Source organism: Glycine soja, chromosome 10 (assembly GCF_004193775.1).
Source record: "Glycine soja cultivar W05 chromosome 10, ASM419377v2, whole genome shotgun sequence".
Lineage (NCBI taxonomy): Eukaryota > Viridiplantae > Streptophyta > Magnoliopsida > Fabales > Fabaceae > Glycine > Glycine soja.
The window spans coordinates 38,501,649-38,573,737 of NC_041011.1; the positions used below are offsets into that span (position 1 = coordinate 38,501,649).

The 72,089-nt window shown below is 34.6% G+C and overlaps 4 protein-coding genes across 4 annotated transcripts; all 4 read left to right on the top strand.

Annotated features, from left to right (window-relative positions):
• Positions 1–16,323: 16,323 nt before the first annotated feature.
• On the top strand, positions 16,324–16,731 carry LOC114371732 (probable pectinesterase/pectinesterase inhibitor 7). Its single transcript, XM_028329084.1, has one exon. The coding sequence runs from the start codon at positions 16,324–16,326 to the stop codon at positions 16,729–16,731; it is 408 nt and encodes a 135-aa protein (XP_028184885.1).
• A 2,127-nt stretch (positions 16,732–18,858) lies between these two features.
• Positions 18,859–21,928, top strand: LOC114371048 (pectinesterase-like). Its single transcript, XM_028328454.1, has 2 exons — positions 18,859–20,012; positions 20,780–21,928. Exons 1-2 carry the CDS (start codon positions 18,983–18,985, stop codon positions 21,472–21,474), a joined length of 1,725 nt encoding a protein of 574 aa, XP_028184255.1. The 5' UTR covers positions 18,859–18,982; the 3' UTR covers positions 21,475–21,928.
• Positions 21,929–25,401: 3,473 nt separating this feature from the next.
• LOC114370953 (pectinesterase-like) lies at positions 25,402–27,650 on the top strand. The gene is made up of 2 exons (XM_028328357.1): positions 25,402–26,546; positions 26,635–27,650. Exons 1-2 carry the CDS (start codon positions 25,559–25,561, stop codon positions 27,330–27,332), a joined length of 1,686 nt encoding a protein of 561 aa, XP_028184158.1. The 5' UTR covers positions 25,402–25,558; the 3' UTR covers positions 27,333–27,650.
• An 8,278-nt stretch (positions 27,651–35,928) lies between these two features.
• Positions 35,929–36,570, top strand: LOC114371733. The gene has a single exon (XM_028329085.1). It carries the CDS (start codon positions 35,929–35,931, stop codon positions 36,568–36,570), a length of 642 nt encoding a protein of 213 aa, XP_028184886.1.
• Positions 36,571–72,089: the final 35,519 nt, after the last annotated feature.

Consider the following 72,089-nt stretch of genomic DNA (forward strand, 5'->3'; position numbering starts at 1 on the left):
TTTTTTTAATAAGAGTAACTATAGTGTGTGTATCCTGTGAGATGCACGGGGTGATGTTTTTTTTTTAAGAAAAAATCGAAATAAATTTTTTAATTTGTAAGTAATAATATGTAAACAAATTTATTTAAGAAGTTTAATTTTTTTAAATATATGAATCATATTTTAAAAATTGTTTATTATTATTGATAATATTTTATAATTACTAATTTAACTTTATATATTTCCAATTTCAAAAATTATTTATAATAAAAGTGTAAAATTTCAAGAACTCGGTTATCACAAATTTTAAATAATTAAAATTAGTAAATATGAATTTAATTATTTTATAACTAATTTTTTTCTTTGAATATTTTTATGAGTTTAATAGTGTATATATTGAAATTAGATAATTATTGAAAGAGTAAACGAAACAATAATTTACATAAGTAGTAATTAGGAAAGAGAATGATAATTTGTTTCTAAAAAGAAAATTATAGTTTGTATGGATTGGGGGATCTGAAAACTAGTTGAGAAGAGTTATGAAATCAAATAATTTTTATCATATATTAATAAGTTTTTGACATGTATTGTTTTAACATTTTGAAAATATTATCATTTTAAAATTAATAGTTTATTAATAAAGTATAATAAGAGGCATTCTTTATTAAAGAGAAAATTATAATATGAATAAATTTAAGAAATAATAAAAATAATAATGATATAAAATCGAATACATTAAAATACAATATTTTAAATTTTAAATTTGTGAATTATATAACAAATTAAATTTCTTTTCATGAACATTTTTTATGAGTCTATAATATATATTTACCTTGAAAATTTTATTTCCTTGAATATATAATTGATCATCATTTAATGTAATATGATATATTAGAGTTCAAATTCATGAATTATATAAAATAAATAAATTTCTTTTCTTGAATAATTTATATTAATCTATAGTCAATATTTTTGTAGAAATTTTTTTTCTTCAGTCAGATCCTAATTCTGTCTGGGTCCAAAAGTAAAAAAAAAAAAATAATGTATAAAAAATTAATAAGAAAAAAAGAAAAAATGAATGATAAAAAAAATATAAAAAAGAGATAAAAATAAGAAAAGAAATAAGAAAAAACAAAGAAAAAAAGAAAAAAAAAACAAGATAATAAAAAGAGAAAAAAAAAAGAAGACAACGTAAAAAAATGAATGATGAAAAAAACCTATAAAAATGAAAAAGAAAAAAGAAAAAAAAAAGAGAAAAGAAGAAGAAGAAAGAGAAAGAGAAAAATGAAACGTCAAAAAAATGAAAAAAAAAAAAAGAAAACCTGATAATCAAAAAATGGTTTGCCCAATAGTTGTTGAGAGAATATTTAACAATTAAATTCTCTTAAAATATTTCTCTCTTGCTTTTCAAAAATGGTTTGAAAAAATGTGTCTTTTCAAAAAGCTTTTATGAAATTTTCTCTCTAGTAATCGATTACAGGTTTTTGATAATCGATTAAACAATTATATTTTGAAGGGTCATAACTTTTCAATTTGAATTGCAGGAGTTCCGTTAGTGGTAATCGATTACACACTAATGGTAATCGATTACAACTTTTAAATTAAAATTTCAAAACTCTTTTGAAAAGCTGATTTGCAAAATTGTTTTCTGGTAATCGATTAGACTACTTGGTAATCGATTACCAGTGCCTTGATTTGTTGGAAACAATGTGTTTGAGGCAAAAAGCTGATCAACCAGTGAGATTCTTTGAGGCATTATCTTTTCCTTGATCTTGTTTGCTTGACCTTGAATTAATCTTGAAGCAATGCTTAACCTTTGAATGTTTGTTGAAGTAACCTTGTATTAATCTTGAAGCAATGTTTAACCTTCGAATGTTTGTTGAAGCAACCTTGTTTGATTTTTCTTTTGGCATCATCAAAACCTTGTATTCATACATTCACATTCTCCCCCTTTTTTATGATGACAATCATTATCAAGTGAATTCTTTTCGGCATCATCAAAACCTGAAACCTACGTGATTCACACCATGATGACCCTACCATGGTCTACGATGAAGCTTATGCGGCCTGTCTTGTTTATTTTCCTCGTACTCCTTTATTTGGTTTGACTATTCAGTAGCTTATTGTTTTTTTCTCTTTTTATTGCCAACTTCGGTGAGGCTGTGGTGCCTCTGTCTATGCCACCGCCACCCTCTACCACTATCCCATGATAGCTTTGCGCCCGTGGGCCCTTCATCAGTGGCGTTAAGGGCAATATCACTTACGTTTTGGTTTCTTTTTCTCATTTTATTTGTTTGCATCACTGTGACATTTCCACCGCCCTCGCTGTCGTACCACCCTCGGCCTCGCGGTGCTGGACTTTGCACCAGTGGTGCCATGGGCAGTGCACCACCGTCCATGGTGGCATTCGTGCTGGCTGCACCATTTTCTACGTGAGGCAACTAAGGTTTTCCAACCCAGTTGATTAATTGTGAGTTGGGTCGGATCGCCCCGACCCAGTTTCAACCCAACCCTAAAAACACAACAAAAACATGACAAAAAAATATAAACAACTATTTCTGTTTACACCTCCTTTTTTCATACATACATCCCTTTTCCTTTTTTGGCATAGTCCACTTTTGCAAAACCTGAAATAAAATAGAGATATTATTTACACCGCGTTATTCATAGATGCACCTTTTCTTTATGTTTTGGGCCTAGCCCACTTGTGCAAAATCAGAAATAAAATAGAGATGTTATTTACAACCCATATTTCATAGATGCAACTCTTCTTTTCATTTTGGGCCTAGCCCACTTCTGCAAAATCGGAAATAAAATAGAGATGTTATTTACTCTCCATATTTCATAAATGTACCTCTTCTTTTCGTTTTGGGCCTAGCCCACTTTTGCAAAACCTGAAATAAAATATAAACGTTGCTTATACCACCTTCTTTAATGCACCCCTTTTCCTTTTTGGACCTAGCCTATTTTTACGAATAATCTGAAATAAAATGGAAACGTTATTCACACCTCATATTTAATACATGCACCTTTTCACGTTCATGGGCTTAGCCCATTTTTGTGAGGTCTAGAATAAAATTAATTCTACTATTTACACCTCATTTTTTCAACACATGCATATATTTCATTTTTGGTCAGCCCGTTTTTTTAGTCTAAAATAAAATAAAACTAATGGTTGCATCTCCCTTCTTTATATGTGCACCCCTACCACTTAGGATGGTGACTAGGCCCGCCATGTCAGCACTTTGTCAGTGTTGGCTAAGTCCAAGTCAAGCCTTTGACTTAAAAAAACAAAAAAAAAACAAAATGAAAAAAAGAAGCAAAAAAAAGTATACATATTGGTAAATAGCTCTTTATTTTATTGTATTTCTTTATTGTCTCTATCACTTATTCTTTAATGTGATTTTATTTTTGTCTTGTTAGTTAACTTAATTAATATATTTTAAATATCTCGTTATTCCTCTTATTGCTAAATGTACTCAGCGCTTATATTTTATCTATTTATATTCTCTTTCCATTTATCTGATTTCGTAGTACTATGTCATTTTTTTACAAATCCACATTAGCATTCTTCTTTAGTACTCATTTACGTTTCGTGCACTCCATGCTGGGTTTACGACTTGCTTGATAGTGTTTCAATAACGTGTGAGTAAATTTTGTGAATGAAATGTTGGGTCTTCGACTTGCTTGAGTTCACAAAGTTTATCACAAAACTAAAATCTTTTCAAAAAATGGAAAAATTCTCAAATAAATAATCCCTCAATGTTGCAAGCATTCTATGTTGGGTCTCTGACTTGCTTGACAGTGTTTCAATAAAATATGAGTAAATTTTGTGAATGTCATGTTGGGTCTCTGAATTGCTTGACTTCACAAAGTTTACCACAAAATCAAAACCTTTCAAAATAAAATAAAATAAACTCAACTTACAACCTCTTTTTCTAAAAAGAACTATGCTTCATTGCACCTAGGGATACATAGGAGCAAGGGCAAATCCCTTATCGACCAAAAAAAAAACTAAAAATAAAATCTTTTTTTAAATAACAAAAATTTGAGTTTCTTTTCTAAATAAAAAAATATATATAATATAGCAAAATATAATTTATGTTTTCAAAGGAAGATAAATAATTAAAAGTCACTTTATTTTTTAGCGCACTCGATCAAAGACTGTCGTTTTCATGACGGACGCGTGGGGTGCTAACACCTTCCCCACGCGTAAACGACTCTTGAATCCTTTTTGCTCAACCCTTAGACCATTCCTTATCCTTTTTTGTTTTTCCGGCGTTTTCTTTAAATAAACATTGGTGGCGACTCCCCAAGTTTTCCATTTTTTTGGAAAATAATTTATTTATTTATTTATTTTAAATATTTTTATTTTGTAGTCCCGTCGTGGCCCACGTTACGACACTTCGAATTGAAGAATAAATTTTAATGGCATACACTTGACTTAATTAAGGTACATACAAACAGTAATATGAAGTATTTAATATATCAAAATATTTTGAATAATTATTTTGAAATTTTCAACCAATCCATTTGAGAGAGCACGTTAATTGAAAAAAAATATTCAATTTTTTTCTTGAATAATTTTTCTATTAAATCTTTTAAAATAAATTTGACTAATTATTTTAAATTTTTCAGCCAATTGAATCATGATACTGTATCTGAGAAAATATTTTTATTTTTTATTTTTTACCTTGAATAATCTTTTCAATTTAATCCATATTAGTATATATTTAATCTAATTGTTAAAATTTCAAGTCCCCTTCGGTAGCCTCTCTTTGTTTCCCTTCCACTTCCACATCCGCCGGTGGAAGCACATTTAGGCTTGGATAACCACATAGGTAATATTAGGTCTAACCTCTCTTTCCTTTTCAATTTCCAACTATTTCTTGGATTCTAGGGTTTTTCATTAGATGTTGACTTGCATTACTATTTTTCATCTAAAAAGAAAATCTGCTTTTGGTCAGTCAGGTATCAAGGGAAGAAGGAAAAGACAGGCTTAGTGAGTTGCCTGAATGTGTTCTGCTCCATATAATGAATATTATGTACTCAACATATGCAGTTCGGACTTGTATCTTGTCTAAATGATGGAAGGACCTTTGGAAAAGTCTCACTATTCTCACTTTGCTTCACCATGAATTTGAAAAGTCTGCCAATTTTAACCTGAAATACCTGAACAACACAGAGATAATTCAATTTAGAATTATGCTTTCTACTCCAAATCTTAGTTATCTCAAAATCACCAATCATTCAGGTTTCAGTGATCAACCACTCTCCTCCACATGTAATCTTTCATGTCTCAAAGAAACAACTATTCACACCACTACTAAAATAGCTTATTCAGTCTTCATAGGCTGGCTACAACTCTTCACTAATGTAAAAATATTGTCACTTTCGGGGATACTAAAATAAGTTACTATAGATATTTTCTCCTCGTGTTATTTTCATAATGCTCATGTGATGTCTGCATTCTTATGTCATTTTTCCCTCTATACTCAATCTTGCATTTCACAATATTCATTAAAATGTCTTCTATTAACTCTAATTGTGTGGGATCTATCAAATTTTGCTACAATGAGAACTCGACCTCCATGCTTTGTCAAATTGGAGTCGTTGAAAATGATAGCGTATCCATTCTTACAAATATCTTATGAAGAAGTAAACAGGATAGTAGAGTACTTACTTCGTAATTCTCCAATGACCAGAAATCGATGATGTCTGAAATTGCTGAAAAGGTATATCACTATCCCCTGCTTAATTATTTAGGTGAATACTTTTACAAACTATTCAATTTTCACTTTATTTTATGTTTGCCTCTCACTCCGGTGCTCTCTTCTTATGAGAAATTATAGGTTGTTTGATAGCATGATAAACACAAAATTGGCAGAAGATGAAAAAGGGAGCAAAATAGCAGAAAAGAAGGTGCAGACAACAAGATCTAAAAGAAGAATCATGAAACCTTCGTACCTCAGGGACTATATATGAGGAAGAAGGCGCTGAGCTGGCAATAGAGATTTATTGGATATCATTGTCTGCTTCTAAGGGAGCATTCCTAACCAATTCCATTAGTGAAGAATATTCCTAGAAGGATTAGGAATTTTGTTAGCAATATGCACTCTATATATATGAATATGTAATAACCAACAAATCAATAAGAGAAAATACATTTTCCTGCTCCTTATTCTAATCTTCTTCTTCCTTTTCTTGGAGGTACTGGCCCTCGAAGCCAGCTGTATCAACTTGGTGCTCTCATTGTCATCATGCCTAACCTTGAAAAGACCTTGGGTTTCTCTGATCGCTTGGAGGATGCCCTGCTTTGTTTGACCAACCAGAATATGTATCTTGGTGACTCTGTTAATTCCTTGACTCAGCAAATCAAGGAGCTCCTTCACCTTCCAGTTCTCCACCTACTTCGCTCCCTCCTCTGTCTTCTACACCTGCACCACCATACCGTATAAAGTTAGATATGCCTCGATTTGACGGCACCGAACCACAGGGATGGATATTTAAAATCAATCAGTTTTTTGAGTATCATGGTACTCCAGAACTAGATAAACTCATCATGGCTTCATTCTATATGGAAGGTCGCGCACTCGCCTAGTACCAATGGATGAATGCCAATGGCCATTTCACTTTGTGGTTGTCTTTCATCCACGCCTTGCATGCTCACTTTGCTTCCACTTTGTACGATGACCCCCACCGGAGCTTTGTTCAAGCTCACTTAGCATGGCACGGTTGCCCAATATCTGTCTGAATTCGAAGACCTGGCGACCCGCGTGGTTGGTATCTCTCCCCCTTTTTTGCTAAGCTACTTTATTTCTGGACTCTCTCCCGATGTTCGTTGTGAGGTCCAGGCGCAACAACCAGTGACCATGGTTCAGGCTGCAAGGCTGGCACGCCTGCACGAAGAGAAGTTTCTTGACCAGCGGCCTCATTTGCGTCACCGCACACCTCCACCGCACCCTTCTCCTTCGCCTTTTCACCCCACCACTGCCACCCTCAACCCTAACCCTTCGAACCTTCCCCCCTTGCTTCCGCCATAACCCCGTACCAACCCTCCCACCCTGAAACGCCTTTCTCCAGACGAAATTGCCATACGCCACGAGAAGGGTCTCTGTTTCACTTGTGACGAAAAGTTCCACAGAGGCCACAAGTGCCCCGCTAGGGTTTTCTTTCTTATTTCTGATGACAATGATCTGAGCCTTCTTATCTCTTGGACGAGCTCGGTGGTGCACAATGCTTCTCAAAGCTCAATTTATTGCAGGGATACCACCAAATCTGCATGCACTCCGATGACATTCCCAAAACAGCATTTCACACCCACCATGGCCATTATGAGTTCAAGGTCATGTCGTTTGGGCTGTGTAATGGCTCGTCGTCCTTTCAGGCCACCATGAATCTCATATTCCAGCCTTATCTTTGCCATTTTGTTATCGTCTTCTTCGACAATATTCTTATTTACAGCCCCTCCTTTGATGAACATCTCCGGCACCTGAAGTTGACCTTTCAGGTATTACTTGACAACAACTTTGTTCTCAAATTTTCTAAGTGCTTCTTTGCACAGTCACAGGTCAAATACTTGGGTCACTTGGTCTTTTTCCGAGGCGTGGAACCACTTGTTTCCAAAGTCGCCGCCGTAGCCCAATGGCTAGTGCCTCAGTCCACTAGAGCCCTACGGAGTTTTTTGGGGCTGGACAGATTCTACAGGCATTTTATCAAGGGTTACGCCATGATAGTTGATCCCCTGGTCAAGGCAACTACGCTTGACCCATTTCGGTGGTCTTCTCAGGCGCAGACAGCATTTGAGCATCTCAAACAGGCACTGTCCACAACCCTCGTTCTCACCTTGCCCAATTTCCAATAACCCTTCACGGTGGAAACGGACACCTCTAGTACTAGCGTGGGGGTCATTTTACCTCAGCACGGCCATCCGATTGCATACTTCGGTAAACCTTTCAGCACCAAGCTTCTCCAGGCATCGACATATGTCCCCGAATTGTTCGCCATCACTGCGACAGTGAAGAAGTGGTGTCAATACTTATTGGGCCACCCGTTCACCATTGTCATCGATCACCGGAGCCTCAAAGAGCTGTTGACTCAGGTCATCCAAACCCCAGAGCAACACATGTACTTGGCGCAATTCATGGGGTATGATTATATGATTCAATACCGCTCCGGGACACATAACCAAGCTTTTGATGCTTTGTCTCGACTGCCAAAACATCATTCTTCTCTTTCATTACTTATCTTAGTTCCCTACCTCACCTTCTTGGAGACCTTACAATAGCAACTACACCAGAATTCTCAGTAAAGCCAGCAACTTCAAGAAATTATGACTTTGCCGGAAAATTATCTAGAGTTCACCATTGCTAATAATTTGATCTTGAAGAAGGGACGCTTTTGGTTACCGCGGGATCTTCTGATAATTCCTGCCCTCCTTGAGCAGTATCATGCTACGCCTACTGGAGGCCACAAAGGGGTTGCGAAGACAATTGCTCGTCTCTCCGAGAACTTCCAGTGGCCAGGACTCCGGGAAGTTGTCGCCAAATTCATAGAAAATTGCATTGAATGCCAATACACCAAGTATGAGACCAAGAGGCCTGTTGGATTGTTATGTCCTTTGCCCGTGCCTTCGCGACCATGGGAGGATCTCTCCCTGGATTTTATTACCAACCTATTGGTATATCATGGGAAGACAGTAATCCTCATCGTTGTCGATAGATTTTCCAAAGGTATTCACTTGGGTCTCCTCCCTTCAGCTCATACGACACACATGGTGGCAACTCTATTCGTAGACATCGTCGTCAAGCTTCATGGAATCCCTCAGAGTTTAGTCTCCGATAGAGACCCATTATTTTTCAGTCACTTCTGGCAAGACCTCTTTCAGTTGAGTGGCACAAAGTTGAGGATGAGTTCGGCATACCATCCTCAAAGTGATGGTTAGACCGAAGTCATGAACATGATCATCGACCAGTATCTGTGATCATTTATGCATCGTCGGTCGGGGAGGTGGGGAAAGCTGCTACTGTGGGTCGAATGGTCCCACAATACCTCGTGGAACATGGAGACTGGGTCAACACCATACGAAATTACTTTTGGACGCAAACCTTTTAATTTTTCGGAATACCTCTTGGGTTCTTCAAACATTGATGTCGTCGACGATATGTTGACTCACAGAGACGAAGTATTTCACAACATTCGGAAGAAGCTTCTTAAAGCTCAAGCCACTATGAAGCATCAAGCTGACAGCAGACGCAGGGAAGTCATATATCAACCTGGAGACTGGGTTCTTCTGAAGCTCAGGCCATATCGTCAGCAGTCTGCTAAAGAGAAACACAAAGTTTATGGCAAGTTAGTTAAATGCTACTATGGGCCTTTCCAGATACTAGAGCGAGTCGGACCTGTAGCTTGTCGTTTGAAGCTTCCTGAAGGGGCCCTTATCCATTCGGTATTCCATTGCTCTTTGTTGAAGCCTTTCCATGTTCAACCGGATGCAGCAAGTCTGCCTGAATTCCTTGAGCAATTTTTCAAGGACCAACCTGTAATTTTCCCATTAGCCGTTTTGAATTACCGCCAATCGTCCACAACTGAGGATGGACCTCGGGAAGTATTGGTTCAATGGTGTGGATTATCACCAGATGAAACATCTTGGGAGAATTGGGATCAACTGAAGAGGGACCATCACCTTGAGGACAAGGTGATCTTCCAAGGCCCGCGAGAAGATGATAGCATGATAAACACAGAATTGGCAGAACATAAAAAAGGGAGCAAAATAGCAGAAAAGGAGGTGCAGACAGCAAGAGCTAAAAGAAGAATCACGAAACCTTCATACCTCAGGGACTATATCTGAGGAAGAAGGCGCTGAGCTAGCAATAGAGATTTGTTGGATATCATTGTCTGCTGCTAAGGTAACATTCCTAACCAATTCCGTTAGTGAAGAATATTCCTAGAAGAATTAGGAATTCTGTTAGCAATATGCACTCTATATATATATATGAATATGTAATAACCAACAAATCAATAAGAGAAAATACACTTTCCTGCTCCTTATTCTGATCTTCTTCTTCCTTTTCTTGGAGGTACTGGCCCTCGAAACCAGTTGTATTTGTTATGAAAAGCAAATTTCTGGACTTTGAGGGCCAGACCTCCCAAGCTCAAAATAAAAGATAAGTATTGAGATTGAAATTCTTGCTGCCTTCTTTCATTAGATGGGTATTTATAGTGAGTTACAATAACAGAATTTATATTTTAGTGTGGACAGGTCCTAACAGAAAGGGGAATATTCCTAGTAATGGCAGACAAGATCAAGGGCTATTCCCTTGATATCCAGCTCAACAATATCCAACTCAGCAGGTACCAACAGCAAGCATCAACAGGCACTAATGGCTAGTGAAATCCTTGAGGTAGGTTGGTGCTCTACTCTTCCTCCTTAATTGGTCTTGCTCCTGTGTAGCTATCAGTATCACGGTTAGATTGTTATTGCCTTGTTTATAAGGTTTGTTGTAGTTGTTTTCTTGTTTGGCTTTGATAGATGATTTTTTTTAAGGAACCATAGCTGTGGTGAACCTGTCTGAAACACGCAATTTTTTTATTTATTATTTTGATATGGTTTTCAAAATCCATGCTTAAACTCATTAGGTAGAGATGTCTTACAAATTATTCAGTTTTTATCTCATTTTATGATTACCTTCCCGTGACGTTCTCTTACAGCATGTTGATAGATTGCTATGTTTTGACTGCCTTGTTTATATTGCTTGTTATAAATGTGGTTTTTTTATTTGCCTTTGACACATAAAAATTTTATATTTAAGAAACTATCACTGTGAAGAACAGTACGACGAAAATCTGGTATAAATATCATGAAATACAGTGAGAGTACATGGTTTAAATAACATTATTAGCAGAGGGAAATTGGATCACATTTTCTGCTTGCCATTTGCTGAGTATTCGTTGAAACTCTATTGAACTAGAAAAGCCACGAGTACGTACCTAGTTCTCCTCTAACCCATATATTGTACGTACTCCCCACTCATCATATCACAGACTTTGTCTCGTTTCTTTTTTAATTGTTACTTGCCATGTTATATGCTCTCTGCCTTTTTTCTAAATCATCATTTACTATTTCTTTCTTTATTTACCACACTCAACCAGTCAACCAATATTTGTGTTCATATTCAAACTCTTGCTTTTCCACACGATACATTACTTTCATTTCTATTTTACCTACGTAAATGATATCATTTGATCGTCTCCTTATTAGAGATAAGGACATGAATTTGGAATATGGACTTGTGGAATAAGTCCAAAGACCGGTAATAAAATTCCTAGTCATTTGCTTAAAATAAAAAATATTTGTACAACTCTAAACAAAAGTTATGTTGGACAAAATTATTTACAAAATTAGTTGAAAGTTAAAAAAATTAACTAAAAGTTGAAAAATTAGTTGATAAATGAAAAATTAACTTTATTAAATTATAAATGTTTAGTAAAATGAGTTGTAAAAGTAACTAATGAAAAAAATGTAAAATAACAGAAAAATAATAATAACATGATTTATTTAAAAAGATTAATCAGAAAATTTGATAAATATATTAAGATATAAAAAAGGAAAAAAAATATAAAAAGTTAGAAACTTGTGTTTTAAAAAATGTTACTTTAAGTAAAATTTAAAAACGTTAAAAACTACTTAAAAAAAATTATTTTCCGAACTATCATACAAGTTTTTTAGTTAGTAAAAAAATTAAAAATTAGTTGAAATATATTATTGAAAGTATATTATTGAACATATGGAAAGTATAATGTTCTTTATATATAATACAATACTTTTCTCACATTTTCATCTTTAGTTCAATGTTTTTTCTCTTCCTTTTGTTTTATTCTAGTTAATGGCTCAACTCATATTATGCATTTGTAAGTAGTAAATTTATGATATATTTCTGTAAATTTCATTGGTTATGTGGGTTTGAAGGAGAAGAACATTAGAGAGGTTGAATAGAAGGATGCAGATCGAGTGGCAGAGATAGAATTGATCAGGACAAACACAGGATCAGTGATAACTAACCTTGTTGACTAGATGAAAGGAATTTGGAAAATATTTCATTAAGGCTGATATATAGTTTGATGTTTCATGACCTTGGAACGAAATAATTATCATATGTTTCTCTTGCTCTGTTGAATTTAAATTAAAATTTTCTATTTACAGTGTCCGATCCTAATTCTTGTTGGGGCAAAAAAAAACAAAAAAAAGAAAAAGAAAAAAACAGAAAAAGAAAAAAACAGAAAAAAATGAAGAAAAGAAAAAAAAGAGAAGAACAAAATTAACAAAAAAAAAAAGAAAGAAGAAAACGTAAAAGAGAAACAAGGAAAAAACAAAAAAAAAAAGATAAAAGGAAAAAAATGTTAAAAGAAAAAAGAAATAATAATAAGAAAAGAAATAATATATTTTGTGGCCTATTGAACTGTCAAAAGAACCTATTAGATCAGAAAAAAGCACAAGATAAAAGTCAAAAAAAAGGAAAAGGTATGGAAATTAATGCACATAGGAGGCATTGATCCCAAGAGAAGAAAACGGGCTAACTCGACAATGTCATTTGGCAATTCTGTTAGAGAAGAGAGGGGTCTCAAGGTAATCCCTTCATTCTGTCATTCTCTCTCATGTTGTTCTTCTCCTTCCTCCCTTCTTCTACATCCTTCTCTTTTTCTTTTTATTTTTTGTCTCTCACTTTTTTTCTCGTAGCTTCATCGTTCATCTCACCAGTGAGCTCCATGGTCGCCAACGAGATCTATACATGATGATGTTGTCTTTTTTTCTTGGCTTTTTCCGCATTTTGTTTCTTCCCTCTTTAATTTTCCAGTGAAGCTTGCTCCACCACTATGGTGCCTCTTCCGCACCACCACCACCGTCGTCGTTCCCGTGGCGGCCTCACGTCACGACGCCATGCATCAATGGCGCCTGAGAGGAACACCACCCTCCGTGGTGGCTTCTCCTATTGCGACACCATTTGGGGAGCTAGGTCATCTAGGGTTGTTTCAACCCTGATGCCTTAATGCGGGTTGGGTTGGATCACCCTGACCCGATTACAACCCAACCCTAAAAAAAACAAAAACATAAAAAAGAAAACAACAACAACAACAACAGTTGTTGTTTACATCGATTTTTTAAATACATGCACCATTTTTCTCGTTTTGGGCATTTTTGCAAAGTTTAAAATAAAATGAAAACATTATTTATAATGCATTTTTAATACCTGCACCCTTTTTTTCGTTTAGGGCCTAACCCATTTTGTGTAGTATGAAATAAAATGAACACAACTATTAATTTACATCCTTTTTTTAATACATGCACCTTTTTTATTTTGGGCCCAACCCATTTTTTTGTGAAGTCTGAAACAAAATAAAACTGATAGTTGCACCTCGTTTTTTATATGTGCACCCATGCCACTTAGGATGGTGACTAGGTCCACCATGTCAGCACTCCGTTAGTGTTGGTAAGTCCAAGTCAACCCTTTGACTTTGAAAAAAAAACAAAACGGAGAAAAAAAAAGAAAAATAAATAAAAAATAAAAATAATTATACATATTAGTGAATATCTCTTTATTTTATTATATTTCTTTATTGTCTCTATCGTTTATTCTTCAATGTGATTTTCTTTTTTTATCATTACCTAGCTAGTTAGTTTAATTAATAATGCATTGTATATATATCGTTATGCATATTATTTTTCCCACATTTCAATCTCACATCCTTAATTACTAAGTGTACTCCCCACTTTTTCGATCCCTTTCTATTCTCATTCTATCTATCTGATTTCGTAGCACTATGTTAAATATTTATTTATTTTTGCAAATCCGAGTTAGCATTCTTTAGTATTCGTTTACGTTTTGTGCACTCCGTGTTGGATCTTTGACTTGCTTGGTGGTGTTTCAATAACGTGTGAGTAAATTTTGGGAATGACATGTTGGGTCTCAAACTTGCTTGAATTCACAAAGCTTACCATATAACTAAAGTCTTTTCTAAAAAAAATGGTAACATTCTCAAATAAATAATCCCTCAATGCTACACATACTTCATGTTGTGTCCCCAACTTGTTTGGTAATGTTTCAATAAAGTGAGTAAATTTTGTAAATGCCATGTTGGGTCCCTGACTTGCTTGACTTCACAAAGTTTACCATAAAATCAAAATCTTTCAAAATAATAATAATAATAAAATTAACCTAACACACAAACGCTCTTTTATACAAAGAACTACGCAAGTCTGATTTTCTTATTGCACTTGGGGATATGTAGAAGCGAGGGAAAATTCCTTATCGATCCAAAATAAAAACTAAAAAAAATCCTTTTTTTAAATAAAATAAAAATTTGATTTCCTTTTCTAAATAAAAAAATAATGTAACAAAATATAATTCATGTTTTCAAGGGAGATAAATAATTAAAAGTCACTTTATTTTTAGTCGCTCAAGGGACCTTTTTTTTTTATTAATCTTGAATATGAGACTTGGGGTTTTCCCAACTCAAGGGGTGAGGATTGTCCCTCACTTATATATTCTAATTTGGATTTTTTTTTTCAACATAAATGATTCCCAAATCCTTTTTTTCAAACCATAGACCACTTTTTATCCTTTTTTTTTATTTTTTCGGCGTTTTTCTTAAATAAACATTGATGACGACTCACCAAGTTTTCCATTTTTTTGAAAAATCATTTATTTATTTATGATAATTTTATTTCATCGTCCCGTTGTGATCCACGTTGTAACAGATAATAATTCTCTGAACCATGTTTGTGAATATGCTTGATACTAATTTCTGATACATACATTGTGACTATAGACTCCAACATGGTGTGTGTGATGGATGCCATTGAACTGATATTGCGAATAGCATCAAAAGGCAAAAAAAGGGGAATCTCCCTCTGATTTTGTTGAAAAGGACTGCTTGTATTGGTGATAGGTTTTTATTTGATAGAGAAGAATTGCTAGCAAGAGTGTATAGCCCTGAAAACATGGCATATCTGAAATAAATTATGTTTTTTTCTTCTTACTACTTTTTACTCCAAAATCTGTTTTTATGAAGCTTAATATTTTTCCATGTAATTATGTGGTTGATATCATTTTCCATGTACTTATAGGATCAACGGAAGTTATTACTTATTAGTAAGTCAAAATTGCAGTTGATTACGTCTAAAAATAAGCCCTGGGATGTGGGTTGTATCTAGGCAACTCTTGATGCCTATTTTTCTGAAGTTACTAGAGTGCTATGCATAATGTTTATTAGCCATTAAAGGATTAATCAAGTTATAGTAGTCGAATAGCAATGTCTTCTCTTTTGCCGATTGTTGTAAAATGGATGACCACTGATCCTTTGTCCATATTTTGGATGTAACTGAATTACTCAATACATGTGATGACTTTGTTTACTATTATTGATTGTTGAGTTACTAAGTACATGTGATGACTTTGTTTATTACGATTAGGATAACTATGGAATGATTGAAAAATAGGAATAGCAACAATTGACAAAGACTAGAAGGTAAAGAATGCAAAAGAAAATCACTAATGAGAGTTTAATAACTAACTTACAATTAAGTTTCAAATAAAATAATAACTACGGAATGATTGAAAAATTGGAATAGAAACAATTTACAAAAGACAAGAAGGTAAAGAATGCAAAAGAAAATCACTAATGAGAGTTTAATAACTAACTTACTATTAAGTTTCGATAAAAAATAATGACGTCATTGTCAATTTGCCACCTCGTAGTAAGTAGAGTAATTCATTGATCGCCTAACAATTAATAATGAGTGATTATAACTATCTTTTGGTAAATTGGGGCATCCTTTGGTCCACAATCAAAGATTATTTTTTCAATGTATTGATATTCATTTTAGTTGACATTTTTCAATTAGATAATTTTTTCTGATTCAAGAACGTCACAGAAGATTGGTTGTAATAAGGAAATACTTTTCAAGACTTTTGAATCATACATATACATTCTGGCTTAGAAGAAATGGAAGAGGAATCTTTACTTTTATATATATATATATAAGCATATGTAATAATAATCTTTTTTCATTCTAATACAGTCATCTGTCAACAAGAAAACATGCATGACACTAGCAGGCCTTAAGAAACATTGGAGACATGTCAGCGTTCTTGGATTGTGCAATGCACGGTTACCAATACACATTGTAAGCTCATGCGAATCATCAATTATACCGCGACTGCAAAATCTCCGGCACCATAGACTTCATCTTCAGAGCATCCGCAACCCTAATCCAGAACTCCATAATCATCGTGAGGATGCCGGAACACACGGTGACCACAGTGACTGCAGACGAGCCAGACGAACATGGCCACAGGGATTGTGATCCAGAACTGCGACATAGTCCCGGAGGAGGCTCTGTACCGTGCTAGGTTTAAAGTGAAATCGTACTTGGGGAGGCTGTGGAAGCGTTACTCAAGAACAGTCGTTATGGAATCGAACATTGGTGACTTTATTCGGCCAGAAGGGTGGAGTGCTTGGGATGGGAACCAGAATCTTGGCACGTTGTACTATGCTGAGTACGCTAATGTTGGAGCAGGTGCTAACTTTACAGAAAGAGTTAATTGGAAGGGTTACCATTGTAATATTAGTGTGGATGAAGCTGCGAAATTCACTGCTGAGCAATTTCTTAGAGCTGGACCTACTGGAAGAGCTGATTGGTTAAAAGCTACGGGCATTCCTTTATTCCCTAGTTTCATCAGCACCAGACCTTGAATTCAATGTTAGTTGGGAGAAGAATGTAGGGTGATACATTCAGGTAGGGTTATGAGAAATTTTGCCTCGAAATCTCAGTTTAATCATCCTAGTTTCCTTTTTTATTCATCAGGAAGAGGTTGGATTACAGTTTCTTGCTGGAAATTGAGGTAGGGTTATGAATTTTTTGGTCACTTTTATGTATTAGGGACGAAGTGGACACCAGTGAATTTTGACCAATTTACAGTAGTTTCACACACCACACAAACATTATCTGACCCATGAAATCTGCACAGTACTAACATATTACTAAGCATGAATCCAAGTTGATCCACTCAATCATATTGTGAATGGTTAAAGCATTTGATATATAATTCGTGTGCATATGCATGCAAAAACTTCATTCAGTAACTTTTGTTACAAAAAAATATTAAAAAAAAATTAAGAGTGTGGATGCAATGTTTGATATTTAGGTAAATATCATGTCTATCTCTTTAAAATTATACTACTTTGATAATTTTGACAACCAATTAATACTACATTTTAGTAAAAAAGAGAATTTTTGTAGATTATATATATTACAATTTAATATTGATATTTTTATTTATAAGACTTAATTGTATTTTTTTACCTTTATATATATATATATATATATATATATATATATATATATATATATATATATATATATATATATATATAATATGAATTTTGCTAACATGCTTTTATATTAGAGTATGTTAACATCCTACACCTAAATTTTAAGACAGATATATAGACCGTCTTCTTTGTTTAAAACCATTTTTTAGAGGATACTAGAGTCATTTAAGGTATTTATTTTTTAAGAAAATGAAAAACATATTTCTCTCTCCTCTCTCCCTCCTCTCCACTATCCCACATCTGCGATGCGTTGACACTCTTCCCACCTCTTCATGCAAGCGAAAACTAATTCGAGCTTGCGCTTGCCATATCATCCAAGCGAAATCACCTCCTCTAAAATCGAACAGTGGATAATCTTCATTTGTTTTTTCTATTATTATTATTATTATTATTATTATTATTATTATTATTATTATTATTATTATTATTATTATTATTATTATTATTATTATTATTATTCAATTCAATGTTTGATTAAAGATTGGACCGGAAAGTGTCGACCAAAATTAAAACTAGTGAAGGGAGATCTTGAAGAATAAATGGCGCAAGACGTACGCTCAGAAAAGGAGGCTAAACATTGATGTGCGTGTACAGAAATATTGATGAAGGGAAGCACATGTACAAAATTTGATTATGGTGTGCTAGCTTGGGCAAGCATATGCAAAAAGGTTTTGGGGGAAGGGGCTACGTAAATGACGGTGGGAAGGGGAGAGGAGCGAGAAGCGTGAAATCTTTTATATTTAAACTAAATTACAATAATAACCTTAAGATAAATTAAATAAAAGATAATATGATATATATCTGTCTTATCCTATTTGTAACTAGTGGATATTTTATGTGTACGTGAGTTTAGTTTTCTTAGTTTTGAATGTTCATATTTAGTCTTTATATAATTTTTAAATTGTTCAAATTATGATTTGCACATTAACATAATAATATAGTAGAGGTGTGACGTATATATGATTAATTTATGTAAGTTAGTGAAAGAAAAATATATAAGTAATATTAATGATATATCATACCTATATAAATAATATATAACTTTTTCCTTTGTAATACACGCACTACACAAATAATATTAATATATCATACCTATAAAAACTTGATTGAATTGAATAAATAATTAAGAAATATGGGCAATTAAGATCAAGGAAAGAAAAATCACAAATTTTAATTTATAATTAAGATATGTATAATTGGTAATTTTTGTAAACTGGAAATAATTGAATGGTTGAAAGTTGGGTTAGCCAATGTGATGGATAGCAAAGGCAATACATGTCCCAAGAGTTCCGTGTCGTAACAAATGAAAGGCAATGAGAGGTCATCGATTTATAGCATGAGTTTACAGAAGCCATGCATGAATCGCGTTTCAGAGAAATGGTCAATGCCCCTAAAAATAAAATCCTAAACATACCATCTATAGGAAATCAAAGTCCTAGAAATGGTTTCGCAACAATCACCAAATGCTCACAATATCATTCCCCACAAACAGCAGGGAAGAAGAATTTCTCTCTTTCATAGTTCATTCCAAGTACTCGTGGAGGGGAGGAGGAAAAAACAAATAACTTTTAAGAAGCAAAAAAAAAAAACCCAAAAAAAAAAGAACAAGAAAATGGAAAAAAAAGCAACACTCGTCTCTGCTGTTTCTCTTATTCTCGTAGTGGGCGTTGCCCTAGGCGTTGTTGCTTATGTCTCCACCAACAACAGCGGAAGCGACAACAGTGAAAGCAACGACAGCGGTCAAGTTTCGACCCATACTAAAGCCGTGCAAGCCGTGTGCCAAAACTCCGACGACAAGAAGTTTTGCTCCGACACTTTAAGCTCCGTCAACACCTCGGACCCAACGGCTTACGTTAAAACCGTTTTGAAAAAAACGATGGACGGCGTCATCAAAGCCTTCAACCTCAGCGACACACTCACCGTCGAACACAGCAAGACCAACTCCTCCGTCAAGATGGCCCTGGAGGACTGCAAGGACTTGTTAGACTTCGCCATCGACGAATTGCAAGCCTCGCAAGTCCTAGTCAAAGACAACAACGTCAACAACATCAACGACGGCGTCTCCGACCTCAAAAACTGGATTGGCGCCGTTGTCGCGTACCAGCAATCGTGCCTTGACGGGTTCGACACCGACGCCGAGAAGGAGGTGCAGTCCAAGCTCCAAACCGGGGGCTTGGACTCTATGGGGAAGCTAACCGCGTTAGCGCTGGACGTTATTTCCAGCTTCGCAGAATTATTATCCGGTTTCAACTTGAACTTGACGACGTCGGTAAAACCACCGACGTCGTCATCTCGTCGTCTTCTTGACGTGGATCAGGATGGATATCCATCTTGGATATCCATGCCTGATCGCAAGCTCTTGGCGGATGCCAAGAAAGGCGATTCGGTTCCTCCCAATGCCGTTGTTGCCAAGGATGGGAGTGGCCAATATAAGACTGTTTTGGATGCTATTAACTCCTATCCCAAGAATCACAAAGGCAGGTATGTTATTTACGTCAAGGCTGGTGTCTACGACGAGTACATCACCGTTGACAAGAAGAAGCCCAATATTTTAATTTACGGTGATGGCCCCACCAAGACCATTATCACAGGTAGTAAAAACATGAAGGATGGCGTGAAGACAATGAGAACTGCTACCTTCGGTGAGTTGTTCATTCTCAATTGTCTTAACCAATTATTCAACAAACAAAAAAATTGTCTTAAACAATTTTATTTTAAGACTAAACATGATTTTAATTTCAATGTTACATGATTCCACCTATAAAGTAACATAGATTAAAAGAAATTTCTCCTTTAAATAAATTTCATCATTTTAAAGGATTAGTCTTCGATCATATTAACTAGGAAGAAATCTAAGTTCACCCAAAGTTTAAATCTTGACAAAAAAAAAAATTAAGAAGTATATATATATATATATATATATATATATATATATATATATATATATATATATATATATATATATATTAATTTTGGTATATATTAATTTTGGTACTCGTTGATCAATCATAATTTGTTGGATAACTATCTCTAAAGTTATTTTTAACAAATTTTTATTAATCGATAATGTAAAAATATTTTACATTATTAATATATTATATTATTATTTTCTATAATAATTATTTGAAAAATAATATTTAATTTAGATGAATAAATAATATATAAATTGACATTGTTAAAAAAATATACATTACTATTTAATTACAAATTATCATATAATAAATTTGATAAATGTATTGGCAACACCTACTTTAAAAACAATAACAATTATTATGGATTGAGGGGAGTTAAGTGTAAAATTTTAAAAGTAAATAAAAATTAAGTCTATTTAGATTGATTCTTAATTAGTAAAAAGTATATACATTTTTACACTGAACCAAGTGCTAACAAATTAAATATGTACGAGCAGCGACGGTTGCAGAAGATTTCATAGCAAAGTCAATGGCATTTGAGAACACTGCTGGTGCAAGAGGGCACCAAGCAGTGGCGCTTCGCGTGCAAGGTGACCGTTCGGCCTTCTTCGACTGTGCCATACATGGTTACCAGGACACACTATACGCCCACGCTCATCGTCAGTTCTACCGTAACTGCGAAATCTCCGGCACAGTGGACTTCATTTTCGGCTACGGGACAACCTTGATCCAAAGCTCCAAACTCATAGTGAGGAAGCCTGACCCGAATCAACAGAACATAGTGGTGGCCGATGGCACGGACCAGAAGAACATGCCGACAGGAGTGGTGCTTCAGAACTGCGAGATCATACCGGAGGCGGCGCTGGTCCCCGACAAGATGAAGTTCAGATCATACTTGGCGAGGCCATGGAAGGCATATTCAAGGGCCATCTTGATGGAGAACACCATTGGTGATTTTATTCAGCCAGATGGGTTTCTTCCATGGAATGGCAACCTGTATCTTGACACGTGTTTCTTTGCCGAGTATGCCAACACCGGCATGGGTGCCGATACTCAACGTAGGGTTAAGTGGAGTCGTGGAGTCCTTAACAAGGCCGATGCCACCAAATACACTGCTGACCAATGGCTCCAAGCCAACACGTGGTTACCCGCCACCGGCATTCCTTTCGATCTTGGCCTCACTAAAGCTTGAATTCCATAAACATACGTATATGAATGCATGCAAGCACGCATAGATTGCTTGCATGCCCTGATAGATCATTGTGTTTTGACCTTCAAGAAAAACAACCTCTAATTAACTCCTTGTTATATATATATATATATATATATATATATATATATATATAACCAATGTTAATTAGGTTTAGAATTTTGTAGGATCATCACTAGAGATTCAAAGAGTGCATGCGAATATATATAGTACAAACTAATAAGGGTACCATTGTATATATATGGATGAAGGGCATGAGCAGAGATTTACATTGTGTGAAACCGAGGGAGACCCTATGTATAGTTTGTATATTATCCCCTTAACTTGTCAGTTTATTCAGGGTCTAGTCTTTCCTTCCTGTTTTTAGTGTGCTTTGGTTTTTACAATTTTGTTATTTAAATATTAAATGAGATATTTTCAGCCAAAATCAAGTGTATTCCACTATGAAGTAGCCTTATATATATATATGATTTTTTTAAATCTCAAATGGTGTTTGGTATCAAGAATATTTCATTCTCAATTGAATTATCTGGTTCAAGTAGCAAACCTAGAATAATTACATATGATCTATTACTTCTAACCAGAGAATAGGACTTTTCTTTGGTATAGCTTCGTTAATTTGTTGGTGTAGACCCGTGAGTACTTCTAATGACATGCATTGTGTGTCAAGAAGTCTAGTTCAGTTGAACAAAATGTATAAATATAAGATATCTTTCAATTCTTACCAATTAAAAAAAATTGACACAATGCATTTCTTCCTTTACTCTTTGATTAAACTTTAATTAAATACCCGTTAAGAAATTATTGTTTTCTCAATTGGTAATATCTCACTTTATTCATAATTGTAATATTTATTAACGTAATAACATGTGTCATGAACGAATATTAAGTTTACGATCTATGGTGTTTTTAATATTATCATGATTATTAATGTATTTTTAATTTTACAGAAATGTATATTCATATATATGCATATAAATATTTACCAAAATACATAAAAAATTATGAATATTTATATATTACAAATGCCCATATCATTTTAACTTATAGAAGCATTCAATTACATGTCTTTAAAAAAATATTTATATATAACTATGTTCTCATTTGTATATAACTTATAAATATATACATCATTTTAATAAAAGACCTTAAAAATGAAAAATATTTTTAAAATACATTTTTATTTATTGAGCCAACGCTAAATAACAACGAATTGAATAGACTAAAGCCAATAATAATAATAATAATAATAATAATAATAATAATCAAATTTGTTACAAATTTTTCGTATGATCAAGTAAAATCAAGTTTCGAGATAGTATTTAGAATTTATATTCAAATTGTCTCCCAAAGGACTAGTGGATACTCAAACAATTAGCATTAAGAAGTAAGGTTTAGTAAAAGTATTTCTCAAATGATTGTGTTTGAATTGTGCAAAAGAATAACGTAAAAGCAATTAAAAGCAATAAAAAGAGAATAGTTGTAGAAATAATTGCAATGTTGTGAAAATGGATGATTTGAACAAGAGTTAGGTTGGATTTTCCTATTTTTCAATGCAATAATTCAAATTAATTTAGTTCTTCAAGTAATTTATCTTATATTCACAGTTATATTCTAATGTGAATGTTTTGGGTAAAAGAGTATAAGTTATTTAGAATAATTATCAATGTCTTGGCAAACATCTAAATAACCAGCATTAATATTTAAGAATTAAGGGAACCTATTTGGTATTGCATGTGTCTATAATTAATCTCAAATAGGTACTCTTCTAAGTTTGGAAACCAAACAAATGTCTATCAACTAAACTAACAACTCCTAAAATCAAACATTAGAAGAAGAAGTATGAAGAATTGTATTAAAAAGGAATATTACATGAAATTGGGATGCAGTCTTCTAACCCTGATAGATGAGGAAATTGACTACTCATAGCTTGATTACAATTCCCAAAATCAAACATACAAAATGTGTAATCAATTGAAGCTAAGAGCCCTAGGAATTAATCTATTTGTTGTCAAAAAATTTCTCTTCAAATGCACCAAAATATCTCCTCAATTAGACCTTAGGTCTTTTATATTTTGATATGGGTTTGGAACTGTTGCATCCTACTCACTTAAGCGTGAATAATGTCTCACTTGAATGAGGCCTTCTAATCTTAAATTTTTCAGCTTCTAACTCTCCTCGCTTAAGTACACAAAATGTTGCACTTAAGTGAGGTCTTAGTGTTCTTCGATTAACTTGATTGTCTCGCTTAAGCACTTTGAGACTTGGGCTTAAGCGAGGGCCTCTAGTGAATAAAAAACTGCTCACTTAGCTCGCTTAAGTGCATGACATCCCACGCTTAAGTGAGCTTGACTTCATCATTAATCTTCTAAGTTTCTCTTGTTCAACAGATTATGCTTAAGCGAGACTTGTCAGTGACTCCTTCAATTGGTTTTATCTTGGTTTACTTAAGCACACATCAAGTCCTGCTTAAGCGATCAACTAGTCTTTTTGACTCAATTTCCTCTAAAACCTCCCACAAAAACATCAAGAAGTCCTAAAACTAACAAAATAAAGATCCCAAGTAATAATTCTTAATCTATCCTAATTTTTGAGTTAAAACAAGACTTAATGTATTAAAAATGTTCGATAATCACCTCAAATCATGTGTAAAATTAAGGCATATTTGTCAATTATCAAAATCCGATTACATTGATACATAATATATTCAATTTAAGCCATAACAAGGTTAACATTCAAAACTTCAACAATATCACATAATTAAAACTAATATTTTCAAAATAATATAAATATCATTTAAAAATAAAATTTTAATTTTTGCATTATAAACATTTAAAAAACATTAATTATCAACATACAAAATTCAAATACATATAAACATAATATTCATAATAACAAAAATGAAAACTTAAATTTAAATATTTATACATTTATATTTATTATATTTTTTAATTTATACATTTCATATAAGTATTATGTTACTATAATTAACTGGAAAAAGAAAAATTAAAAATAAATTTCTTTAAGCTTAATACCCATATAAAATATATAAATTATAAAAATGAATTTCATTAGGTTTAGTACTTTTTAAGACTACAAATCCTCAATTAAGAATATAATTATTAATATTTCTCAATTTTAATATATATGCTAACAAATATTTTGAAAATAAAATTTATTAATGTACATATTTTTTTAAAAATAAATACTATATAAAAATATATAATTTAATCAAACTCGTTCATCATATAAATTTAAAATCTAGTATTCTCATCGAAATAACTGTACATGCGTATTTCTATTATGAGAATAAATAAAATATTGCGAGATTTCATGATTTTAACATTAAGTTGCCATGTGTGTTTCACGCTTGCAGTAGAGTGTTATCCAAATCTTGTGAGATTTCTAGAATATGATATTAATAAATTGACTAAATTGAATTTTTAAATTATGAAAATTTGTAATTGGAATCATAATCATATTAGTTATAATCATTTAATTTAATATAAGGATATAGGCATGTATTAATTATTATAAAAGTAAATATAACATTGTAAAATCATATTTAATATAATTTAAGAAATAAGGAAGGAAAAGTACTGTAGGAAAATGTGTAAGGAGATTTAAATCCAAAAATGAGAGGTAGAAAATTAAAAAAATCTATTTAAAGTTATTTGTTAACTGTTTTTTCTCCACACCAGTGAATCCCTAAGACTAGCTAAACAAAGTCGAGGTCCATAACTGTGAGGAACGTATTTGGCCAATCGTTTTGTTCCATTTGTGGCAGAACACAGAAAACGCCACAAAACCAAAGCTTCCACGGAACGGGTCAATTGCTGAATGCTCATATTTTTAGAAACTTCCATCACGAATAAATAAAACCCTACTTCTGCATGGTTTCTCATTGCAATCTCCTCAAACACTAGTAAAGGGAAGGAACCGTACCTTCCTCAATAAAACTTTCTCTCCGATTTGGCTTCTCAGTTTCGGTTGTCATCGTCGGGGAGAAACAAAAAAAAAACCCACAAAAAGATTATAACCCAAAAAACCAAAAATAAAATAAAATATGAAAGGTAAAGTACTAGGATCCACTGTTTCTCTTATCCTAGTGGTGGGTGTCGTAATTGGCGTGGTTGCTGTAGTTCAAAGTCCAAAGGGCGTCAACAACAGCAATGGAGGAGAAGTGAAAAGCACCAACAGGGCAGTGACAGCGTTGTGCCAAGGCTCAGACGACAAGAAACTGTGCCACGATGTTCTGTCCTCTTCAAACAGCACAGACCCAAAGGAATACATCGCAACCGTGGTGAGAAGCTCGATGGACAGTGTTATCAAAGCATTGAATATGAGCGACAGGCTGACGGTGGAACACGGCAACAGCAGCGCCGGAATGAAGATGGCTCTGGAGGATTGCAAGGACTTGTTGCAGTCCGCAATGCACGACCTGGAGGCCTCAGGCGTCTTGGTTAAAGAGAGCAGCCTCCAGGACGTGCACCAGCGGACCGCCGAGCTCAAGAACTGGTTGGGAGCTGTTGTTGCCTACCAGCAATCTTGCCTCGACGGCTTCGACACCGACGGCGAGAAGAAGGTTCAGGAGCAGCTACAATCTGGTAGCCTTGACAACGTTGGAAAGCTCACAGGCTTGGCACTCGATGTCGTGTCAGGGATTACACACATTCTCCAGTCCTTGGACTTGGACCTTGCTCTCAAGCCCGCCTCTCGTCGCCTTCTTGACGTTGATGATGATGGCTTCCCCACTTGGGTCTCCTCTGCTGATCGCAAGCTCTTGGCCAACGATCCTGTTTTGCCCCATGCTACTGTTGCTAAGGATGGTAGTGGTCAATTTCATACTGTTTTGGACGCTATTAACTCCTACCCCAAGCATCACCAGGGTAGATATGTTATCTACGTTAAGGCTGGTATCTATGATGAGTACATCACCGTTGACAAGAAGAAGCCCAATCTTCTCATCTACGGTGATGGCCCCTCAAAGACCATCATCACTGGCCGCAAGAACTTTCACGAGGGTACCAAGACAATGAGAACCGCCACCTTCTGTATGTTCATTTCTCTCTCTCTCTCCTTAACCGGATAGGTTGAGGAATAATATTTTTTTACTGAATTCTTTTTAAAAACAACATGCAGCTACTGTTGCTGAAGATTTCATGGCCAAGTCAATTGCATTCGAGAACACCGCTGGTGCAGAAGGACACCAAGCAGTGGCACTCCGCGTGCAAGGTGATCGTTCAGTGTTCTTTGATTGCGCTATGCGTGGTTACCAAGACACATTGTATGCCCACGCCCATCGTCAGTTCTACCGCAACTGCGAAATCTCTGGAACAATTGACTTCATCTTCGGCTACTCCACCACCTTGATCCAGAACTCAAAGATCTTGGTGAGGAAACCCATGCCAAATCAACAGAATATAGTGGTGGCTGATGGCACAGGCCAGAAGAACATGCCCACTGGAGTAGTCCTCCAAAACTGCGAGATCATGCCTGACGCTTCCCTCTTCGCTGACCGCATGATCGTGAAGACTTACTTGGCCAGGCCATGGAAGGCATTCTCAAGGGCAGTGTTCATCGAGAATGTTATGGGCGACTTGATTCAGCCCGAGGGTTATATTCCATGGAACCCAATTGAGCCAAACACACAGGATTGTTACTTCGCCGAGTTTGGCAACACTGGACCAGGTTCCGTTACTCAAGCAAGAGCTAAGTTTGCCAAAGGTCTCATCAGCAAGCAAGAGGCTGCAAAATTCACTGCTGAGCCTTGGCTCACAACTAGCACTTGGTTGCCTTCCGCTGCCGTTCCCTTCGATCCTAGCTTCACCAAAGCTTAAGCTTAAACTTGGGGATCAGAGAGAGAAGGCGTACGTGCACGTTAATTTGCATGTGCATGTTGAGCGTTATAATCTCTTTTTAGCTTACGTTAATATGTACTCAAGAGCGGGGAATAAAACTGCTACCTAATTTCAATGCAGTGACATAGCTAATCGATCCCTGCAACTGGTTTGAGGATGTGATTTGTAATCGTTGAATAGCTTTTCATTTTATGATTGGTCTCTTTTTGTATCAACCACTTGATCAGTGTGCATGTAAAATAGACTGATGATGTGAGAAGAAGCAATAGAAAAATTCTTTTTGTTATTTAATAGAAACTACGTACTTTGCCAACTAAAGTTCAGGATTCCAGTTTTTCTTTTTGGGAAAATTTGAGGAAAAAGAAATGGTATAAAAATATTAAAAAAAAAGTTCAGAGACAAATGAAAACTCAAATCGATATATTAGGTCACAACTTTATTTGTGTTTTTTAATAAATGAATAAAAAAGAAAGGCCTACCTATTTTTTTTAATTAAAATGTATATTTTAGAATTTACTGTAAAAATTCTTAAGGGGTTTCCTAGACTATCAATGATAGGAAACAACAGGATCTTGAAACCTATGGTTCTCACAAACAATCAATAAACAACAATAGATAATGATGTGTACCTTTTTCCATAGGAAGACTTGTACCTTTCTCCATAGAAACTCCTCTCCGGTGCACTTTGATTTCTTTGAAAGAGGAGAAAAATAAGTTTCACTTCCTTTGGCCTTTCTTTTCTGCCTCTCTCCGTTAGTGATGGCTATGAGTGAGAGAGAACACTTTTCTGGTCAGGAAGGGGACCTTATTTCACGTTAGTGGGTATTAATCCCCTTTTATAACCACTACTCCCATCAAGTATCAGTTAGCTCAAGAAACTTCTCCTATTAAGCTCAATTACAATTTAGCTCTTAATCGTTAATTATTTATTTATTAGTCCCTACATGAGTCACATGCCTCTCACATGAGACATTAATTCTTACATTCTCCCACTTGGCTCATGTGACATTAATAAACATTATGGACTAAATAAATAAATAGATTAACTAACATAATGCGCATTAAAATTGATTAAATTGTTCTATACATTGGGTACATCATAATTTCATGATTAAGAATAAGAACCAATTCAAGTCATGGCGGTTGTACATCATCTAATCGACATAGTCCCTTCCATGTACTACAAATTAGTCTTCTCCTTAATATGACCATTAGTTAGGAGTACATAATTGGTCCAACATAATGTCTTCATTCAAGACAAAACCTGTTAACATTACTCTAACACAAATATGCATGCAAACATAGAGAACATGTAATCAGAAACATATCATAATTGAGCTCAGAGTGTCACTAAAAATACATAAGATAAATTACACTTAATGATCATCAATAACAATAATGCCCATACTTTCAACATGTTCTATAATGTCTTGGGCGGTAATCCCTTATTCAAAGGGTCAACTATCATAAGGTTTGTGCTAATATGTTCTATTGACACTCTTTGTTTCTGAACTTCTTCCTTCACGACAAAGTACCTCAATTTCATATGCTTAGCACCCTTAGAGTACTTGTCGTTCTTACAAAAATATTGCTACGGAGTTATCACAATACATTTTCAGCGGCCTAGCAATACTGTCGACAATTCCAAGCCCTGAAATAAAGTTCCATAGCCAATTAGCCTGAATTGTAGCCTCAAAACATACTACAAATTCAGCTCTCAGATGCAACAACAACTGATGCATACAAAATTACTTTCATTTGTTTTCGTTCTATATCATTTCTAGGACATTGTGTGAGACTAACTCTGTCTCATTTCTAAATTAGAATAGGCGATGTTAAACACCTTTCCATCTTGAATCTATCTAGCACTTTATCGATATATATACTTTCTTAGATAAGCCTAACAATCCTTGTGATCTATTATGGAATATTTTTATCCCTATCACATAGCTTACCTCACCCATATCTTTCACTTCAAAGTTTCTAGAGAGAAATTTCTTAGTCTTATGAAGAAGACCAAGATTGTTAGCTGCAAGCAAGATATCATCAATATACAGAATTAGAAAATAACTTTACTCCCACTGATCTTCAGATACATACATCGATAAACAGTATTTTCCTTAAATCTAAAGGAAATAATGATATCATTAAACCTCAAATACCATTGGCGGGAAGCTTGCTTTAAGACTGTATATTGATTTTTTTTAGTATGCACACCATGTGCTCATTTCCTTCAACTGAGAACCTCATTGGTTGGTCCATACAAATATTCTCCTCTAAATCTTCATTCAGAAAGGCGGTTTTCACATCTATTTGATGTAGCTCCAAGTCATAATGGGCTACTAATGCCATGATAATCCTGAAAGAATCCTTTCGTGAGACCAGTAAAATGTCTCTTTATAATCAATGCCATCTTTCTGAGTAAATTCCTTAGCAACAATTCTAGCCTTGTAACATTCAAGGTTGCCATGAGAGTCACGTTTAGTCTTGAAGACCCACTTACAACCAACTCTCTTACAACCCTTTGGTAATTTTACAAGGTCCTAAACACCATTATGTTCCATGGAATCTATCTTTTCTTTCATGGCATTTAACCACTTCTCAGAACTATCACAACTTACAACTTGGGAAAACAAAACTGGATCATTATCATTAATGCTTAAGTTTGTTTCTATTTCATTTAGGTATACCACATAATCATTCGAAATAGCTGGTCTCCTTTTCTCTTTGAGACCTTCTTAATGCTACTTCTTGTGGTTCCTCCATAATAGGTTCATTATGCATCATGGGTTCATTATTGTGTTGCTCCTCTTCATTAATTTTGTAGCAATAACTGAAGGAGCAATCACCTTACTGTTAGAGGCATAAGCTAAAAGGACTTACACTCTAACTTCTTTAATTTCCATTTCTCGTGGAACTGTACTCCCACTGATTTCATCATTTCTAATGAACCTTGCATTTCCAGTTTTGACAATTCTCATACTATGATTAGAACAATAAAACATATACCCTTTTAACTTTTCTGGATAACCAATGAAATATTCACTGATTGTTCTTGCATCCAATTTTCTTTCTTGCGGATTATAAATCCTTATTTCTGCCTGGCAACCCTAAACATGCAGGTGCCTTATACTAGGTATCCTATTTGTCCATAGTTCAAAAGGTCTATTTGGAACTACCTTGCTAGGAACCCTGTTTAACAAATACATGACAGTTTTCAAGGCATACATCCACAAAGATACGGGTAAAGTCTAATTGATTAACATACTCTTAACCATATCCGTTAAAGTTCTATTACACCTTTCTGATACACCATTTTGTTGTGGTGTACCGGGAATTGTGTATTGCACACAAATGCACGTTTCTGAACAAGCTTAGCAAATGGACCTGGGTGTTGCCCAGTTTCATCATATCTTCTGTAATACTTATCACCTCTATCATATCTAATAATTTTCACATTTATGTCTAATTACCATTTTACTTCATTGTAGTAAATTTCTAAGGCATCCATTGCCTAAGAAATCTCGGGCAGTAAGTAGACATAACCATAACGTGAATAATCATCAATAATAGTGATAAAGTATCATTCCTTTCCGAAAGAACTAACATCAAAAGGTCCACAAATATCAGTATGCACAATTTCAAGAAGCTGAGTGCTTCTTGTAGCTCCTTTCTTTGTATGTTTTGTTTGTTTTCCTTTAATACAACCCACACAAATATTTAGATCCGTAAAATCTAGATAAGGAAGAATTTCATTTTTTTTATTAATCTTTCCATCCTTTCTCTAGAAATGTGACCTAAACGTTTATGCCAAAAGAAAACAGATCGTTCATTCACTAAACTATGTTTAGTGCCAACATTATGATGAGTTAAAACAGTTTCAGCATACAAACTGTTTATTTCCAATTTATATAAACCATCACAAGAATACCAGTACCAATGAGATGATTATGCTTAAATAAATTGAAACATTCATTACCAAATTAAAAGAGTATCCAGTAACATCAAGTTTAGATAATGAAACTAAATTACTAGATAAACTAGGTACATAAAGAGTTTCTAGTAAATCTAAATGATGTCCAGTGTCGAGTTTTACGCAATAAGTCTCGACTGCTTACACTGGAGTTTCACTCTATTCCCTATGAAAATGAACTTCTCATTTGGGCTTATGGTTTGGATTGTAAGGAATCTCTGCATAATGTTAGAAACATGAGTCATACATCCAGAATTAATCCATCATGTATCATGGAAAACTTTAGTTAAGTTTGATTCAAAACATACACGAGCATTAAACTCACTTTTCTTTTCGAACCAAGACTTGCACTTTAGGTAATCCTTATGGAAATGTTCGGATTTCCTACAAAATTAACAATTATTTCCCTTTGATACCTTCCTTTGGATTTGCAAAGAGTCGTCATTGTTCTTTAATGATCCTTTGCCTTTACATGCTTCTTCATAAATTTCTTTTCAAGCTCCTTGATTTCCTTGGTGGCTTACATAATGAACTGAGTGACTTCCTTGATTCTTAAGCCTTATTTTTTTTCCTGAACTAACATACTGTGCAATCCATGCACATTCCATTTATCTTTCATGGTATTATAGTTCATTTAGAACGGGCCAAACTCAGACGGTAATGAGTTTAGAACAAACTGAACAAGAAAGTTATCATTCACAGCCATTATATTCCCAAGGTCTTAAGTCTTGCTGCAATGTTTGTCATCTCAATGACATGTTCATACATAGTACGTGAACCATCAAACTTCATGGTGATCAATGTACTCATTAATGTCTCAGCAAAAGACTTATCAGCTGTTTGAGAGCACTCTCCCACTAATCACATAAACTTTTTAGCACTTTCAATTTTAGGGAGAGTTGTCTTAATACTGTTTGCAACAGTCATTCTCATCAACATTAGGCTGAGTCTGTTAGATCTTTCCCAAGTTTTATAATGGACTTTCTCTTCATTGCTACTAGCATCAATAAAAGTAACAAACTTCTCTTCCAACATAGCAAGATCATGATCCAAAACACTAAGGTGAAATTGGACTTGCTCATTTCAGTAAGAGAAGTTAAGCCCATTAAAATTGGCTCAGATGATACATAAGAATCCAATGAATTCAAAACATGTATTACATAATAAAGTTCACATAAGTGTTTTGAGACATAAAATACATGTCATACATGTGATTCATTCAGATAACGGTTAATGTATATTGATGTTCTCCTTTGGGTGATACACCAACACACAACATACAAACATAATGATGCTAATAAAATTTTAACATTATTTGACAATTAAATATGCACCAATTAGTAATATCTATTTCCTTTGGGCATATAAATAAAACTAATGATACACACAAATTGCCTACAATTATATTCATTAATTATAAGAACAACTAATCAACCTTTGGGCGATCCATAAATGCCTTATAACAATGAATTTCAATTACCCATAAACCAACAATCATATAATTTAGCATCCATTATTCTATGAGTAATTGGAATAATCATTAAGTTGGAATTAAATAACCTTACAAATTTGGTCACTTTGGTGACTAACAAATTCAACATACATTTAATTTCAACCAAATATAATTGAAATAATCATTAATTTGGAATTAAATAACCTTACAAATTTGGCCACTTTGGTGACTAACAAATTCAACATACATTTAATTCCAACCAAGTATAATTGAAATAATCATTAATTTGGAATTAAATAACCTTACAAATTTGGCCACTTTGGTGACTAACAAATTCAACATACATTTAATTCCAACCAAATATGTATGGCCTGGACATACTTATTGCTATTAACAATTTATAGCCATTCTATTAATTTCATTCCAGACCATAAAATAATATTTGCATTTATTTGTGTTTTTACATTCCAACACGTTCAACCAAATATGTAGCATATACATATATTTACTGCTACCAATAATTGCAAAACATTCACATTAATTTAATTACAGAACATAAATTTTCAATCCTTTAATCACGTTCAATAATAATTTTTCGGAGAAAAAAAAATCAAGTGGGATTGGAAATAGCAAACATAAGGTTGCAAATAGCAATTTCCAAAATTTCATATTCTTCCTACAACAAACGTACCTGCGCAGCTTTTCAAAATTGAAATTGAATCTTTACGTTTAGGCACGCTTCCTTTCTTTCACCATTAGAAGTAAAAACTTTCTCCAAATTTAATATATACATGCCGTGGAGCTTTCTCTCCCATAATCATAAGTTTTCAAATAATCTTTCTCCAAAAAATTGGTATTCAACAATAATAAAAATATTGCCAATAAAACAATACATGCAGCGGAAAATAAAATTCCTAAATTTCATAATTAGGATTTATGCATAATTGAGAGAAATTGAATTATCCATAAATTTCATAATTAGGGTTCATACATAATTGAAAGAAATTAAATTATCCCTAAATTTTATAATTAGGGTTCATGTATAATTGAGAGAAATTAAATCATTCTTGGAGAATCATAAATTTCATAACACATGCTCTGATACCACATGTAAAAATTCTTAAGGGGTTTCCTAGACTATCAATGATAGGAAACAACAGGATCTTGAAACTTATGGTTCTCACAAACAATCAATAAACAACAATAGATAATGATGTGTACCTTTCTCCATAGGAAAACTTGTACCTTTCTCCATAGGAACTTCTCTCCGGTGCACTTTGATTTCCTTGAAAGAGGAGAAAAATAAGATTTCACTTCCTTTGGCCTTTCTTTTCTGCCTCTCTCCGTTAGTGATGACTACGAGTGAGAGAGAACACTTTTCTGGTCAGGAAGGGGACCTTATTTCACGTTAGTGGGTATTAACCCCCTTTTATAACCACTATTCCCATCAAGTAGCAGTTAGCTCTAGAAACTTCTCCTATTAAGCCCAATTACAATTTAGCCCTTAATCGTTAATTATTTACTTATTAGTCCCTACATGAGTCACATGCCTCTCACATGAGACATTAATTCTTACATTTACTAATCATTAAGTTTATATAAAATAGTAGTTGAGAAATAATTGTATTAATACTCTCTTTTTTAAAAGATTAAACAAATACACTCTAAGACTAAATTATTTAAACCAAGACATCCATCCTAAGCTTATGTTCTTTTTAATTATTTATAATTTCTTGTCTCTCTTATTTATTATTTTGAGATTTCATATATTATTATTTTTTAATAAGAATAAAATTAAAAATAATAATCAATTTCATCTTTAAATTTTAAAATGACAAGTAAATGTTTTTTTTTCAAAAGCGACAAATAAAAAATAAAATTAGTTTCAAATATTTTTTAAGTAAAAGAAAGCTTTTTATTTTATTTTTGACACTTATACTTGAATATACACTAAAAAATCATAATTTTGTATAAAAGTTGCATCATATATACTTGACCATTCTTTTTTGTTTTACTTGGTGATCGACTCCAATTTATATTACGATTTTATTCTTTTTCGTAAGTGTCTGTTTAGTTTAGGTCAAAATTAATTTTGTTAAGATTAATCTTAAATGATTGAATATAATTAATATATACTTAATTTAAATTACTATATATTTGTGTTACAAGGTTTTTTGTTTACTGTTTCCCACAAAAGAAGAAATAAAAAACACTAATAATATTCATGTTTATATAACTAATTAAGGTGAGGTAGACAGGTGTTGACTTTTTGGTGTTTTACTGTACATGATATTTTATGAAAGAGTAATAAGCAATGGAAATAAATTTTCTTAAACTTAAAAGAATTTGTGAGCACCAATTAATTATAGAGTATAAAATAGATGAAAATAGGAACATAATTTGTTTGGAAAACCCCTCAATGTAAGAGTAAAAATCACGGATATTCCGAACTAAAGAAATAACTTCATTATAATCAATGAAGATCCAAGAGAACCTCCAACAAGTGCACTAAAACGTGTTACAAACAGTTAAATCAAAACAAATCCCCAATTGGTATAATAGAACCAAGAAGATAAAACCCCAAAATATAGAACAGATAGTGCGAAACACTTATCTCTCTCTACATATGTCTATTTATCGATCCAACTGGATAATTTGTAATATCACGTGCGTAAAACCTGTTGTCCAAAAATCAACCCAATCCAACGGTGAACAAATTCTCATTTGTAATATGAAAAATGCTCTCTAGTGGGTATATGAAAATTACAATGATTTTCTCTCTCTCAATGATTTGTAATTGTTTCCCCTTGTTAAGAAAAAAAAATTATTTGTTTTGAGTAGTTCAGTTATTATCCTAGTTTTAAGGAGTGTGTTACTCCACGTAGCATAATGGTTGTGTTTTTCCTTGAACGTTAAGATTTCAGTTTCAGATTATGCAGTAGTGGTTCTTATTTTCTTGTTATTCTATTATATACTAGCCTATTTAATAGACATGGGTTTACTTATTTTGAATAACACAAAGAAATACATTTCTCATATTCTAGTCTTTATTTCTTTACATGTTAACAGCGATATCAGAGCCAAACAGGACCTATATATATATATATATATAACCAAGGCATTAGCTTTTGTGATAACAAGCAAAAGAGATGTCATCTCAAGGACACTTTGTGCAGTTTGATGGTCATTATGACCATTGGAGCATGTTGATAGAGAATTTCCTGCACTCTAAAAAGTATTGGCATGTTGTTGAAAGTGGTGTTGAAACACCTAATGCTGATGTAGCACTTACAGAAACACAACAAAAGGAGTTGGAGGGAATGAAGTTGAAAGATTTAAAGGCAAAAAATTACTTGTTCCAGGCCATTGATCGCTCTATCTTGGAAACAATTCTTGGCAAAGAAACTTCCAAAGATATTTGGGATTCAATGAAGAAAAAATATCAAGGCTCTAATAGAACAAAGCGTGCACAGCTTCAAGCCTTGAGAAAGGAATTGGAAATGTTACACATGAAGAGTGATGAATCGGTAACCAACTATTTTGCAAGAACCATGACAATTGCAAATAAAATGCAATTCCATGGTGAAAACATGGAAGATGTTGTTATAGCTGAGAAGATCTTAAGTTCCATGGCACCAAAGTACAACTATGTTGTGTGTTCCATTGAAGAATCCGAAGATGTTGATACACTCTCCCTTGACAAGCTCCAAAGTTCTTTGTTGGTTCATGAGCAGAAGATGAATCAAGATACAATTACAGAAGAGCAAGCTTTGAAGGCATCTACCTCTTGAAGAGGCAGAGGTAAGGGCATAGGGATAAGTGGTAGAGGTAGAGGACGGGGAGATCAAACACTATTAGAAAATACACTTTCAACATCGGTTATTTGGGGCCTTCTACATCGGTTGTAAAACCGATGTTGAAAGCACCGATGTTGAATGTATTGTTGTTAACATCGGTTTTAAAAACTGATGTTAACATAAAAATATTAACATCAGTTTTATAAATAACCGATGTTATAAAGAAAGAAGTACAACAAAATAAGTGTATGCGTGAGGGACGTTGGCATCAGTTTTCTGTAAAAACCGATGTGAATATGTTATATTAACATCAGTTTTTAGAGGAAACCGATGTGAACGTTCATCATTCATGCACCTATTTTGCTATAGTAATTTATGTATAACATTGGTTATTTATAAATAACCGATGTTATTGCATACAGTTTAACATCGGTTATTTATAAATAATCGATGTTAACCTATGTACATTAACATCGGTTGTTTATAAATAACCGATGTTAACCTATGTACATTAACATCGGCTGTTTATAAATAACCGATGTTAAGGTGAATGTTGACAACGGTTTTTGTTAATAACCGATGTTGTTTTCTTTAGTAACATCGGTTTTTGTGAATAACCGATGTTGTTTTCAAGTTTTTTTTATATAACCTTTCTGTTTTTGCAATAAACCCAAAATTGTACCTGTAAAATGTAATTTCAGACTTAATTCACAACAAATAAACATTTAACCTGCTTTCAAGCAGTTTTAATCACACAATAAACAATTAATAATTGATTTATCATAAACAAATAATTCAATGTTCAAATTACATAAGAAATGTCAAAAATGTTAAACCAAAGTAAACTAAGCTAAACTTAATGTCCCTATACCCTAAGTCTGATCTCTAACTCAGAGATAAAACTGTGCCCACTGGATCCGTAACACCTTTAATCTCTCTGGCTCCAATGGTCTAGGATCGTTAAAATATTGCATGATGAAATAAATGGTAATAAGTTAATAATGTAATACAAATTATTAAAAAATCAGATTTGTTTGAAATAAACGTACCGCTTCCCAGTTATTCCTAAAAGTTCCTATAATGATGGTGGACATTCAGTGCATGACATAGTAGCCACACTCAGTACTTCCTTTTTGTCTATTACACTAAATACATAATGAAATTTTGATATTAATTAAACAATTATTGTACAAACACATAAGAAATATATATAAGTGGAAGTTTTATGTAAATGATGTACCTTGACGACAATCCACCTAGCATGAGCCTTTGATTTAGGCTGTGGAGCATCATCAAGACCTTTTAAAGCACTGTTCCAAATGAGTTACAAATAAAAACTGTTGTTGTTGAGGTATTTCAATGCAAATGTATAGAAAAGAACACTAACTTGTTAATAATCCCCTTAAGGTAGTTGTCTGGCCTGTTATGCAATGAACAAAACCAGACAACTAAGTGTTCCTTGGGCAAGATGACCACCATCTGCCAGTGTCCGCTGCAGTGGAGACGAATATGGGTTAGTATATTAGTAAACATTAATTAAATTAAGTTATTTTGTGTGACTTGCCCATTTAGGTAGGCTCCAAGATAGACATCGCGCTTTGAACTTTGCATCCAAGTCTTTATGTAACTTTCAGACTCAAATTCCGATTGCCCAGACCTCTGAATGGACTATGGCTCGAGGAATCCATAGATATCAGAATTCCCCGCTCGCATACTTGTATCAGTCAGATGCCTATTTATGTTAAGTCAAAGTTAAATATTTATGAATTGAAAGCAATAACTTGGATAATTAAAAGTAATATAAAATGACTTACAGAATCCACAACTGTAACACTGATATGCTGAGACATTGACCACCGTGTGCGATTTCCGAGAGGTCTTCATGCTTTATGTAGAGCGGGAAATCAAGATTAAAGACCCCGAACACGGTGGCATCCCATGTAACCTGGTAAGGCCTCAAGAAAAGCTCAGGGATGGTCAATGTCATCAGATAAAGTGGATCATCAACCTTCGGACCGGGCTTTGGAGGTGGTTTTGCCGGAGACACAGCTACCTGTTCATAAAACAAAGTTAAATGGCCTAATTTGAGACACGCTGAATGAATTAATTTAAAAAGAACAAACATATAGTAAGAATAAAGTACCTGCTGTGATAAAGACTTCACCAGATGTGTCGGTCAAGCAAGGAAGGTGTGAAGTGCCTGCCCCACTAAGGAAACCTCATCAGTGGGTACATGAACTGCAGCATCTGCATCTGTAACCTCCTCCACACTCACCTTTACTTGGCCAGGCAACAAAGGAGTGTTATGAACAACAGTGGATCCCTCATAAACTCTCCACATGACAACTAGGCGAGCAGGATCTGCTTTTATGTACAAGCCGCACCTATCAGAGTCACCCGTATCAAGATCGTTTCTTGAGGGATCAACACAACTCCCCTTTGTGCTTACTCAAGGACCGGAGGGACCAACCAGAGGGTCGGGAGGCGGTGCAAGTCCCTGAGATTGCATCTGAGACTGAATTTGGGACTGCATCTGGCTAAATGATGCCATGAGCTGCCTCGTCACTTTTTCTGTGATAGACTCCTCTAATTGGTCCCTGATTTGCTGGGTCAGCTGCTGCAATTCCTTAGGAGGCAGGGAGGAAGAGGTGTGGGACGTCCGTGGAGCCGAACCAAAGTAGTGCTTGATGGTGACACCGGCTCCAGCAGCACGGACACGTCTAGGGTGCTTTGGACGTCCAATAGCAGCGGTCAGAACATCCTGACGTCCATGGGGGACGAAGGATCCCTGTGTCGCCTGCTCCTCAAAGGAATCTTGTACAGAAAACACACAGTTGTACATGGAATTCACAAAATATTGAAATATAATTGTAATGGTTAGTTGAAAATGACTTACAATCTTCTCAGCGATTTCCTTTGCAGCCTCAGTCGTCATCTCCCCTGTTTTCTTCGTGCGGGCCATCTTCCACTTCATGTGGCATCTGACCGGAGATGGAGGGTCGATGACGCCATCAACGCTTCCGGACTGTGCAGCTTCCTCGAGCTTCTTCTTCGTCTTCTCAGCTAGGAGCTTCTGCTCCAAATATTCATAACCCCCACGAGACAAAACATGGGGGGCAGTGTTCTGTTTCTGGATGGCCTGTGCCTTTTTGCGCACATCCTGCAAAAATAAAACAACAATCTTTCAAATTGGTAGAATGAAGTATAACAAGTTAATGTTTTTTGAAAAACAACTTAAATGGCAAGGAACATACCTCCCAAGAAGGGTCTGCGAGTTTGGCAAAATTGGGCCCATTTTTCTTTGCTTATGCCGTATTTCTCATAGACAGTGTCGTCCACACTATCGGTATCGGGTGCAAGGGCCCATTTCCTCGTGAGGTCTGATTTAAACTGCCTTCATCTCTCGCCCACAGTCTGAAGTAACTTCCTTTTCGTCCTACTGTCAGAAGCCTCTGGGATTTCAAATTCCGCCTGACAATATCAAATAAGGTTTATTTGTTACAATAATGTATTTTTTGGCTATTAATTAGACAACATCAAATAAGAAAATATAAATACCTGAATATCCTCCCAAATCAAGTCCTTCTGAGCAGTAGGGATCTCCTTCCAGTTCTCGTACGTGATGTCCACCTTATCACGTGCCACAATCCCCAAATAAGTTCTTAATTTCTTCCTGTGGGGACTGTTAGCCTTGCCGGTAGCAGGATCAATGTGGACCACTGGTCTCTTAGCACCAGCTGGTCTAGCAGACAAGGATCATAGACGTGAGGCTTTGCGTGTCCATTTCACGGCAGACGGTGAAGCTGATGCATCGGAAATAGGAGGAGGAGGAGGAGGAGGAGGAGAAGGAGGAGGCGAGGTAGGTGGAGAAGCCATGATCTTGTATACATCATTAAAATGTAAATTTGGGTTACAGACAAATATCGACATCAACAATTCATTGTATTCAAAAACTATAAAATAAATATCAAACTTAGGTACACTACTATAAATTAAGAGAACAAAAGTAAAAAAAAACATGATGTTAAACATGTAAAAAAAATTCAAAACTTACTTTTGAAGTCATTTAAAATATATTAAACCATTATAAGTATTTCGTACATAATATAAATAAAGGTTACACAAATAAGACTAAAATAAATCTTTAATTTGGTGTGCTAACATAACGTTGATTGCATCAAATCAAGCGTTGATGGTGAAAAAATTGCTTACGCACGGTGCGGGATATGATGCACTCACACACGCTAGAAAGCATAATTTTACTAATTGGACCATCTAAAGCTTGCAAGTCTCCACCCATCATCATGTTCGAATTGAACAGAAAGTACCCACAAACATGCACTAAATTGCCTATAAACTCAAAACGTGTTTAATTGAATTTATTTTAAACTCTGTCATATGTGTTTGATTACAATTATGAGGCATCTCACTGCTGAATTTGGTTCAGCTTGGTCCTTTTGTCCTTGTTGCCAATGGTCTGCATAATGATAGTTTAGTGCAGTGTCTATTCTCTTCTAGGGTCAATCTCTAGTAGGACTCTAAGGTTTTTATTTTTTATTTATGACATAAAGGTTGATTGGATTAAGATATTTGAAAATTGGAACTTCAAAAGAGTCAAATTACTCTTCATGCCTTATTCTGGAATAGGACAGTTTCCTTTTCCCTGAATTTTTATATAACCTAAAAAATAAATGTAGATGGATTTGGCTTCATTTAGTCATATGGTTTGGACTTTAATCTTAGTTAATGTCCTTAGCATCATTTTCTTAAATAAGAAGACTGCAATGTGCAAATACTTTAGCCAACTTCTATAAGTTCTGGAGATGGTTTAGTCCATGCACCATCAGGTAGTTTCTTGATTACCAATTAATATTTTTTTTTGGTTTGTGCTGAACAAATAGATGAAATGGTTTTATAATGTAATTAATTGTGGCATTTTTTGACAAGACTCAGTTGAATCATGTGTTGCAATAATATGGTTATGTTGGTATGAGTAAGAGCTGCATATATTGATTTGGTTTATTATTCAGGTGGCTGAAACAACACATTTGCTATGGAACAATGAGCACATTCTGAATCTGATAACGCAAAACAGACAGGTGATTCTGCCTCTAGTGTTGTCAGCAATTGTACATAATGGTCAAAGTTATTGGAACCAAGCAGTGCTGAACCTGACTCAGAACATACTGTTGGGTCGGGGGAGATTGGGACCCTATTGATCCGCATGTTCCCATTTAAAAAAAAACACAGACGCCATTTCTGGCTACCTTTCTTCTCCAGCTCCTAGGACTTCAGTTTTTTGGCCATTGATTGATATTTTGGTCTTATATAACAGTAACATTAACTTTTAAGTTAGAGGTAATAGTAGGGTAGAATTCTCTTTTTAAAGTGACAACCCTATAATTTAAATCTCATGTTACAAATAAAATTCACCTAGATACTTTAGCTATGACCAATCACTGATGAGTTAAAAAGGCTGCCTCTATTTGCAAATTAATTATGTAAAAGCCTAAGGGGACCCAATGATCAATTCACACAATTCTCTTTTTGCTTTTACCTTATATCAAATTTGTGCAGATTTTCTTATATTTTTTCAAGAATATTATTGGATCGTTATCCTGTAACCCAAATCATATAGAATTCACGTGTTATAGTGGTTGAGTCAGGTAGCTAAGGGATGCATGAGCATGATGCATCCATCCTAAAATGCATCTTTCATGTCCGATTGTAAAACTGCTCTGTGTATATGAATTCAGCTTTATCAGCCTTTTGTTTTTATAAATAAAAAAAAATCTTTTTTTAATTTAATTTCCGTTTAATGGGGAGAGAGAAAGAGAGACAAAAAGCAAAGGAATCAAAGTCCTACATTCTTAGCTTTACTTGTATGTACTAGCTCTACGACTTTTCTATTAAAACTTGTATGAATGCTTTTCTTTCTTTTTTCTTTAGAGGGGGATCTACTCCATAACATAGGAATGAAGGACACAGTAAGAGGATCAAATCAAAGAAAGGTTGTAGGGGTGGTATTTCCAACTTGTATAATATCCCTGCTTTTTAGGAGATCTAGCTAGGAAGCTTCTTTTGGCAATATTTCTTTAGTGCAATTGTTTTTACTTGCAACTAGCTGTAGGGTAGAGTCTATACACTGTATTTCATTCATGGCTAAGCTTTAGAAAAAAATGTTAACTAAAATATTATTGCCTAGTTTCACTCACCAATTATGTAATAGCCCTGATGCTCATGCAGATCCTTTAAAAACCAAATTACCGTTGGATCCGTTCTTCACTTATAATTTATGTAATTTTATGAAATCTTGGAGGTGAGATGTATGATTGAATTTTATAAGAGTATAATAAATGAACACATTATTAACCATTTTTAGACTATTATAATTAAAATAATGTTTCCAGTATAAAAAAATATTTCTGGCTACCTTACTGCAGAAGATTGTTACTGCTAAATGGAAGACTGCTACAGCAGAAGAGAAGAAGCCTTATGAGGGGATATACCATGCGGGGAAAGAAGCTTATTTGCAGGTGATTGCAAAGGAAAAACGTGAAACTGACTCAATGAGGTTCTTGGAAGATGAGCAGAAGCAGAGGACTGCGATGGAATTGCTTGAACAGTACATGCAATTCAAACAAGAGACAGAAAAAGATGGAAAAAAGAACAAGTTACATATACCTCCCTTTGGACCATTCTTCTTTCTTGTGTGGTTATTGATGTGTTTTATACATGTTCACAAGAAAGAGAAGGATCCATTGAAACCAAAGCACCCCATGTCAGCTTATTTGTTGTTCACTAATGATAGGCGAGCAGCTTTTGCTGCCGAGAACAATAATTTGTTGGAGGTAATTGCGTGCCACCCTTGTTTGTGAATTGTGATCTTAGAGTTCATTAATCATGATTGAAGAACACATATAAAGGGTTCATTATTTAAATTCAGGTTGCAAAAATCACATCCGAAGAGTGGAAAAACATGACAGAAGAACAAAAAAGACCATATGAAGAGGTATGCTTCTTTGGTGTATCAATTATCATTGAGTCATTTAGACGCATAACTTATTATGTAACTCTCAGATGGCAAAGAAAAATAAGGAGCAATATGTCTTACAAATGGAGGCTTATAAATAGAAGAAAGATGAGGAGGCTGGCCATTTCATGAAGGAAGAGGAGGATCATATGAAACTTCAAAAACAACAAGCATTGCAACTGCTTAAGAAGAAGGAGAAAACTGAAAATATAATCAAGGTTTTTTATTTTACATCTTTTAGATTTTAGCATTTAACAATCTGGATGTATGCAAAACAAACTAAGAAAAGGGACAAGGAAATCAAATCCCAAAACAAAACAACAACAGGTGACTTTTAATCATAAATTTATAGGATTTGACTCGACAACAAATTGGCAATTGATTAATTACAGATTCTTGTATAATTATTAGGAATAAGTGGTTCAAGACAGACAAGAAGAAAACAGGTTTGAACAACTAAAGAAGTACATGCCTATATGGTGTCAAAATTTGATAGATCCACCCAAGCAGTTTAATCAAATAATCATTCAACTAGTTAGATAAGCACACTGACATTTTTCAATACAACACACACTGATGGGCTTGAGACTTGAACAAGACTCGTGTAACCTGTGATCACCAGTGATTTTATACCAAAGCAAGCGAATCAAACAAATAAAAATAGTGGTCACATATCCATGTGAATTTTCTTAAAGTAGGGAGAATTTGGTGGAACTTCAGAGGGAAAGGAAATTCCACAAGGTTGTAAATAAGCACTACAAGGATGTGTTTCCATTTTCCATCATATCGTGGCCTAACTTCCATAATATTCCTCCCTGTCTACCTAATTTTGTGTTTGTTTCACATGTCAATGGTCCTTGCCACATCCTGTTTTGAAGGGTAGCAATGAAGCAGAGAAAAATTGTATCCACGCTTTAAGATTGGAAAAACTATCACCACATACAACAATTAAATCGAAGAAAAGACACAAAGTAGAAGCAAAAACAAAAGGAAAAAACTTACAGAAAATGATCAAAGAAACTAAGAAACTGTCAATCAGTAATAACAAGTAAACTATTCCCACCCTCCATCAACACCATAAATAAAAAAAAAATAAAAATAGCACACCCTCTACACAAGAGATATACTAAGAACAAAACCAGTAATAACAAATAAACAATCCACACACACATCACCCCCATACAAAATATATTTGAATTTTTCAGGAAAAGAGAGTATATAAATTTTATTACTTACGAGAAGAAACAACATTATACACTGGATATATTAGAAAATGAGATTACAATTTTCTAAAAAGATGAGATTTTTTTTTCATAATCAAAATTAATTAAAGATAGATGTACAACAGAAAACAAAAAAAGAAGCAAAAAGTGTGAATGAGCTGGTTATGGAATAGTGGAACTGAAGTTCTGATAGCATAAGGCCTAAGAGGGTACCTAATTTACCTCATGCGTGCTTGGTTACAACAATTGAAAGTGTGTTGAAGGTTTGCCTTGTAAAAAAGCAAAACCTTTCCAATCCACACTATTTTCAGTTTTTCACTATTGGTGGCTGAATCTTTATTGTTTAAAGCAATGAGGTTTGTTGTGTTTAAAATTAAAATCTTCTGGGTGTTGATGTACAATGTGGAGTTGTATAAAAACATATATTTTATTGGCTTTTCATCTATGCAGATAATTGTTTTGGAAGATACAAAAGAGTACATTAGTTATGTCTCAAAGGAAGAGGCTAAAACTCAACATAGAAGACCTGCTGATCTTTTGGTATGTTTAGATGTTGAGATGAGAAGTACAAGCTATTGCATACCTGTTATTACTTAACAAATTTGTACATGTCTTATGTTCAACATTTTACTGCTTTGACTTTCACTAGGCTAATTTACTGCATGTCTAAAGAGGTAGGTCCATATTGTGTCCTACAAGTTCAAGGAGGATTCAATTCATAGTTTGCCACATCTCAACATTTAATTAAAATTCAGTACGATCTCTAGTTTAAATTAATGTGCAGGAAGGACTCTATAGTCTATACTTTCACCAATTTTTAAATTTTTATAATTTCTTTTTTTTTTGCTACAAATTTTTTTATAGTTTCAAAGTTACAATGAAGTTATGATAGTAATTTTAAAGGGTAAATAAAGTGTCTGAGAAATAAATTAATTTTTGAAACATGTAAAAAGTTTTAATTTAATTTTTGAATACGTGGAAAATGATAAATTAGTCTGAGAAATAAATTAGTTTCTAAATTTTATAATTTAATGTCAAATTAGTCCTTAAAAAATATAACTAATTGCCTATACAAAAACCAAAACCTCCGACTTCATACACATCTAGATGGCATCCTTAGGACTTCATACAGCTCATGTTCACCAGTTTCATCATCCACCACCCTTACCTTCTCTGCCTTCTCACGTTTATTGTTGTTAAACCCATATTTATGCTCTCCTCCCTTCATGTCTTGTTTTATCACAACTTTAGCCGAATCTCCTTTCTTCTCTTGGCTTATTGGCAAAAAAGAAACACTCCTCGCATTTGTTCGTTTGCCACAACAATGCTCTTCTCCTTCATGGTCATGAAGAATCATGTAGTCGACGACATCAGCATTATTATTTTTCTCACTTATCTTGACCACAGTTGAATCTCCTGTCTTATTCTCCAATGATACACTTTGATGGCCTCTATCTCTTTTCTTCATATGTTCTAGTGGTTCAGCTTCAGAATGCATAGAGCAATCTGAACTTTCCCAGTGATCACCAAAGGCTTCTGCATCAGCATTGACACTCTCCACCCTCTTTGGTTTATGCTTTCCCACTAGAACATATGAAGAAAAGAGATAGAGGCCATCAAAGTGTGTCATTGGAGAATAAGACAGGAGATTCAACTGTGGTCAAGATAAGTGAGAAAAATAATAATGTTGATGCCAGCGACTGCATGATTCTTCATGACCATGAAGGAGAAGAGCATTGTTGTGGCAAATGAACAAATGCAAGGAGTGTTTCTTTTTTGCCAAGAAGCCAAGAGAAGAAATGAGATTCGGCTAAAGTTGTGATAAAACAAGACATGAAGGGAGGAGAGCATAAATATGGGTTTAAGAACAATAAACGTGAGAAGGCAAAGAAGGTAAGGGTGGTGGATGATGAAACTGGCAACAAACATGAGCTGTATGAAGTCCTAAGGATGCCATCTAGATGTGTAAAAACCGATGCCTCAAGTTTTTTACTGAGGGCAGGAGGGGTATTATAAACATCGTTTTCTACATGTACCAGACACCAAATTGAATGCATCTTAGGTACACTCAATACTTTGACTATCCCAACCCATTAGAATATACATTAAAGGCAAATTGGGAAAATTTTTGCAACAGGTTAAGATATAATTTTAAGCAATGGAAAAAGTGTAGTTGTCACTTACTTGCTTTCCTGAGCTCTCTCTCTTCAGAAAACAATTGATGAGATCCACTAAATACAAAAAGATGAAATGGCATAAGTTCCATTTTCAAAGCTTTCATCAAATATATGCATGTTTTCATTAATGCAATTACTAAACCAATGATATAATAAGCAATCATATATGATTGGTTTGAGTACACTTGATTTAGTAAACATTACGAAAAACAACTGTATGACTTATGTAAATGAATGTAGCAAAATCAAATATATAAATAGAAAATTACATTAGACAATGTTAATCAATTCTCCTTCATCATGATCATCACGATTAGCATGAACGTTGTCTGTTTCTTCTTCCCCGACAATGTTAGGAGTGATTTGTGCGGTCAAAGGACTAACATAGGTGTCCATGTATGAATCATCATCTTCTACATTGACACCAATTGTTTTGCCCTGGAGAACCACACACCACCTTTCATCAGAAGGGTCTTGCACGTAAAATACTTGTCTAGCTTGTTCTGCCATGATGAAAGGGTCATCGTGGTAACCAAGTTTCTTTAGGTCTACCAACATAAATCCTATATCATCGGTGCACACACCCGTGTTGCTGTCAACCCATTTACATTTAAAAACACATACAGTAAATTTCACATAGTTAAGCTCCCAAATTTCATCAATGAACCCAAAGTAAGGGATGGACGCTACACAAGGATTGGCGTCATTCGCACTTGCAAAGTGTTGAGATTCAGCCCTTAGGGTGACCCCGTTGTTCTGCATTGTACTTTTTTCATTTTGAGCTTTTGTGTAAAATGAATACTTGTTTATGTCGTATCCTTGCCAAGTTATAACATTTCTTTTAGGCCCATCTGCTAGCTTTCTTAATGTTTCTGAAGCATTGTCATCTGCAAAGATTGTATCTTTAAACCAATCACAAAAAGTCTTGTTATGCTTTTTCAACACCCAATTCTTTGACATTTTTGGATTATTCTGTTTGACTAAAGCTTCATGCTTAAGTATGTATGGCAAAACTTCATTACTGTTGTTCAAGACATACAAGTGAGCTTGTAACAAATCTTCTAGACTTGGAGTCATCACATGCAGTCCTCTTGAACCCTTACCACCCACCCTGTCATCCTGCCGAGACTCAGGAAGGCCAACAGGTTTAGCCTTCTCAATGTCTTCTGAACAAAATTCAATGGCTTCTTCTGCAATGTACCTCTCAACAATAGATGCTTCTGGACGATATAGATTGTTTGTATGCCCTTTTAAGATCTTCATGTATCGCTCAACCGGGTACATCCGCCGTAGATAAACAGGACCACAACATTTGATTTCTCTGACCAGATGCACAATCAAGTGAATCATGATGTCAAAGAAAGCAGGGGGAAAATACATCTCCAACTGGCACAGTATAATTGCGGCCTTATTTTCCAGCTCATCAAACTTCACAAGATCAATGACTTTGCTACATATAGCATGGAAGAAAAAGCACAGGCGAGTTATGGCTAACCTGACTTTGTTTGGCAAGATGTCTCGTATAGCCACGACTAGCAATTGTTGCATGAGCATGTGACAATCGTGAGACTTTAACCCTACAAGCTTCAGCTCCTTCAACTGCACAAGACTCTTAATATTTGAAGAGTATCCTTGTGGAACCTTCACCCGATGAAGACACTAACAAAAACTTATCTTCTCCTTTTTGGACAAAGTATGGCAAGCCGGGGGCAAGCAAATTTTGTTGCCATCAGACCTTGGATGCAACTGTGATCGTATCCCCATATCAGCTAGATCTTGATGGGTATTCAAGCCATCCTTCGTCTTGCCTTGAATGTTAAGAAGCGTCCCAATCACACTGTCACATACATTTTTCTCCACATGCATAACATCAATACAATGTCTAACGTCTAGATCATACCAGTACGGAAGATCAAAGAAAATGGACCTCTTATTCCATATGCAACTCTTACTTTTATCCTTCTTTTGGGTCTTTCCAAATACAGTATTCAGGTGTTGAACCCGCTGGTATACCTGTTCACCAGTCAATGGTATGGGTGCAATATCATACTCTTGACTTCCATTAAAAGCTTTTTTCAATCGTCTGTAAGGATGAATGAGTCTTTGAAAATGGCGATGCCTACTGTAGACTGTTTTTCTTCCATGTTTTAGTTGTATGTAGCTTGTGTTTTCTTCACAGATGGGGCATGCATGATGACCCTTAACACTATAACCGCTGAGATTCCCATATGCTGGAAAGTCATTAATGGTACAAAAAAGCATTGCACGTATTTCAAACGTCTCCTTGTGAAACGCATCAAACACTAAAACCCCCTCGTCTCACAACTTTTTCAGGTCTTCAACCAACGGACTTAGATAAACATCAATGTCATTTCCTGGCTGTCTTGGGCCTGATATCATCATAGACAACATCATGTATTTTCGCTTCATGCACAACCAAGGAGGCAAATTGTAAATTACTAGCAGAACTGGCCATGAACTGTGTTGAGTGCTTAACCTGCCATATGGATTCATTCCATCACTGGCGAGTCCAAGTCTAACATTTCTTGGCTCTTTCCCGAAATCCGGATACAAACCATCAATTTTCTTCCACCGTGAGCAATCAGGCGGACGACGGACCAGTCCATCAAAAATCCTTCCATTTGCATGCCATGTAAGGTCTTTTGCGTCATCCTCGTTAGCAAAAAGACGCTTGAACCTTGGAATGATTGGAAGATACCACAAAACCTTCGTTGGCGGGCCCTTCTTTGAGTTTTCATCATACCTGCTTTCCTCTTCATTCTTCAGTTTGTACCGTGAAGCCCCACAGATAGGGCATTTGGACATTTCTTGGAATTCATGCCTGTACAGTATGCAATCATTGGGGCAAGCATGAATCTTCTGATATTCCATACCCATGGGACACAATATCTTTTTTGCCTTATAATAGGTTATAGGCAACGTGTTGTCATCTGGAAGCAGATTGTGCACTACCTCAAGCAGTGAGGTGAAACTTTTGTCACTCCACCCATACCTGGCCTTCACATTAACAAGACTTAACACCGCAGACAACAAAGTTAAGGAATTCTTGCACCCCGTATACAAAGGCTTCTTTGAATCACTCTGCAATCCTTCATAGACAGGGGCATGTGCTTGCTGGAAAGACTCTTGTCCAAGGTCAGGAATCATGTCCTCCAAGCGATCTCCCATTTCTACATCAAACTGTTCAGATTGGGACCCACTCTGCATGTCTGTCAGTTCACCATGCCATATCCACGTCGTGTAATTCTTCTTAATCCCATCACACAATAGATGGTCTCGTATGTCATCCAGTAGTTTTCGTCTTCCATTCAAACAGTTGATGCAAGGACAATAATATTTTCCTTCTTCATTCGGTCGGCCTCTTTCTGAAGCAAATTGCAAGAACTGCTCGACGCCATCCTCATATTCTAGGCTCATGCAACTTTTATTCATCCATCTTCGATCCATCTAAGCAATTCCATGCATGAAAATCTCACTTTTTTATTTATAGGTGTGGCCCTATCCCATTTAGGAAGACTGTCTTTTATGTTAGCTTCAAACGTCAGGGTTAACATTATTTTGAATAATTTGACAAAATTTCGGCAGCATTTGGCATTGGTCTCCAAGTACACGACATGACATCGATGAAATGAATTTCCCGATAATCAAGTATGCACCCAGAGAACAACTTGAAATGCATTGAACCGAAATTTCATCAAATTAATCAAAATAATAATAACCTTCATGAATGAATCTAACATAAAAATATCAGTCTCCCAAAACTGTCCAAACGGACAATTCAAGACTAAATACAATGACTAATGCAAACTCTCCGCAAGAATCATTGCATTCAGTCTCAAACGGGAATCTAAGGTTCACTCAACATGAACAACATTTGTTTATATAGCAAATAACATTGATGACATACAAGAACATACAAAATCTAAATTTCGATTATAGACAAATATCGACATCAACAATTGTTTCTATAGCATATTACATTCATCACATACAACAAAGCTAAGGGAGGTTGACTAGGTCACAAGTTAGGTTGACTAAGTGTGTTTGTGTGTCTGTGTGTCATGAGGGTGTGTGTGTGTGTGTGTTTGATTAGGGTTTGTGACTGTGTCTCTATGTGTGTGTGATGAGGGTGTATGTGTGGATGTGATTAGGGTTTGTGTGTGTGTGTGTGTCTCATTAGGGTTTTTGTGTGTGTGTGTCTCTAAGTTCATCGGTGTGTGTCTGTCATGAGGGTGTGTGTGTGTCCATGCCTATATGGGTTGGTCTGTGTGTCTGCGTGTCTCATCAGGGGGTGTGTGTGTGTGTCTCATCAGGGGGTGTCTTTGTGTGTATTTTTCAAGAGGGTGTGTGTGTGTGTCTGTGATGAGGGTAGGTGTGTGTGTTTGTCATTAGGGTTTCTCAGTGTGTGTGAGTCGCATCAGGGTGTGTGTGTGTGTGTGTACGACGAATCGCACAAGGAATGCATTATCTTTACACAGTACTTGCTTCCTCGGATCTTCCACACCAGTATCTCAAGTCCAGCAATGTTCTCGTTGGACCAAACAATGAACCAATGCTTGTAGATTACGGGGTCAGCTATATGGTTAACCCTTCAACCATTGCACAAACACTATTCACTTAGAAGGCACTAGAGGCAACACAACAAGGCCAGGTTTCACGCAGTTACGCTGTTTACTGTCTTGGTATTGTCATAATTGAGATACTGACAGCGAGGTTCCGTTCTCAGTATGTCAGCAATGGAAAGGGTGGGGTTGATGTGGTGCAATGGGTGGAAACTGCAATCTCTGAGGGACATGCAGATAGATTTTCAGTTTAATTAATATTGTAAAAAGAAAAATAGGGAATGGGGTATGAGTGGGAGCGTGAAGACTGAAGTGTGTGTTGCGTGAAAGACGTCATGGGAAAGACGGCGAATAGGGAATGGGTGAATCAGAGCCGTTGCTTATGAGGATCGGATGGCTAGAAGGGAGACCGGACATGTCGGTGTCAGCGGGAGCGTAGGATGGTGAGAAGCTGAGTAACGAGGAGGAGCACAACAACACCCAAAACCAAAACACTTGTTTCACCTATCACCATTATATTATGAGTATGACTACAAGACACACCACCACCTCTTCATGTGGACCTCTCCAACACCAAACACACTCCTCCTTTCTTCCTACTACTTTTTCACTTTCATACTACTATCAATCAAAATACTTTTTTCTTCTTTTTTAAATTAAAAATACTAGAACAAAGAGATATTGAATAGGAAATCAATTACACAATAAAACTATCTGTATAAAAACATCTGGAATATTATCCTCAAGACCCATATTGCAGACAATTCTACCAATTGCTATTATTAATCAGTCCTTTTAGGCATTAGAGGCTATTACTAAGAGAAGTTACTCATCAAGTCACTTTTTTTAATAAATTTGTTATTTCTTAACTTGAGAGTTAAAAATTAATTTCTTGAAATACTAAAATTTATCTAAGGATTTAACCTATTCTTTAATCATGTATTTTAGGAATCAGATTATTAAGTCAAATCTTTTCTTTTTATACAATGATATTTTTCTTTTTACAATGATATTTTTCTTTATGCAATGGGTGGAAACTACACTCTTGGAAACTTCAAGGAACGATACCACTTCAGGAAACAGACATGCAGATGATGAAAACCTTGTTGTTGTTGCAGGGGACAGTGAATCGGATGTTGTTGAAGGAGAATCAGTCACACTCACACATGGTCGAGCGGTTTCAAAGAGTGCATTGCATGTTTTGAGTGATCTAGGAAACTTGAGAGGGAGGCATAGTGTAATTGAGATTAGAGATGAAGGGTATGATTCCATTAGAAGGACGGTTTCAATGGACCATTCGTTTCAAAGGGGTAGTGGTTTTTCAATTGTTGATGTTCTGCATGTGAATGAAGAGCATGAAGGGTGTTCTAATGGGGTTGGTCCTCCAAAGAATTCAAGAGGTGAAAGTAGCAAGTCTAGCTACACGAGAACGGTTTTGCATTGTGTTTTGAGTCCAATTGCAATGAAAAGATCATTTTCTAGTTGAAGGTTCTCCCTTACGAAAAATGGCAAAGGAAAGCAATGGGTTCTACCTGTCTGACGAATAACTTAGTGATCTTTTCCATTTCCTTTTTTTTTCTATCCTCTTTCCTATGATGATGAAGATGTAGAGGTTGACCAAATTTTTTAGTGAAGATTTAATGTTAAATATAATTGAATCTTTATGGTAGGCAAGGTTTTCATGAGTTTGTGACGGAGGTTCTTATGTTGAGCCTACTGCACGATTCTAATCTTGTCAAGTTAATTGGCTACTGCACTGATGGAGATCAAAGGCTTTTGGTTTACGAGTACATGCCCATGGGTTCACTCGAAGACCATCTTTTTGGTTTACAACTTTTTTTTTCATTCATTCATTTGTGTTAGCCTTGTATGTTTATTTATAAGTTTTAACCTTAAGTATATATCATTTGTTTTCTGTTGATATTTTATACCTATTAACCTGTGCATAATAAGTGCAGTATATCTTTATAGAGTGAATAGCTTCTGTACGCTTTCTTCTTCAATGAAAGACTCTAACTAAATATAAACTGACTGGAGCTGCTTATTGTTTAGCTGTGTAAGCAGAGTTGTGTCCATAAAATGGCGAAGACCATTGTTCGACAATGAGATAGAGATGGCAGTTTCATTTATTCAAAAAGTGGAGGGGCTCAGAATTACACCTTTGATTAGTGACCACTGGGTGTGGGAACCTGACCCAACTGGGCAGTACTCAGTTAAGAGCGCATACAATGTGCTTAGACAGCATGTACCTGTGGAGGCCCAGGGGAAGAAGCAAATTGACCTGCAGGATTACTTATGTCCCTTTTGTAGAAGTGTGGAGGAGAGCGCAACACATCTATTTTTTCACTGCCGGAAAATAATTCCGGTTTGGTGGGAATCGTTGTCATGGGTGAATTTGGTGAATGTCTTCCTATATCACCCAAGACAACATTTTATTCAGCATGTGTCTCAAATCATTGAAGGAATGGCTGCGTCTAGATGGAAAGGGTGGTGGATAGCAATGACTTGGACCATATGGAAGCACAAAAATAATATAGTTTTCTCCAATAGCAGTTTCAACGCAAACAGAATGATGAAGGAGGCACTATTTTTGATATGGACTTGGATGAAACACTTAGAGAAGGATTTCAACACTCACTATAATCAGTGGTCTTCAAATCTTACACAAGGTTTTAGATGTAGTTGACATTAGGAGTGCAAGGCAATTAATTGTAATAGGTTTTGTTATGAGCCCCATCCTGGGGTGGACCAAACAGCTGGCTGAATTCAGATACAGTAGATTTGTAATCTCAATGTTGTACCTTTTAGTACCTCTGGTACTCATCTAATATACATATATATTTATTTTGGCTGATAAAAAAAAGAGTTGTGTCAATAAACTTAGTCCTGTATGGAGACAAACATGCGTGTTCCTTGCTTTCTAAGTTTTGTCATTGACTACATCAGGATAGTGTCCTCGATTCATTAGTATGCATGCAAATATATGAAGGGGTATAGGCCTTGGGAAGAAAAAAAGGATTTTGCTCCTCTAAATAAGGGTGCAAAAATTTGAGAAAATATGGTGGATAGCAGCTACAAGGTCAATATGGAAGATGAAAAATGATATGATCTTTAATAATTAGCCTTTTCACATCTAGAAGTTGGTGGATAATTCAAATTTTCTCACTTGGTCCTGGCTGAGGGGGTGGGAAAACGATTTTAATGTTCCTTTCCATCAATGGTCCTCAGCTATGGCTATGGCTTTTAATTAGTGTGTGGTCTGTAGGGTTGGGCTTTGGGTGATTTATTGTTGGGCTGATGTAATGCTGTTTTTGTTTTCTGTTTCAGGAGATCTTATCTCCTGTGTTATCTTGTAGTACCTCTGGTACTACTTATCTTATAATATATAAATTATTTTCGCCGTTCAAAACAAGAAAAGCTAACAAGTACCCCTAAATAACTCCACTGCCCCTAAAATACCAACATTACACTAACAACTGTTCAGCTTGCCAAAATTTATATAAAAAAGGAATATAATCCTCATACAAATACAATCATGCAAGCATATTTGAAAACTTAAAATACGAATAACTCAAGTTAAAACCAATTCATTTTTTACCACTCTGAACAAATTAACTAAGGTACAGTAGGCAAATTTGTTTTCACTAATATTAGTAGGTCGTCACCACTGCAGTAGAATTTAAGTTAAACTTAGATAAGTACCTTATGAAGAGGCCAGCTACCTTGTCACAGCTAACAAGTCAGAATTGAAGAAATTTCTGCATGTATAATTGAACAAATTTGTTATCAAACTTGTGTGTGTATGTGTGTTTGTATGATGAGTGTGTGTGTGTCATGAGTGTGTGTCTGTGTGTTTCTATCGTACATGTGTGTGTGTGTCATTAGGGTTTGTGTGTGTGTGTGTGTGTGTGTGTGTGTTTCATGACCAATTTTTCTTACTGGCAATTCAGTGGCAGCGTATTGCTTAGGCTTCCGTCGAAATGAAAGGAAAATCAATGAGTGTGACAGAAGAACTTCACTCTTCACTAGTTTAACACAAATAAAAAAAATTAAACTACTTCAAGGATAAAAAAAAGGTTCAGAAGCAGCAATGCCACTAGAGAGTAGAGATCAAGAACAAGAGAGAGGAAGAATAAGACATATAATTCTTTCATGAATTGGTCAGGTTTCCTAACTAGTGATATTACACAATGGAAATGTTGAACCAAAATAAGTCAAATTGAAGGAAGAAGATTTGCTTTAAGGTTACACTTTGGGGCATACATTTGCCACAACCTCATTTCTGGAGGCTTTCATGCCCAATAATCTGCTAAGATCCCAATTTGTGTTAGGAAAAGCTCAACATCCCATGTCCCCCCATTTTGTGTACCTAAAACAGAGCTTTAGAATTCCAGCCTACTGGACAAGGTTGAATTTCAAGAGGGTGTTGTTTTTGTTACCAAAGAAAGATTTTATTAATTAAACAAAATAGGAGAAAGAATACTCCTCCAAGGATTTCTACTTCACCAAACATTTCTCCTTTTGTAAAGAGCCAGTGTTCAACTTACAAGCGATAAACATAATGAACATAATGAACTTTTTCCCTTCCATGACTAACTAACTAGTATTCCAACTCTCCTACCTAAAGATTATACAGCATAAAGATTTACCATTCAGCAGAAGAATTACAAGAGACTAGTACTATATCCTCAATTCAGTGACCTTATAATACAAAATTATCCTGAATGACCAATTTTGCAGTGATTAGAAAAACGGTTCTTCGTGCTTTATTCTTTTAATTTTATATTACTAACACACCATTTCCTTGATTTTTGCTGAAGTAAAATAGTTTGGCAGTCCAGAGCAATTTTTACACAAGCACGTAGTCATTAAGTATAATTAATTAAAGCTAATTTTGTGTACCATGTATATAGCATTTTCAATAGAACATATTTTCAAGTAGATGCTAGAATTGCTCAACATACATAGTCAGTGTCAATGACATACGCTACATCAAACATGAAATGCAAATTCTCATAAATAACCTCAAGTAAAGGAAGGATGTTACTAACAATAACAAGTAACAAGTGCAGACAGACATATTGCCTATAAACTCATAACTGTATCCTTAACTATGGTTGATAAAGGAAACAACATTGTCACAATCTGGATTCAACAAATGAAACACGTCTCCCTCTCCCATTGCCTCTATAACCTCCACAACATCGTTCCACCCATACTTCTCGAGCAATTCCTTGTAATACCAACCCGTATCTTTCAGCAAATCATTCTCAGACTAATTTTAAAGACCCAACATACCTAACCTAGGTTAGTTCTAAAAACTATTTTGAATTGAACTAAACTGATAACTAATTTCAACAACGCAAACACAGATACAAAAATAGGCAGACAACGGTACCATATGAATTAGTAAATGCTGGGTTCAACCATTTTTCTATCATGGAACGAAAATAAATGTTTCAGGGACAATGTTGTACTTACCTTTGATGGAAACTTCACTGATAGGTGAGCTCCAGGGTCACTGTAAACATAAACCCACAAAGGCATAGTGCTGCTAAGGTCCAGGGTCACTGTAAACACAAAGCCACAAAAAGAATTGAATCCCCAGGAGGGTGAAATAATGAAACTCGAAGACAAACATTTAAGATGCTATTTTACCTTAAAATTTGTAGCAAAGATCAGAAAGCCAGCTTGCAACGAAAACCATTCAAACAAAGGAAGAAGTAGACGCCAATCGAAGCAAAGCAAGGTGTTGACTCACACTCTACAATGAGGGAAATGACGACACGATTTATGACCACAAAGCACAGAAAGAAGCAGGTTTGCCCACATACCTAAATGCGACAGTGACGAACACGAACTTGAATGGGAACTGCTGCGAACTCGAACTCGAACTCCAACACATACTCGAACTCGAACACCAACTCGAACGGGAACTGGTGCGAACCCCAACTCGAACACAAACAGGAATGGCAGCCTCAGGAGGACAAATAACCTAAGTGATGAGGAAGAAATGGAGAAAGAGTTTTGGTTACTGAACGCGTGGAGGGAAAAAGGATTTTCGGGGTTTTAGTACTTATGAAAGGGACAACATCGATTTTTTAAACAAAACCAATGTTAAGTAGTTCATGTCAACATCAGTGTTTTAAAAAACCGATGTTAACTTTCTAAAGTTAACATTGGTTTTGCAAAAACTGATGTTAACTAGTGAATGTTAACATCGGTTATTTAAAAAACCGATGTTGACATCGCCACCGCATTTGTGTTAACATCGGGTTTTTACAAAACCGATGTTAACAGTTACATGTTAACATCGGTTTTTCATAAAACCGATGTTAATAAATGAATCTTAATTACAAGTATGCCACTGCGCTTTTGTTAACATCGGTTTTTCCGGAAACCGATGTTAAATGTATATTTTTTAGTAGTGAAAACAACAACGGTGGCAGGGGTAGAGGACGAAATCAATTTGATAAATCTAATATTGAGTGTTGTCGGTGTCACAAGTTTGGCCATTATCGTTTTGAATGTTATACAAAGCTGCCACGCGACAGAGAAAAGAAAGTAATTTCAAAGTTTGTTGAAGAGAATGAAGTTGAAACACGATTGATGGCTGTTCAAAATAGAGAGGAACCAAAATCAATTTGATACAGGCTGCAATAATCACATGAGTGGAAGTAAGTCCTCTGATCCTTTTCTCATCTAAATGAAGATTTTCATTCAACTGTTAGTTTTGGTGATTCTTCCTTTATCCAAGTAAAGGGTAAAGGTGATATTAAAATAAAAACCAAGAATGGTTTTGTGGAAACAATCTCTAATGTATTGTATGTACCTAACTAAAAAAGTAACTTGTTGAGTGCCGGTCAGTTACAAGAGAAGGGATATGTCATTACCATTAAACATGGTGCTTGTGAAATTTATAATTCTACTAGAGGTGCTATTGTTGTTGTACAAATGAGTTCCAATAGGTTGTTTCCATTGAAGATTGAAACTATTCAATCTTGCTTTGTGGCTGAAATCAAAGATCCTTCATGGTTATGGCATTTTCGTTATGGCCACTTGAGTTTTGGTGGATTAAAGACTCTTAACTAGAAGAACATGGTGACAGGACTTCCCCCAATTGCAGCCCCTTCCCAACTGTGTGAGTATTGTGTTGTTAGCAAACAACATTGTTCTCAATTTCCTAAAAACAAGTCATGGAGAGCAAAGGATGTTCTGGAGTTGGTACATTCAGATATATGCGGGCCAATAAGTCCATCTTCCAATTGAGGTAAAAGTTATTTAATTACCTTCATGGATGATTTTTCAAGGAAAACTTAGGTTTATTTTTTGCAAGACAAATCTGAAACATTTACTGCATTCAAGTTTTTTAAAGCTCATGTTGAAAATGAGGCTGGAAAAAATATCAAGACCCTTCCTACAGATCGTGGTGGTGAATATTGCTCAAAGGTTTTTGAAAACTTTTGTGCAGAGCATGGCATACGAAGGGAACTCACAACAGCCTATACACCACAACAAAACGGTCTATCAGAGAGGAAGAATAGGACAATTCTAAACATGGTGAGGAGCTTAATGACACGAGGAAGGGTTCCAAAGAATATTTGGCCAGAAGTCGTAAATTGGAGTGTTCATATTTTGAATAGAAGCCCAACATTTGCTATTCAAAACATGACTCCTGAAGAAGCTTGGAGAGGGAGAAAACCAGATGTGAATCACTTCAAAAAATTTGGATGCATTGCCTTTGCCCATGTTCCAGATCAGAAAAGAAAGAAACTTGATGGCAAAGCTGAAAAATGTGTGTTTATTGGTGTAAGTGAAACCTCCAAAGCATACAAATTGTTTAATCCCAGTACAAAGAAAATTGTGACCAGCAAGGATGTTGTTTTTTATGAAGAAAACACTTGGGATTAGAATAGGCAACAACCTACCTAAGTATTTCTTGATGAAAATGATGAGAAAGGACAAACTTCAGCCTCTAGTACATTTGAAAGAATTGCTCCAACAGTTATTGAAACTTCTCCATCAAACAGTGACAATGAAGAAGAACTACCTCCCCGTATTAGAAAAAGGCCAGCTTGGATGGATGACTTTCTTGTAACTGGAATTCCAGATTCAATTACTCACTTTGCTTTGTTTTCAGATTGTGATCCTACAACTTTTGAGAGTGCCATCAAAGAAGAGAAGTGGCGAAAAGCAATGAATGATGAAATTGATGCCATTGAAAGAAATGATACTTGGGAGCTGTGTGATCTTCCTAAAGAACACAAAACCATTGGTGTAAAATGGGTTTTAAAAACAAAGTGGAAGGAAAATGGTGAAGTTGACAAGTACAAGGCACACTTGGTAGCGAAAGGATACAAGCAACAATATGGGATTGACTATACATAAGTTTTTTCTCCAGTTGCAAGACATGACACAATCAAATTGATGATTGCTTTAGCGGCACAAAATTCATGGCCCATTTTCCAACTAGATGTTAAATCAGCATTCTTACATGGATACTTGAAGGAGCAAGTCTTTATTGAACAACCACTGGGTTATGTCAAGATTGGAAGTGAGTATAAAGTTTACATATTAAAAAAGGCCTTGTACGAGCTGAAACAAGCCCCACAGGCATGGTATAGTCGCATTGAAGCTTATTTTCTTAAAGCTGGTTTCACAAAATATCCTTATGAGCACACACTCTTTGTTAAAAGTGGAGATAAAGGTAAAATGCTCATTGTTTGCTTGTATGTTGATGATCTTATTTTTTTGGAAATTGTAATGTCTTGTTTAAAGACTTTAAGAAATCCATGATGGATGAGTTTGAAATGACTTATCTTGGTATGATGCATTACTTTCTTGGAATAGAAGTGAATCAAACAACTGATGAAATCTTTATTTGTCAAAAGAAATATATGGGAGAAGTTTTGGATAGGTTTCAGATGAAGGATTGCAATCCAGCAAACACACCATCAGAGTTTAGTTTAAAGCTTCACAAGGATCTTGAAGGAAATAAGGTTGATAGCACACTTTACAAAAAAATTGTTGGTAGTTTGATGTATTTAACTGCAACAAGACCCGACATAATGTATTATGTAAGTATGATTTGTATATATATGGAGGAACCTATAAAATTACATTTGTTGGCTGCTAAAAGGATCCTTTGCTACCTGCAAGGAACCAAAGAATTTGGGCTATTCTATAAAAAGGGTGAAAAATCCAATTTATTGGGTTTCATTGACAGTGATTATGCAGGAGATCAAGATGATAGAAAGAGTACTTCTGGTTATATCTTTATGTTGGGAACCGGTGTCATTTCATGGTTATCTAAGAAGCGACCAATAGTTACTTTGTCAAGCACAAAAGCTGAATTTGTTGCTGCTACAACTTGTGCTTGTCAAGCCATTTGGTTAAGGAGAATTCTTAAAGAACTAAAGTTCAAACAACTAGGTGCAACCACAATATTTTGTGACAATAATTCAGCTATTAAATTGTCCATGAATCCTGTGTTGCATTGAAGAAGCAAGCATATAGATGTGAAGCACTATTTTTTAAGGGAACGAAGCAATGATGGCACCATTGATCAACAGTATTGTAAAAGCAAGGATCAAATAGCTAATATATTCACAAAATCTCTCAAAATTTCACCTTTCCAAAATTTGAGAAAGTTGATGGGGATCTGTGCTTTGAAGGATGTTAATGTTTCTGCTACAACATTAAACTGAAGCACTACAGTGTTTAGTTTAAGGGAGGGATTGTTAAGAAAATAAAATAAAAAATATTTGTTTTGAGTAGTTTAGTTATTATCCTAGTTTTAAGGAGTGTGCTACTCCACGTAGCATAGTGGTTGTGTTTTTCCTTGAACGTTAGGATTTCAGTTTCAGATTATTTAGTAGTGGATTTGATTCTTATTTTCTTATTATTCTATTATGTACTAGCCTATTTAATAGGCATGAGTTTACTTGTTTTGAATAACACAGAGAAACACATTTTTCATATTCTAGTCTTTATTTCTTTACGTGTTAGCACCCCTCTCAAATTATCTTAGTGTCTAATCTGACCCCTCTCCACTTAAATAAGTGAGACATACAAACCTTCTCATTTGGGTCTTTACTCCACATAGGAAGGGAGCCCAAAAAACCCAACAATATATGCATGAAATATAAACTTTATAATAAGATATACAACTTAAAATATCATCAGGATTTGCGTTAAAAGTAACAAAGATAAAAGTTAATCTAGCGGAAAATAAAAAAAAAATCATAAACTACATTACTTGATAAACCAGGCTTATATAGCCAGTCATATATCCTACAACTAGCACAACACGGAAAAATGACCCCAAAACACGACCGAGCGAGAAAGTTCCTTCATATTCCGAACCACTATATAAACATTGATAATTATATTACGGAGAGTAATGGAGTTTATTAATTACAGCACAACCATTATTAATAAACTAGCCTTGGACCCGTGCATAGGCATGGGTGGTTCTGCTATATATGTATATATATATATATATATATATTTGGTTTTAGTAGTAAAATTGTGATTTGATTAAGAATCAATCAGATCATGATACATATTTCTCCTCCGATTCCTTGTTTTTTTCTTATAATAGCAATTGACATACTTCTAATGACATAAAAATGACAAAAACAGAAAATATATACAATAACCACTTTTGGCTCATAAAAAAATACAATTAATTACACCTATCATCATGTCTCGAAGTATCCAACCTCAAACCTCAATAAATTATGACCAGTTTTCTTTTTTCCAATGCAAGGACAACCTCAAACTCCATTCAATACCAGTTTTTCCCTATGTTGTTATGAATCCAAATAAGAGACACGGAAAAATGGACAGGAGAGAGGACAGATCCAAAATCAAGAAATCATGAAATATATGGTATTAAAAATGGAAAGTAAGTCATACAAACTTTCAAAATTTTCTCCTTACCATCAAAAGTTGAGTCCAGGTAAAATATTTATTTTCTTCCATCATAACTCTTGATCAATGTACATGCATACACTATCAAATCTCAAAGATATTTCATTATTCTCAGAAAAAGCAACATCACTTGTAACTTTCCTCACACTATTTTGTTCTTATATCATGTCTTTGAGTGAGAAAAATGATAAAAATAAATTTCTTCAAATGCCCAACCAAATCAATTGAGTAACACAATCATTAAAATAGAAGAAAAATTAAAATAATTTTGTTTACTCTTAATTTATATAATCTACACTAATAAAAATAGAATTATATAATATGCATGTGATCCTAAAGAAACGGGACTATTAAAAGAATATTTCAAAAAAAACATTTAAAATCATGATAAGAATGTATTCGTAATATTGTTTAAGAAAATTATTAAGTACTACAGTAAAAATATATAAAATTAAGTATATCTTTATGAAATTATTTGTATACAATAATTTAATTTTTTTTCTACCGCCATGAAAAGGATAGGAAGAAAAGATATAAAATTAAAGTATGTTATAGTAACTTATAACAACAGATGTGTTGGATCAAGTAGCCTCGGAATAATTAAGAAAGGAGGGGTTGAATTAATTATTAATGTACCTTGACTAATTAAAAACTTATCCTTCTTAATGTTACTAGATTCAATTAGGCTTTACTACTAACTAAACAAAAGTAAAGCATAAAAGTAAAGTACACAGTGGAAATTAAAAGTGTAGGAAAGAAGAAGACAAACACAAGAATTTTATACTGGTTTGGCAACAACCCGTGCCTGCATCACGTCCCCAAGCAACCTGCAGTTCTTGAGATTTCTTTCAACCTTATAAAACCTTTACAAGCAAAGATCCACAAGGGATGTACCCTCCCTTGTTCTCTTTGAAAAACCAAGTGGATGTACCCTCTCTTGTTCTCAGTTACAACAACCCAAGTAGATGTACCATCTACTTGTACCACAAAGGATATACCCTCCAATGTGTTAAGACAAAGAATTCTCAGGCGGTTAGTCCTTTGAAATCTTTTGTTTAAGGGAAAGGGAAGAATTAAAAGAATTCTCAGACTGAGTCCTTTTGAATTCTCTTGAAAAGGGAGAAGGGAGACACAAAAGAATTCAGGCGGTTAGTCCTTCGTTCTTTTGGAAAAGGGAGAAGAGAGACACAAAAAGAATTCAGGCGATTAGTCCTTGTTGAATTCTTTTTGGCAAAGAGAGAAGAGAATGAAAAGATATAGCACATTTTTGTTTTCTGCAGAATTTTCACTTGCAGAAGAACAAGGTTTGGAAAACAGAAAGCTTAGAAAGCTTTTTGGCAAAGGAAGAAGAAGAAAGATGAGTTGTAAAGGTTTCAAGATTTCTCAAAATTTGTTCATGAAGTTCTAGTTATTAAAAAGTTGTTCAAGGTCTTGCTTTTATAGACTCTTCATGTCTGGTCAAGAAAACCATTGGAAGAGTTACATCTCTTGACTTTTTATTCAAAACTTGTCACTGGTAATCGATTACCATAACCATGTAATCGATTACACAAAGCATTTTATGAAAAGATGTGACTCTTCACAATTGAATTTGAATTTCAACGTTCAGATACACTGGTAATCGATTACCAATATATTGTAATCGATTACACCATTTAGAAATCATTTGGAACGTTGCAAATTCAGTTAAAACTTTTTGAAATCAAATTCTATCACTGGTAATCGATTACAGGAAACTGGTAATCGATTACCAAAGAGTAAATACTCTGGTAACTTAGAAAAATTTGAGAAAACTTTTCTTGTAAAACAAAATTGTGCTATGTTTGGTTTTTGAAAAATCATTTTCAATACTTCCCTTGTGAATTCATCTTCTCTTGAATCTTGATTCTTCTTGATGTCTTTTATTGAATCTTGAAATCAATCTTGATCTTGAACTTGTTGACTCAATCTTGACATCATTCTTTTGGGCTTTTTTTCATCATCAAAACTACTTGAATCATACTTGATTCGTCATCATGAGGCTTGCTTCTACAAGATGATGTAATGGAGACGGAGATAAAGAAGAAATATAATATTATAACATTATTGTATAAATAATATAATTGTTACATTTTTTAAATGGGTATGCACTTAGGTAATGCAATACTTTCTTCATTTGAAGAATAACAATAAATTAATTTCAATATATAAATTAATACAATAAACATACCTATTCAAAGTTATTCTTCTTTTCTTTTCCTACAAAGAAGTTGAACGACAAAAGCAGTCCAAGATTATATAAAAAATGGCCTAACTTAATGACAAAATTAAAAATTAGATAATCTCAATTATTAGGAGACATAGCATTCTAGAGTCTAGAAAAGATGAAGAACAAATGCATCAAAGCATGTGCACTCATAATGCTTTATCCAATAAGCACACTACCCTGTCAATGGTATCATAATTAGATATCACCAACTGAAACTCAGCAAGAATCAGATTTAAATTAAATGCTTAAAAAATATAAAGCAAAAAATAAAGATGGGTAGAATTTAAATAATGTAGGGAAAAATGGTGGACAACTAAATTGAATTAAAGCTAGCAACAAACAGTAAGTATGAGAGAAGGTTAAAACCCCAAACAAAGCCTCAGCCAACATGATTATTCTTGAAATACTTGCTTGAGTGCTAGATTCCTCACCCATTGGGGAAGACTCACATGAGCACATGCCATCTGCATGGAGTCCTAGTGGACAAGAATTCCACCGACCAATCTCATCAAAGCCACCACGAAGCCTTTCCCAGATCTATAAAAAGTAATTAAACAACATAAATAAGATGAAAGGGATCACAAATCCAGTTAACAAATCCAAGTAGGTGATTTAAGCAATTTGAGGCATTCTAAGCTCCAAATTTTCAAAATCAATTTCAATAAGAAAATATAGACAGGTTTATAGAATAAATTAATTTCAATATATAAATTAATACAATAAGAGTACCAACAACATTGCATTGAATAGATGCTATGAAATTAATTTGAATATATACATAAGAAAATACTATTAGGGTACTGCAAACCTACCTATTTGAAGCTATTATTCTTTTCATTCCCTACAAAGAAGTTGAGCGACAAAAGCAGTCCAAGATTATATAAAAAAATGGCCTAACTTAATGACAAAATTAAAAACTAGATAATCTCAATTATCAGGAGACATGACATTCTAGAGTCTAGAAAAGATGAAAAACAAATATATCAGAGGATGTGCACTCAAAATGCTTTTATCCAATAAGCACACTACCCTATCAATGGTATCATAATTAGATATCACCAACTGAAACCCAGCAAGAATCAGGTTTAAATTAAATGATTAAAAAATATAAAGCAAAAAATTAAGATGGGTAGAATTTAAATAATGCAAGGAAAAATGGTGGATAGCTAAATTGAATTAAAGCTAGCAGCAAACAAAATAGTAGGTATGAGGGAAGGTTCAAATCTCTAACAAAGACTAATACCTTCATTTCTCTCCATTTTGTCTTGCATCTTTTCTCCACTATAAGCTTTCATCTTCTACTCAATCATCAACTGGATTACAATTACTCACTTTTGTTTGTGTCAATGCTCACTTTTATAGTGGTCTTGCATCAAATTTCATAATTGAACATTCCATTGATCCTCTGCCCCTTCACTTAAATCTGTGCAATAAACATTAGGTTCCATTTACTAACAATAGCCAAAGATTGTATGTGAAAAGTTTCTATTCTATAAGATAATACCAAACTGATGAAATCAACTAAAAAGTTCCCATGTGAAAAATAAATAATGTTAAAAGTGTCATAAATTTAAAATTAAAATAAGAAATAACAAAACATACCCAAAAATGTCATTTTGACATTTGATCAAACACATAACTTGCAACCAATAAATCAGTCTAGAACTAAATCAAATAAATATTCAAAAATTTCTCCAATTCCCATCTATTCTTACAAAGACTTGTTTAGTATCTTTTTCCACAAAATACTTTAACCCATAGCATTGGAGAATTTTTGATGAATAAGAAAAAAACATAGAGTAATTAGTCCAAACCAAAATCAATCAAGAAAATAGAAACTACCTAAGCAGGTCGAGAAGCTGGAGTCGATTGTGCAGCAACAAATTGCAAAATGTCATATTCTATAACTGAAAGCTCTTTGCCAATACAAAACTGCAATATCCCTTGCCCTTGTCCTTAGTTCCAATAAGTTGCAATCAATTTTTGTCGCATATTTTGCAACATATGGTCTGAAGAAGGAGTCATACACATATGTTGTTCCCTAACACAAATTTTAAATTTTACTATCATATTGAAGAGAAGCAAATAAGAAAATGATACCAGACTTTCTAATAGAGCAAGTAATTTTATACCTTAGTTTTAGGGTACCACAGAAATATGAAAAATGCCAACTTAGCTTCAGTGTACATTGAGACCTTTCATGAAGAAATCAATTCAAATATAAGAAATCACAAACTTTTTTTTTTGTTAATAAGCAGATCTAAGTATAACAGCAGCCTGGGTATGGGAGATCACCTGTGAACCAATAAGAAGGTTCTCTGGTTTAATATCCCTATGTATTACATGCTTTCCATGGCAATATATAAGGGCTCAGGCCAATGATACAACATACTGCCTCAATCACAAAATAAACATTAATTTATCAGTCGATATGGAATTTTGTAATCCACAAACAACAACATATGGAGAGAGGAAAAGAAGGAATGTTGTTGTATGATATATACTTACAATAGTTACATGCCTTTAACTAATATATTTGCATTTTTGTAATTCCTTGTAAAGATCACCTTTGGGTGCATACTCTATTATCAAATAAACTTGTTTCTGCAATAGATAATTCAGAAATCATAAACAGGGAGGTATCCCAAAACCAACACACACATGAATTTTTAAGATTAAAAACTAAAACTTCATTTAGGCATTTCACCAAACACATAACTTACAACCCATTTCACTAACAATGTAACCGCATGACAGTTAACGCTTCCTAAAAGAAAAATGGTTTTCTTTGTTATCACCACCTACACACACCAGGAACCTCAAAGAAAAATATCAATGTTCACTCTTGTCATTACAACATAAAAAAAGGGTCTTCAGCTAGAGCCTACATAATAATAATAATAATAATAATAATAATAATAATAATAATAATAATAATAATAATAATAATAATAATAATAATAATAATAATAATAATAATAATTAAACAAAACAAAAAAATAATACAAACTAACAGAGAGTAGAAAGAAGACCTACGCTAGTTTAAAACTTCATTTTTTTGCCCCACTCAACAAAGCAACAATTTATTTTCTGCGCTTGTTTTAAAAAATTGAAATTTAGGGGTAAAAATGTTGAATCTCAAGTACTCGCGAATCTGTTTCAATTTATTTTCTGCATTTGTTTAAAAAAAATTGAAACTTTGGGGGTAAAAATGTTGAATCTCAAGTACCCATGAAGATTGAAAGTTACAAAGTCAAAAAGGAAAGTAAAATATTGGACTACTCTTTTAAGCAACAGGCAATGGAACCAAGTCAAGGGAGGACCTTTTTAATCTTCTAAGACCTATTTTGTGAACTTTGAATGGGAGTTAAATAATTTTTTGTGCAACCTAAGATCACAACCACCCATTAATGGATACTGAAAAACCAAGATGGATCAAACATAAATGTAGAATAAATAGTGTAAACATGCATAATAACAAACAAATATAAGTGAGTGTCATTGGAGAAGTTTTAGTACTGGAAACAAAGAAAGCGAAGACAATTAGTAAGAAAGCAAACATGCATAACAGCAAACAAACAAAAAAAAACCTTGCCTGATGAATGGTTCTTTGTGGGTGACCTTGCAAAGCGAAGACAATTAGTAAGGAAGCAAACATGCATAACAACAAACAAACAAAAAAACCTTGCCTGCTGGATGCTTCTCCGTGGGTGACCTTACAAAACCATGAAGTAGCGAAAATTGAAGAAGCAAGATTTCAATGATGAACCCCTAACACAAAAGAAGAACCGGTTTTTCTGCTGACCTTAGAAGGCCATACTCTGCATGTTAGACATGACAATTCGATGGAGAGCAGGGGAAGCAGGCAAACTGCAGAGTGCAAGCGCCGGCAATATGTCCACACTGAGATGAGAGGAGCAAACTGGGAGACACGTGGCATTGGCCAACAGGGTTTAAAATGGAGGGGTGAAAAGACCATAAAACTGGGAAATGGGCCATGTGTCAAAAGTTTAGGCATGGGCAAAATAGGGTTTTCATTGGACTACTATTTTATTTTAGATATATTAGATGCACGACAATCGTAGAATCGGTAAATTTCAACCCACATATTAGATATTTCCTCCTTTTGGGAGGGTATGATAGTAAGCCTGAATCAGTGAGGCACGGATTTGGATTAGACTGAACTAAAAAATCCAAAGTTTTATAATATTGTTAGAAGTTAATTCCGCTTACTTAACCTACAGGTCAGACTTGTTGAACCAGTTAACCCACTTCAAAATTTAACAATATGTAATTTTAATTTGATATTTTTAATTTTAAGATTTTAATATTATTGAATTATGAATAATGTTTAAATGATTCAATTTTATTTTATGATTATATGGTTTGTTAAGATTTTTGAATTATATTCATGCATTTGAGAAATTTGAATGACTAATTACTTTAATGATAATATTAAATGCTTGAATGGTTATTTGAGATATTTATCTATTAGTTGTATTTGTATTTTAATCATCTGGATGTTTTTTTATAGAAAAAAAATGTCATTTTATAAAATAAAGAAAAGACAAAAATATTTTTTTAAAATTATTTTATTTTATTGTTATCAATTTGGTGAGTCAATCTAGAGTGGGTTGAACCAGGTTGATGTTTTCATAATTCACTTAAAGGTAAATTAAGTTGGTTCAATCTATTTAATCATGAGCCTATGATGGGTCAATCCATGTGGGTCAAACTGACCTATTTTTTGGCAAGCCTATGTAAACCAAAGAAAGCTCATGTCATGTGTTGCTCTACATTTTTACATATTTTTTGTTTCAAAATAATAATTTATTTATATTTAAAAATAATATATATATACTTTCCTATTGATTTTTTTTATCACAAATATAAAATTCAGTGCTACCAAAATTCTTGAAGAATCAAATTTGTAACGTTCAAAATTTTTTTATGATTAACAAAAGAATTATATTTTATTTGTTTGATATCAAATGTTCATCTCTTCTCTTATTTTTATAAATTAATATTAGTTGTTAGTTTTTGTTAGAATGTTAGTAGAAGAATTCAACCCCCCCCCCCCACATATTCTTGAAAACTCTCATTAATTCTTTTTATTCTTGAAATACATGTCAATAAATTAATATCTTCTTCAAAACTTGAGTAATTTATTATTATTTTTTTAAAACATATGCGAATAAACTACATTGTAAAACTCATGTAAATAAATCTCATTAAAACGTATAAAAACACATCAACATCATTTCTTGAAAATAAATACCATACATAAGAGTAATGGATCTTGCACCATACATGTTGAGGTGTTTGGCAAGTGTACCAAATCGCTCTAAGTAGTAATTCTCGGAAGTCCGAGTATCATTTCCACAGGGATTTTATTGCACTTTATTGAATACTCTTCAATTTGTAAGTAAGAAGTAAATAGTAAAACAGGAATAAGCGCAAGAATAAATTGCTACTACTAGATCAAATAATTTAGGAAGATAATTAATGAAAATGTCAAGACCGGGCAAACCTAATTGGCCTACAATGTATGAAATTATGATGTTCATTACCAATGCAGTTGAATTGGGTCTACCCACATCTATTAATTTTACTTGCCCCTGATGCCTCACGATGACAAGTCTATTTTAACTACCTATCTCCCAAATGCCTTTGTGAAGATTCAATAATTAAAATTCATTAAGGTTAAATTCTAGATGTTGCTAAATGCATGGGCATTGGGCCATCATTCTATGCCTAGCAATGCTAACCCGACGATCCTTTTCTTTATTTGTTCTATTAGGTGTTACCCTTTCCCAAGCGGATAACCCCTAAAAATGATGCATGCATTACTTCTTAAACCCTTGTTAGCAAATACCCTTTTCCGAGCAAATAAAACCCAAAATAAATTTAAGACATAAATGCAAGATAAAAAGAAAAGAATTAGAACATAAAACCTGGAAGGAATTCTCTTTGCATTGATAAATTTTGAAGTACATTATACATTGTTGGCTTTTTAGGCCTGCCAGGCCCTAGCTAAGGGATTAGCCACTCATGGCCATTGAGGGGCTTTACAACTGGGGTGAAAGAAAAAATGGATACTAAAAGCAAAGAATATAGAGAGAAAAGGGAGAGCTCAGGCTTGGAATGCTGAGAGAAGTGCTCTGAGGTGAGGTGTACGTTCTCCTTTGGCTTGGATCTCTATTTATAGGTGCAGAAATGGGCTTTGGGCCTTCGTAGGGGCGCTTAGCGCGATACCTCGCACTTAGCGTGTTCAGATCGTGTGCTTAGCGCGTTCTGTGGGCTTAGCGTGTGCTTCTGTTGGATCGCGCGCTTAGTGTGTACCTCACGCTTAGCACTCGTAACGAATCCTGCATCTTCGTGTTTAATGCCTTGCTTAGTGCCTGTGTTGCCTTGCATGCTTAGTGCGTGACGCGCGCTAAGCCCGTGTGTTGGGCTGGGCCTGCTTCAGATTTCCTTCTTTTTCTTCAATTTCTGTTGCCTTTTTGCTTGTTGTACCTTCAGTTTTGATATTTGTGGCCAGAAATTCAAACTTAATTAATTTTCTAACTTTTAATCACAAATAACTGCTAAATAATTAATTTTAAGCCAAAATTTGACTGATTCTCTACTATTAATTCACAATTATTTAACAGTTATCAATACACAAGTTATAGGGATATTCAGATACGAAGAGCTAAATTTAGATGGATGAGAGGAAGGGTGAGAGGAAGGCAAGGTGTACATGTTCCTTGCCACACTTGATTGCTCTTTTTAGTTATTAAAAAAATAGAATTTAATGTCTATGCACTGATAGTGTAAAATAATTTTACTTTGTAATTTAATTACAAGTCACCGTTTGAATTACTTTAAGATAATTATCATAAAAGTCAACAAATTTATCATACATAATGAATTGTGATTAGATGATTGTATAAAACTTTTTACATGTGTTTTTTCTCTAAAAAATAACTCATGTGCAACCTTTCTCTCTCTTAGATCGTGTGTTTGAAGTTTGAAGGGAGACATGAAAGGATCAGAAATCGACGACGGGAATGAGTGGGTCGCTGAAGAAGGGAGGCCACAGCTACAGCCTACAAGCATGTCAAGATGGAGCACAGTGTCGTAGAGGCCAAGGACCTAAACTTAGAAGATCTAATGGAGATTTGCACTGTGTGATTATCATGGTAGTTGTCGGTGGTCAAATCTATACATAATATTAATTAGCGAGAGATGTGGTTTTCAAATTCAATAATGTGAAATGAATCGAAAGGGAAACCTTTTCTTTTATTGATTCTTATTGATCTTTCTGTAGTA

Bases quoted from the DNA above. Each gene is read 5' to 3' on its own strand.
- LOC114370953 (XM_028328357.1), top strand. From the start codon at position 25,559: ATGAAAGGTAAAGTACTAGGATCCACTGTTTCTCTTATCCTAGTGGTG. The intron at 26,547-26,634 runs GTATGTTCATTT...AACAACATGCAG, and splicing joins AATGAGAACCGCCACCTTCT to CTACTGTTGCTGAAGATTTC.
- LOC114371048 (XM_028328454.1), top strand. From the start codon at position 18,983: ATGGAAAAAAAAGCAACACTCGTCTCTGCTGTTTCTCTTATTCTCGTA. The intron at 20,013-20,779 runs GTGAGTTGTTCA...ATGTACGAGCAG, and splicing joins AATGAGAACTGCTACCTTCG to CGACGGTTGCAGAAGATTTC.
- LOC114371732 (XM_028329084.1), top strand. From the start codon at position 16,324: ATGGCCACAGGGATTGTGATCCAGAACTGCGACATAGTCCCGGAGGAG.
- LOC114371733 (XM_028329085.1), top strand. From the start codon at position 35,929: ATGTCATCTCAAGGACACTTTGTGCAGTTTGATGGTCATTATGACCAT.